The 72,089-nt window shown below is 37.1% G+C and overlaps 4 protein-coding genes across 6 annotated transcripts; 3 read left to right on the plus strand and 1 right to left on the minus strand.

The window, feature by feature from the left end:
* Positions 1-36,339: 36,339 nt before the first annotated feature.
* LOC110791820 (uncharacterized) lies at positions 36,340-38,692 on the plus strand. The gene is made up of 2 exons (XM_021996577.2): positions 36,340-38,397; positions 38,488-38,692. Exons 1-2 carry the CDS (start codon positions 36,340-36,342, stop codon positions 38,689-38,691), a joined length of 2,262 nt encoding a protein of 753 aa, XP_021852269.2. The 3' UTR covers position 38,692.
* A 593-nt stretch (positions 38,693-39,285) lies between these two features.
* Positions 39,286-46,083, plus strand: LOC130471488 (uncharacterized). Its single transcript, XM_056841661.1, has 4 exons — positions 39,286-39,388; positions 43,912-44,678; positions 45,068-45,132; positions 45,846-46,083. Exons 1-4 carry the CDS (start codon positions 39,286-39,288, stop codon positions 45,850-45,852), a joined length of 942 nt encoding a protein of 313 aa, XP_056697639.1. The 3' UTR covers positions 45,853-46,083.
* Positions 46,084-51,692: 5,609 nt separating this feature from the next.
* On the minus strand, positions 51,693-55,234 carry LOC110795338 (expansin-A13). 2 transcript variants are annotated; one of them, XM_056826563.1, is made up of 3 exons: positions 54,759-55,234; positions 54,590-54,644; positions 51,693-52,219 (listed from the first exon to the last, which is right to left on the minus strand). In XM_056826563.1, exons 1-3 carry the CDS (start codon positions 55,096-55,098, stop codon positions 51,913-51,915), a joined length of 702 nt encoding a protein of 233 aa, XP_056682541.1. In that variant the 5' UTR covers positions 55,099-55,234; the 3' UTR covers positions 51,693-51,912. The 2 variants fall into 2 exon arrangements, with proteins under 2 accessions (XP_056682541.1, XP_021856037.1); XM_022000345.2 differs by having other exon boundaries at positions 54,590-55,227.
* A 3,467-nt stretch (positions 55,235-58,701) lies between these two features.
* On the plus strand, positions 58,702-63,278 carry LOC110795339 (uncharacterized). 2 transcript variants are annotated; one of them, XM_022000346.2, is made up of 8 exons: positions 58,702-58,824; positions 59,536-60,018; positions 60,148-60,233; positions 61,103-61,181; positions 61,299-61,358; positions 62,173-62,294; positions 62,532-62,603; positions 62,707-63,278. In XM_022000346.2, the coding sequence occupies exons 2-8, from the start codon at positions 59,626-59,628 to the stop codon at positions 62,807-62,809; spliced, it is 915 nt and encodes a 304-aa protein (XP_021856038.1). In that variant the 5' UTR covers positions 58,702-58,824; positions 59,536-59,625; the 3' UTR covers positions 62,810-63,278. The 2 variants fall into 2 exon arrangements, with proteins under 2 accessions (XP_021856038.1, XP_021856039.1); XM_022000347.2 differs by having other exon boundaries at positions 58,716-58,824; positions 59,539-60,018.
* Positions 63,279-72,089: the final 8,811 nt, after the last annotated feature.

Raw genomic sequence — 72,089 nt, forward strand, 5'->3', positions numbered from 1 at the left:
TGTTATTTCTTTGATTCGATTCCCATTGCCGATTCCCGAATCCTCTAGAATTTCTTTATTTGTTTGCATTTCTAGCTTAGATTAGATTAATTCAAAAACTTAAATTCCATTCGAACTAGCTTGTGAACACATAGATTGAATAGTCAAGCATATCCATTCCTATGGGACGATCCCTATACTTGCCGCTATAGTCAATATAGCCGGTAGTTTAGGTGTTTTATAAATTTTGTTTGGTGAGGTGATTTTCTATTCAACGACGGAAAAACACCCTATCAAGCATATCACTCTAAAATTTCTTAGAGGCATTTGGGTTTCTTCCACTTAGCCGGATTAATTTCATCAACCAACTTAACATTGGAGATCATGCAAACTCTAGAAATTCCACAATTAAATTGATACACAACCCATAACAAATTATTTCACTCTGCACTCCTTTCATTACTCTCAACTCTTCTCAGTTCTTCTACAGTAAATCTCCCTCTTCTCTTTCTCCTCCTTTCTTCTTCTTTCTCGCTATCTAAATGGTAGAATCATCCAGAAAATCAGTGGGTTACTCGCATATGGGTTTGAAAATTAGAGCTAGATAGAAAAATCAATCCGCTTAAGACATAAGGTATTTTAGGTGTGTTGTTGGAAAATTCTGTGATTTTCGCCAGTTTAAAATCGAACATGCTCAGTAATGGGTAGATAATATTTAGATAATGAATGGTCCGATTAAGGTAGAGAAAGCTGGCAGACTCTTCTTCTTCTTCTACGATCATGTAGATGACTATGACAATCTTATGGCTTTAGAATTTGCATGTCTGAATGAGGCTCTTTTAATCTTCCAATCCTGGGTATCTGGTGCTTCGATTGATTGTTTTGGGTTTGAAGAAGCAGTTCTCTAGGTTAGAGTCGAAGAATGTCGATAGCAGCGAATAAATTCCAAGTAGCTAAATGAGCGTTGGAGAAAATTGGAAGATTGTTTCAGTTCGATCAACAGTCATCACAGGATGGTCCAAAGGAATTTCTCAGAGCCAAAATGGCAATTCCATTCAACAAGTCGCGGATTCCTGGTTTTTTTTTTATGAAGTGAAACCTAATCTATTCAAATTAGTATTCCTTAGATATGATCGCATGTTCCAATTCTGCAAGAAATGTGGTAAGTTGGATCGTATCATTGCGATTTGTGGAGGAGATGACAACTTCATGGTGGACAGACCTGCTCAACCGCTCTTCACCAACAAAATGAGAGGTCTGAAGAATATAGAGAAAATCAGAAAAATGAGGGTGCATCTGTTCATGTACCCCACCCTCCCCCGCCATCAGATTATGAGTTTGACTCAGATTCCCCTTCAGACGACTCTAAAGAGGATGGTAACGGGGCTCCTCCACCAAATATTGAACAAGGGGAACCCTCAAGGAAGAGGAAAAGGGGGAGTGAGTCTTCATCAAAATCTCTCTCATCTTCCTCGTCATCATCGTCGTACACTCCGACATGTCCTACAAATTCCAGTACCGGCGAGGTCGAGTCTCTCCGGGAAAAAAGAGGTCTTGACCGCCTGAAAAATATTTACATTCCAGCTCAACAACATCAAGCTATGTGGCAAAGCATTCACAACATAGGTGAAGGAAAATTGGTAGTTCTCCCCCGTGACAGGCTAAAGTCGTATCACCTAATCAAAGATAAACCTAAGTCCACTAACAAGATAGTAAGGGAAGTAGGGATCGTGTCCACAGGGAAACAGGCGTTCTTTCTGTTACTAAAACTAAGGTTTAAACTATTGGAAACAAGAAAGTTGGTTGATTTGTAAATGAAAACTACAACAATAATTAAACAAAGAGGAATTCAGATATTAAAAGGTCTAGGGCATAGGTTCACCAATGAACAACAATCCAGGATGATAAACAATCAATAATAATCAATAAAGCAGTTAATTAGACTAGCATGCTCTTTCGAATCGATACTAATCATAGACTTAGAATTAACGGGCTCTCACTACGTATTAATCCCAGTTCTACCTATTGACACAAGCCTAAACATCGAATTGCATCTCTCGAATCTTAACTTGATATTGCTATACTAATACAATTAGACCTGCGCAAATCTAATTGCATAGTAAATGAAACCAATCAATAGGAATTAACCACAATACCAACAATCAACATTCAATCATCCCTTCATATTAATTGATGGATTCCCAAAACCCTAGAGTATAAACTACTCACACATATTTAATTTAAACAAAGCAAACATGATTAATGAAAACATAATTAAAATTGAATAACGAAGGAAAGAAATAAGAAATACCAAATTGAAGAACAAATGATGAAATTTAAAGTTTGAAACTTGAATTGAATAATAAAAGTAATTAACAAATGTTTAGAGAGAGAATAAAAACTAAGCAATAAACTAAGGTACTAGAAAATAAGATGTCTAAGGGCTATATTTATAGTCTTGCCCAAAAGTAGAAGAAAAAACCGGAAACATAAGCTAAAAACCGCGCCCAGGTGTTGCCGTCGCCCGATCGGGCAATGCGCCGCCCGATCGCGCAATCTGCTCGTCAAACTGCACGATAACATATCTTAAAAACACCATATATCCTTCGTTATAAGTCGGAATTAGGCGAGTGACCACTTGTTAGAAAGCTCTTGAAGTCTAGAATCCATCCCAATTTGGATCGCTGCATTGCGTAACTTGAGTTATGATTAAAATAGTGGACGAGATTCAGTTTTCTACTTCTTTCACTATTCTCTTTGCTTGAAAATTTTTCCAACTTAATGTTTGCGCTCTCGTAAGTACATAATCTCTTGTATTGATTAAAATGAGTAAGAAATGCACAAAAATATGCTAATTCCTACAATGATGAACCTGAAACTACAAACACACTACAAGGAGCACATTAGTACTAAAAATCGCTCCGAATAGCTCATTTGAGATCAAAAAGTACTAAGGGACGGGGGTAAAAACACTATAAAATATGAACATATTAAACTCCCCCAAGCTAGATCTTTGCTTGTCCCTAAGCAAAGAAATCATCGATGAATACATAAATCAACTTCACCCCAAACACATCTTAAAACAATGGATACGATTCAAGGTAAAATTCAACAAGCATGCATCAATGTCAACCAATCAAATGTATTCGACCATAAATCCTCCCTATCAATCGTCACACAGAGAAAACCACTAGTGCACAATGGAATTCAAGACTAGTGCTCACACACTCTTCACTCATTTATGTGGCGGGTAAAAGATGTACTCGTTCGCTCTCCTCCCAATATGTATGTGAACAATGCCCTCCCAAACTCACAACACTCGTGTGTTTAAAAGAACATGCACTCAACCTAATAGTCGACTCGGAATATGTCATGTCATAACTTGCATTGATAAACAACTACTTTCACATTAATATGACTCTATGCACAAAGGTCGGAAGGTCTTCAAAGTTTTTAATGTTAGGCTTAGGTAAGGGTGCGGTAAATTTGGGTAAAATGTGAGCTTAAAGCCTTGGCTTTGGGGAGCATAAATCCTAGCAAAACCCATGACCAATCACAAGAGATGACCACAACTCTCCCACTCAGCACATGATGAAACAACAAACAAACTACACCATGCTTTCTTGCCTTCTTTCACAATTATAATCAATCACTCATAAAGATAAGAAATTACAATACTTGAGTGAATTCATGCTTTGAAATTTTTCGAGCATAATGAAATTTTCTTTTCTTTTCTTGCTCGAATTCTTTCTCTCTTTTTTTTTCTTTTTTCTTTTTGGAGGCCTTCACATTTTCCATCCTTCTCATCTCTTTCACTCTTCATTTTTTTTTCTTTTCAAACAACATACAAGATAAGAAGAATTCTCTTATTTCCTTTTTTCAACACCCAATTTGTGCTCAAAATGTAACACACTACAACTCCCTCACCTCACCTCACTTACTATTAGCTCCCCCAAGCTAGGCTTGGGACTAGTAACCAATGGGGATTTCATGGGCTTGTAATATGGCTAGTCACCGAATAAAGGGGCACAAGCAACAACATGGGCAGAAAAGAGGGAACAAATGTATCTAATTTCATCTGAAGGCTACCTAAATAGAAAAACGCCTTCGTCCTCCTCAATGTGCATGTATACGAGTCATAAAACATTACTAACAGTTGCAAATCAATACTCAAAAATCAATGAAACACCAGGAAGCTATCACACATTCCTAACCAAATCAACTAGCCAAGCACCAAGTTTACAAATAGTTGGTCAAAGTTGACTCATGCAAAGGCACCAAAATAGTCGAATATTAAATCATGGCCAACATATCAACAATGCTCGTCATCAAAAACCAAGAATCAAAACATTTCAATCAAGGGGCACAGGACTATCAATTTTCCACGACATAAAAGGACTCCTTACTTATATCATTGAGTTTCACCAAAACTAACATGTACTCACAATTATTTGTGTACCTTACCCCTTTAGGATCAATAAGTAACACCTCGCTGAGCGTAAAACTATTACTATATTGATGTAAAGGTTATCCAAGTAAGTGTTATTTTGGCATGGCACCTTTTAACTCAATTTTTAAGTTTGGTACTTAAGGCTCTTACTATGTTGGTTAGATTTTAAGTGAACTAAAATCCTTAATCATGCAACATAATCAAGCCATAATCTCATGCATAATTAAAACATATTTAAAGCAATAAATAACTTAAAGCATGCATAAGATAAATGTGATCTAGTATGACCCGACTTCATCTTGAAGCTTCAACTTCAAAGTCCGTCTTGAAAATGGATTGGAAACTCCATCTTGAATTTCACCATGGGAGGCGCCATTTTCTTCAAATAGGATAAGCTATAATTAAACTAATTACAACTATTTGATGGTACGCAGACCATATTTGAATTGAAAAACAAACTTTGGTGCATTAGACCAATTACATTCAAATTAATGGTACGCATACCATATTTTCTATCCTATTTGGGCCATACTAGTCACTTGCAATAACCTGCAAAACAGTACTCTGAGGGGGTCGAAAAAGCACGAGGCTAATGCGTGACCTCGTCCCTCGTGGGTGTGACGATTCTTTTTATTCAATCAAGTGTAATTGGATTTCCTGTGAGTTTACACCCAATTGACTAGTAATATAGGAGTCACCATTCAGTTTTTAACGACAATGAGAAAAACTATCAAAACCCGGTTATCGTGACATAAAGGGAGTGCAATTATGTTTGACCACGACGGCCGTAGGTTCCCTTGTGATCCCTGGTGGTGGGGATCGCTCAACATACACCCGCAGGGTAGAGATTGAGGGTTCGGGGGACTGTAACTACCGAGAGGAGTACTCGCTCGTCGATAACTCCAGAGGCAGGATATCCTTACTAGCTCAGCATAAATAATTGAAGGGACATGCGTTATCTATTACACTAATCTGAGTTGATTTTAGCAATATGCAACATATAATACTAGATCGATCGCGATTATCTGATTTAAATAGCATTAAGGGACCTAGCATGATAATCCAATTTCCCAAAAATATTATATTTGTTAGGCGTGGTAGAACAATCAGATTTAGTTAGTTTAACAGTTCATAAAAAGGGCGAGGAAAGCAATTAAACCATGGAAAAGGGACACATTACGACGCACCCTTGAGAGGTGCGTCACGGTTCTCAGAAAACTAACCACTTTGACTTTGCTATTTCTCCTTTTTATTTAACGAATCTCAAATTATGGGACATGATACGTTCTGTTCGATTTATGGATCGATTGCGACAGAACGTGTGGACAATTTCGCAGCGTGAGGCTTAGGCTAGGGGTTGGAGTCAATACTCAGAATATGAATTGTGTGTTGTGTTTCACGTCGAACTTGGGCTATATTTATAGAAAAGAGTTTGTGGAAAGATAGAATTGTAGAACTCTAATCCTCGAGGAATTAGGGAAAAATACGTCCCACGTATTTTCAGCGCCCAAGGCTGGGCGTCAAAGATTTCGGCGCCCAGCTCTGGGCGTTGAAAATAGGACCCGTGCAATTTCAGCGCCCAGGTCTGGGCGTTGAAATTGATGTTTATGTTATTTTCTTAGTCAGATTCGGATTCCTGAAATCCGTAGTGTTTGAGACTTAATCGAGTCTTTTAGTGCGTATCAATTTCATGACGGAATGCGTCTGGGCCCGTTACGAACTCTAAGCTCGTTAGGATTTTAATTAATACGTAACTCTTATTTCCGAATCATATTAGGAATAGGATTCTCGCAGTTTTCTATCTCATTTAGGATTTATGTTGGAGTGCAACACCTAATTCTGACAGGTTTCTATCTTTTATGACTTGCCACTTTTAGAAGCTACCCTTTACGGCAGTTACTATTTTTAGCAGGTTTCCATAAATAGCAGGTTTCTATAAATAACAGGTTTCGGGTGAAATGAAAAGGGGTAATGAGATTCGTTATTTTATAGGAGATGCGTTGTCAAGTGGAGATTTACGTTTTCATCATCGAACCTTCCCTTTCGGCAATGGGGACAAAAGTAGGTGTCTACAGTTAGCCCCCACTTTGACTGAGTCTTGGAGTAAGACGATGGTCAAAGTATTAGACGGAGTGCGTCACACAAGCCATGGTGACCTGTTTTGGCGAGGGTCTCACGAGCCCCCGAGTGATAACATTTGACTTAAGGGTCATCACTTGAAGTGTCGACATATCCCTCACGTGTCATTGGGATTTGTCAACGGATAGTGTAGAAACTTCCTCACTTTGTCATTGGAAGGATCTAAAGGTGCGTAGAAACTCCCTCACTTTGTCATTGGGAGTAGCTACAGATGTTTTCGAAATCAAAGCTGTAAAGTGTAATTGGGCCTGGCTAAGCCCAATCACGAGGTAAAAATGTTTTTAAAGATTCTCATTTTCAAGGCTAGTTAAACGAGAAAACCCCCTTGTTTTTATGGGACGTAAAACGAAGGAAAATCCAGCACATCGTTCTTTTTTGGAAAAAACGGAAAACCAATCTTTTAAATTTTGGAAAAAAGGGAAAACTACTCACATCGCTTTTTTGGAAAAAACGGAAAACCAAAAGCTACTCACATCGCTCTTTTTTGAAAAAACGGAAAACCAAAAGCTACTCACATCGTTTTTTGGGAAAAACGGAAAACCAAAGGCTACTCACATCGTTTTTGGGAAAAACGGAAAACTAAAGGCTACTCACATCGTTTTTGGGAAAAAACGGAAAACCAAAGGCTACTCACATCGTTTTTGGGAAAAACGGAAAACCAAAGAAAGTTATCGCTGCAGCGACTAAGGACCTGCGCGGTTAGTGACGCAGACCCCGCCGGCTAAAGATGGCGAGCCTGTCCGCTAAGGGTGGACACCCCGTCCGATAGAAGTGGACGAATCTGTTTTGGAATTTGTTTGTGTTTATTTTTTGAAAATAAGGACCTACGTGGTTTGCGTCGTAGACCCCGCCGGCTGAAGATGGCGAGCCTATTTCATTTTGTTTTTGAAGATTCTATTTTTCGAAAATTGAGGACCTGCGCGGCTAGTGACGCAGACCCCGCCCGCTGCGGGTGGGCGAGCCCTGTCCGCTGAGGGTGGACGCCCCTGAATTCGTGTTTTCAATTTGGGACTCGCGTGGTTCGTGGCGCGATCTTGCCCTATTGAGGTGGGCAAGTCCCTATTTCATTTGTTCTTGTGATTTCTTTGAGAATTTCTTTTCTTATTCATTCTCGCAGGAGCGAATTCTTTCGAGGGATGCTCGAATTTAGTTGCAACCTGAATGTGGGTTGACAGCGTGCTTAAACGGACCATTGTCTTGTGGTCTCTTCTTTCGTGGTTTTGAGCTAGTCTTTTCGGCTCAATTCTGCCACTACCTGTGTCCTTGATTAGGGGACTATGTATAAATATCAACGGCGACCTTTGTCTCGAGGTCGTAAACTGGTTTTATTTTTTTGAGACATCCAAACACGGGACTTCGTACAGCGTAGTCTGGGAATATTGTTTTAACTTTTCATACTCTCTTTTGAAATATATATTTTCTTTCGAGCCCTCAAGCATTCGTGCTTGACGGTCATTTCTTGTCAAAGGGGTTCCTTGGGGATACGCAATTTGTGATGTCCTTGATCATGTTTGGGATTGTACTCGTAAGTGCGAGCGACCTTTATAGTGGTATGCTATTTTGACGAAGTCGTGAGGTGCGACTTTCAGTAAAGAAATCGGCAATTTTCAAGTCGAATGAACATGGCAGGGCCCTATAGAAGTCAGAGCTGGTTTTTTTTTGGGTCTGGGATCATTTTCGGCGCCCCTGCCTGGGCGTTAAAGATTTCGGCGCCCAACGCTGGGCGCTGAAAATGATTTCTAGGGAGGTTTCTTGATGACACAGTTGGCCTCTTGTTCATTCGTTGAAGGGACCGCTCTTGTTGTTGTATATTTTTCCTTTTGAACGCGTTCGTGAATGTTTGATACTTAGAATGATGATATGTATGTGCGAACGAGCGTTCATAGAATGGCCGTTGTGTGCGGTCCATTAATCAGTTTGCTTGAATCATTTTTTTTTTTTGAGCAATGACTGATTTTGAATAGTTTGCTTAGAAGCTTGATAGGGTTCAGGCCCATTCATGAAGTGGGCCCAAACATCGTGCCCTTTCGATTGTTCAAACATTTGCTTCGAGATTTTTTATTTCGCTATGGTTGTTTCGTAGCTTGGAGCCCCCAAGTATGCATGTTGGGATGCTTCCTTTTGGCGTACGATTTTTGTAGGTTCTTTCGAGAAAGATGCCTTGGGGTTCCGCTCGTGTAGGTGCGAGCTATCCCTTTTAATCCTTAATGTAGAAGTCGTGTGGCTTGCATTTTGAATTTGGGCGATAAATAGTCTTTGCCTCTTTTACATATGCTCTTGGTCGTGCCTACATTAGTGCAATATGCCTTACTCTTTTTTTTTAGACTTGTACCGTGGGATGGTTGAACTTATGGTGCGACGTAGGCTTGTGTGGCCTAACCGCATGTATTAGAACATTTCTCCAGGTGTTGGGATATCATTATTATTTTTTGCATTGGAGTATTTCATCATGCCTCGTTTAGGTGCTCGAACAAGTGTAGCACCCTCTGCGTGGGCGTGCACGGCTTATTACTTCGTTCGATGCGAGGATTCATAGATGTTCCTTTTCTTGTTTATCCTCGACAGCCTTTGCCTGGAGTTGATTTTCAGCGCCCAGAGCTGGGCGTTGGAATCTCTGGCGCCTGGTCCTGGGCGTTGAAAGTGCGCCCTAGGCAGGACTTTCGTTTTTGCTTTGGAACGACGTAGACTGTGTAACGGGTGCTTATAGGGTGAGCGTTATGTGCAGTAGTTTGATCGGAGTTTTGGTGACTCGCGATTTTAAGTTACCCTTGTTAGTGGGGTGACTTTATATCTTCTAAGTAGTGCTTAGAATTTGGGAGGGGTTGTAGCCATTCTAAGGTTCGTTTTACACGATTAAAGCTTAGGATTGTGCCCCTATGATATATGTATAGCATTAGCGTCGAGAATTTGCGATGAAATCGTCATTTCGAGCATTTTTAAAGTGTTTTTCTCAAGCCTCCAACTGTAGCTACGGGATTGGCTTGGTGCTATAATGCCTTGCATACGTTTTTGTGCATTCATGGTGACATGGATCATGAATAGTTTGAACCAGACTCGTTTAGTGCGAGGTACGTTCGAGTAGTGATCTGCTATTTCTCTTGTAAATGTCGTATTGTGCGACATTGCCATGGTCAAGGTAATCACATGTTGAAGTGTGCCTTGACCAAAAGCTAGGTGCCTTTCTTTACCCATAATCATATTTAGAAATATCTTTGACTCACTTGCAAAACGCATACTTAGCTTAAACCAACGACACTCTATTATGTTTGAAGAAGTCTTTTGAAAATTATTTGAAATCCGAGTCCTACTGTGTACATTTCGAGGTGTCCTAAGTAGGTTGACTTATAGAAGGGTTCGTACAGGATTACATGAGTGAATCAAAATACTGTTACGATTTTTGAAATGTTGTCTAAGGATTTGCTGGAAGCCAGGGTGCATGCGTTAAGATATACTTGTGCCCGTTTGGCATATGCTTTAGGCTTTTAGGGCCATCTTTTCCAGAATTGCGGGAATATAAACCGTTTTCAAATTGACTTAGATTTACTTGGTGTTTGTCTGTACAAAAGGTCAAGGTATACTTAGTTCTTTCCCTAGCTCTTTTCATTTCAATTTTTTAGTCCCCAGTTGCTGTTATGTCTTCCCATTAATGATGCTTTCAGATTTCGATTTTTAGATGCCCGTGTCATATGTCTGAGTAGGGTGAGCCTTGGTTAAGTGCGAAGTCCTATTGACAATAGAATATTTTTTTTTCGAAGGAGATTCGCAAGCATTTGAATTACCATGAACGGGTGCCCTGAGTTCGAAGGAATGATGGGGCAATGCCGTAGAACAATCTTCTTTATTGCAAGCTTACTGCCTTTACTATTTATTGGCGATTATGACTGTGTCTAGTGGTGAAAGAAGGTCTTTAAGTGAGCGACTATGTCTAGTGGTGAAAGAAAGTCTTTAAGTGAGTTAGTTCGCTTTAGGGAGGGTCAAGTTGAGTACTTTAGAGGTCATGGACGCTTGCGCTAGCCCCCATTGAAGCAAAGCGATCTTCTGAGTCTTGGCTAAGTGCCTAGGAGTGTGAGTGCTCCTTCTGGCAAGGGTACGTGCCCTTATTATTTTTCGATGTGTGCTCATTTTGGCATCTTGATGACTTGGATTCTTCTTCGTGCTTTCAATTTTTTCTTTCGACTTGGATTGCAAGTAATTAAATTTCAATAAGGACTTCTATTTTTATTCTTGTTTTTCTATAGGCTTTAATATTGGTTGGACCGAATCATGGATTGCCTACGTATCCGCCTTAAATAGATTTAATTTGGAATCAGGTCTTGCGTAGTTCTTAGCCTAGAAAATGGTTTCTTAGAATGCTGATTTTAAACAAGTACGTTCTGAGGTGGAACCGTAATGTTTGAAATAGGATGAGATAAGTGAAGTTCATTATTATTTTAATCTGCTGCTTTGCCGTAAGCCAAAATTTTGTTTTATTTTTTAAGTACATGTATTTTCTTTTCATGTGTTTTTTTTTTTTGGTACGTATACCTGAATACGTGTTGTACCCCTCCAAGTGTTCGTTATTTTTCCGTGCATGTGCGGATGAAATGACGAGCACTTCTGGAAAAAATTTGGCAAGCAGAGAGATTCAGCGCCCAGGCTGGGGCGCTAAAGATTTCGGCGCCCAGCTGTGGGCGCTGAAAATTATTTCTGGGCGGATCTTTTTTGGTGCGCTAAATGCTCCTTTTTCTTTTTAGACTAACTTTAGAGGTGCTTTGCAAAGTTCCTTTTTTATTATTTATTACTTTTTTGTACTTTTCATTTGTTTTCCTTTTTTTTTATATTCGTGACTCAAGACGATTTGAAAGATGGGTTGAATGAGATAGGATAATTTGTATAGGTATTGGTCAAGCATGAGGATTATATCTGCTAGGACTCACAATTTGCAGCCTCAAGCTAGGGTCATGAGTTTACATCAACCAAGGCCAATGAGTAGCATGGGGACGACTCAAGGGTATCTCTACAGGATGTATCCAAACAAGTTATATGGTCATTATGCTAATGGTGATGTAAGAGCAGGTTTTGAAATAATGGGTATGACGCACGTGTCAATGACCGTACGTGGTTTGCAGTTGATAACAAGTTCAAGAACAAGGGTCGAGGTAATGGTTTCTTGGGTTATGGCAATGAGAACATGGATGGGTTAAATGAGCTGAACAGGGACCCCAGAGCGAAGGCGTCTAAGGGCATAAGGATTGGAAAGGGTAGACATCGTAGAATCTTATGATTTGGACTGGTTGACTCAATTCTTCGTTCACTTGGGTAAATTTCGCACTTTGGGAGGTACGGGCTAAGTATTCCATGGCTTGCTCTTTTCTCTCTCCCTTTTCTCTTTCTTTTTTTTCTTTTTGCTTGGGATTTCTCCCCAACATGAATTTTTTTATTTGGGCTAAAAAGGCAGATGGTTGTGGTCTTTGAGTCACGAGGCGAGACTGAGTGAGCCTCGTTTGATAGGCCTATAGTGGACCTTTAATTTTAGTAGGCCTAGGGTGGACCTTTAATTTTAGTAGGCCTAGGGTGGACCTTTAAATTGTCTTACTTTGCAAGCGTATTTAGTCGTTTCTTAAAATGTGCAAATAGCGTAGATTCAAAATGTTATTTTTACCTTATTGAAATTTAACGAAAGAATTACATCGAAAATAATTTTTTTGTTTCTTTTCAGATTCCGGTTTTACGGGATTTAATTGGAAGTTGTGATTTAGACTCGAACTTTCATTAATCTTTCTGATTATAACCGGGTATGAATATAAGGAAGTGGCCTAGACTCAAAATAATGACGTGGAGTAAGCCTATAATACTTGACCAAGCGACTCTCAGACTTAGGCTAATTGGACCATAACTTTCGTTGGTTGACACTTTAGATTTTAACCCTTGGGTATTCATTTGTCATGTGCCATTTTGCTTAATGTTGGCAAGGTAGTTAATTGGGAAGATCGAATTTTTATTTTTGCAAGACTAGAATCATTAGTGCGGCTTCTCTCTTAGTGTGTATTGCTTTACCCCAATGGTAGCCTTATGGCATGCCGATTTGGGTATTTTCATGGTTTGTCATGTTGCATTCATAGAAAATATTTTAGTCCGTACTTAGGAGTATTTAAAGGAGCGAGTGGCTCGAGAGGACTATGATGGTCGTGACCCAATGTGATCATAAGCCTTGAGGCCATTAATTTTTTGCCAATGGTAATGATACCTTAGGTTCACTTTGGGGGTTGTGCGACTATGGAGGAATGATTTTCAGAATGTGACTGTTTCCATTTTGCAAATACTATAATATATTCTTTTATTGGTGAGAGAGAGTATTGGGGCCGTAGACTCTTAGCAAGGGATGACAATTACATATGGGTGCCTATTGATTTAAATGTCAGGAAGGGAGACTCAATATGGTTTAACCTTTTAACTTGCAGAACGACACCAAGCATTAGGACCGATTCTATGGATAAGACAACTGAGACTTAGGATTTAGATTGTACTTTGGCATAGCCTAGTCTAGACTCGGATTTATTTATTTTCGAACATTATTTTTCTTGAAAACTTTATTTGAACATTATTTTTTTTAATACTTTGCCCATGTGAGATTCAAGGTTATTTCAATTAGCGTGCTCGGTTTTGGTGCCGAACATCGTCGTCGTAGGAGGCCTAACAACGACACAAAGAGTTATTTATTTTTATTTTTTAGCCGCTTTTAGAATCGAGTGTCTTTTCATACGCCCTTGCAGCAATTTTTACGAAAAGTGTTTTTTTTTTGCTACGTGTTTTTTTTGCGCGGGCACCAAGGCTGCTGCGCCTGACCAGAAGGCCAAGCAGCAACTTCAGCGCCTAGCGTAGGGCGTGAGTAATTCTGGCGCCCAGCCAGGGGCGTTGAAAATGCGTCCCTGGCTGGTTCTCATTTTCTGTGTGCGTCTACTTTTATGCGACTTCGATTTTGCGTGCTTGCCTAATAACGTCCTTTACGCGTCGTGCAGCGTTTGTGGGATTCGTTACAGGCCATCCCGAGCGTCGCTTATTTTTGGTGGCGATCGTTCGGGTTTGCGGAACACGTATTTCGGTATAACTCTTTGGCCAATTGGTTTATGAATGTTTGGGCAATTTTTTAAGGTCGTTGGTTTTCTAACATTGTTTGTCACACACAATCACATATTTCGCTACACATAACTAACATTCCATCATGAGGCAATAATAATATGTCATGTAGTTTATGATAGGCTTCTATGGGTAGTTATTTGCGCCTGGCTTGGTACCGCTTCTATCGCAGATCCGACACATGCCCCGGTCGAGGTAGTGCCTTCAACAGACGAATTTCGTCCCAGAAGGCCAACCCGCAAGTGCAAGCCAAGGGGGCATGCAGGCGAGAGGGACCTAATGAGCGAGCGATTGGGTTCGGGATAGGTGTACTACCTGCACAAGTACCGAGTGGGAAACATGCGCGGCGTGTGCACCCCCCTATTGGCGAAAAAAGGTATCCTTAGTCCCAACTCCCGAGGGAGCCGAGATTCGTTATGCGGTTCTGGCCGTTCACATTAATATGCTGATTTTCAGGTCGTCCCAACTTGATGGGGAAATAAACGCGGGGTAGGATCGTTTCACCCTTCGGCTATTTTGATTACCTACAAGCACGAGTATTTCCTTCACTATCCCCAGTGGAGTCGCCACTGTGAGGGGGTCGAAAAAGCACGAGGCTAATGCGTGACCTCGTCCCTCGTGGGTGTGACGATTCTTTTTATTCAATCAAGTGTAATTGGATTTCCTATGAGTTTACACCCAATTGACTAGTAATATAGGAGTCGCCATTCAGTTTTTAACGACAATGAGAAAAACTGACAAAACCCGGTTATCGTGACATAAAGGGTGTGCAATTATGTTTGACCACGACGGCCGTAGGTTCCCTTGTGATCCCTGGTGGTGGGGATCGCTCAACATACACCCGCAGGGTAGAGATTGAGGGTTCGGGGGACTGTAACTACCGAGAGGAGTACTCGCTCGTCGATAACTCCAGAGGCAGGATATCCTTACTAGCTCAGCATAAATAATTGAAGGGACATGCGTTATCTATTAAACTAATCTGAGTTAATTTTAGCAATATGCAACATATAATACTAGATCGATCGCGATTATCTGATTTAAATAGCATTAAGGGACCTAGCATGATAATCCAATTTCCCAAAAATATTATATTTGTTAGGCGTGGTAGAACAATCAGATTTAGTTAGTTTAACAGTTCATAAAAAGGGCGAGGAAAGCAATTAAACCATGGAAAAGGGACACATTACGACGCACCCTTGAGAGGTGCGTCACGGTTCTCAGAAAACTAGCCACTTTGACTTTGCTATTTCTCCTTTTTATTTAACGAATCTCAAATTATGGGACAGGATACGTTTTGTTCGATTTATGGATCGATTGCGACAGAACGTGTGGACAATTTCGCAGCGTGAGGCTTAGGCTAGGGGTTGGAGTCAATACTCAGAATATGAATTGTGTGTTGTGTTTCACGTCGAACTTGGGCTATATTTATAGAAAAGAGTTTGTGGAAAGATAGAATTGTAGAACTCTAATCCTCGAGGAATTAGGAAAAAACACGTCCCACGTATTTTCAGCGCCCAAGGCTGGGCGTCAAAGATTTCGGCGCCCAGCTCTGGGCGTTGAAAATAGGACCCGTGCAATTTCAGCGCCCAGGTCTGGGCGTTGAAATTGATGTTTGTGCTGTTTTCTTAGTCAGATTCGGATTCCTGAAATCCGTAGGGTTTGAGACTTAATCGAGTCTTTTAGTGCGTATCAATTTCATGACGGAATGCGCCTGGGCCCGTTACGAACTCTAAGCTCGTTAGGATTTTAATTAATACGTAACTCTTATTTCCGAATCATATTAGGAATAGGATTCTCGTAGTTTTCTATCTCATTTAGGATTTAAGTCTGAGTGCAACACCTAATTCTGACAGGTTTCTATCTTTTATGACTTGCCACTTTTAGAAGCTACCCTTTACGGCAGTTACTATTTTTAGCATGTTTCCATAAATAGCAGGTTTCTATAAATAACAGGTTTCGGGTGAAATGAAAAGGGGTAATGAGATTCGTTATTTTATAGGAGATGCGTTGTCAAGTGGAGATTTACGTTTTCATCATCGAACCTTCCCAATGGGGACAAAAGTAGGTGTCTACAAGTACATATACAATATATACCATTCACCCATTCATTATCATGAATGGCCCACATAGCTGGTTAGTAAAAACACATTGTAATGCATCACATAAATATTTGCAGCAATTAATCAAGGGCACCAATAATCTACCAATTATTCAGTCCTTATTAATTCTAATCAAGTTGTTTTAACCTTAAAGGATTTGTAGACCTAATCAAGAGTTTATGACTAAAAATGCTCCCACTTAAACCAATAACTTTATATGCTTTACTAATTTTAAACATAAAAATGTATTTCTAGTCTAACCGGAAACATACAAGTTTAATTAAAATTTAAAGCTCATATAAAATTATAATCGAATCCATTAATTTAATTTATTTTCAGTTGAATTAAACGAATTTAAATTAATTCAAGGTTTAATTTTAGTAAAATAATTAGTTTAAATTAAAATTTATAATAATTATAATAATCAAAATTAAATCCCGAGAAAACAATTTAAATTATTAATTTTAAAATTAATTAAAATTATTTCCGAACTGAAAATTCAAAATTAAAAAAACAAAACGTGTCAATCGTCGCAAGACGAGGCACTTGGGCTTGCGCCCAATCCATATCGAGCCACGAGGCCGCATCGCCCCTCGACTGACCGTTGCACAAGGCACGAGTAGCAGCAGCCACGCGCAAACGCAGCAAGCCAAGCCACGCTTGCGCGCAGCCTGCCCGCGCACATCGCATCGCAGCAGCTCCCCTCGCGAGGCATCGCTCGCAGCACGCGATCCAGCGCTCGCTGCGCGAGCCATCGCTCGTTGGCTGGCGCGAGGCAGTGCGCGCTGTGGCGCAGCACGCTTGCTGCCCACACGCGACTGCTCGCAGTGCCTTGCCTGTCGCCCATCGCTCATTGCCCATCGCATAGCACACACGGCCAGCAGCATTGCCTCGCGCGTGCAACATGCTATGTTGCTTGCTGCATTCGTACCGCATGGGCGACGAGCTCCCTTGCTCGTCGTCGCTTGCCCGCACTATACAACACCCCTAAGGGTAACACGTAGCGTCCTTTGCTTTGTGTGTGCAACATATATGAGCGTTTTTCATAAAAATTTAAAATTTTTAATTCAAAATTATTGACAAATTAATAAATCATATTAATTTCATAATTTTAGGGCGAAAAATCAAAAGTTTATTAATTAATTAATTTTCGATTAACATGGATTCAAATCTAGGTCATAAAAATTAAAATTTATCACAAATTAACAATTTTATGGTGGTTTTTAATCATGGATACCTAATTAAATCATTAATTAATTATGAAAATCAAATCAATTCTAAATTATTCGAATTTCAACAAATTAATCATAATTACAAATTAGGTTGTATAGTTAACAAGTCTAGGCATTCAAAGTTGTTAAACATATACAGTAGGTCAATCAAAATTTTAAGATTTATCAACAAGAATCGCAAATATTCAATTTTACATCTTAAATTTACAAACTTTTGCGTTCAAAAAACTAAAACCTCCGAAAAGTCATAGTTAGGCTTCGAATTTGGGAATTCTGGGTTCGGCCGAAAAAGATTATTTTTGTCAAAATTTTAGAATGCCTTTTACATGCGGAATTGACACAAAAATTACTCGATTTGGATGAGTAACGAAGAAACTGCCAAAAAACTGCGTACATATAATTAAATTAACGCAATTTGCAATTAATTAACAATTACGAAAATTAATCACTCCTTTTTAATTCTTTGCAAATTTGTAAAATTTAACCATGTTTAAGCAATTATAGATCATGCAATTAATAAGGGGCTCTTGATACCACTGTTAGGTTATGATACATATGAACAACATAAATCATGCGGAAAAACCTTAATGTCAGGAATCATATTAATTGCACATAATCATATAATTAGTCTAGGATGCATACACTTTGTAGCATGCCCTCCCTAACTGCGCCCGAACCGAACAAGAACAAGTCTTTAGGATTCCAAGTGTCGTCCCTCCGTAGAAAGTCCACAGCACGTCCAGATCCGCCTTAAGATTTACCAACTAGAATCGCCCTTAAGGTACTATTATTTTCGGCTAAATAGGCAAGTAATATGGCTGATTTTTCTGCTTAAAAATTCTAGCTTTTATTGTTTGAATACTTATTAAACTCGTGTATAAATTTGTGACCCTAGGCACATATTTATAGAATCATGGAAAAGGATTTAGAATCCTATTAGAATACTAAATTAATTAATTAGAATCCCTTTAGAACTCTATTTAATTAATTTCTATCTTCTAGGATTAGGATTTAATCATAGCACGAATTCCGATAGCTTTAGAATTCGTATAGCACACACACGAGCACGAGCACGAGCACCGCACAGCCCGCGCGCATGCCTCGCGGCCCACACGAACTGCACGACGCCCAGCCCATTGCTTCGCAGCCCACTTGCTCCGCGCGCGCGCCATGCCTTGCTGGGCCTGGCCTTGCGCTGGGCCTGGCGAGGCTTTGGCGTGTGGTTTGATGCGTATGGCTTGCTGGGCGAGGGCATGGCTTCTTGTTGGGCCTTCGTCTAGCAAGTCTCGTCCGATGCTAATTCGTACGATACGCTTTCGATTAAATTCTCGATTCCGGAATTCATTTCCGATACGAACAATATTTAACATTTCCGATTCCGGAATTAATTTCCGTTTCGAACAAATATTTAATATTTCCGTTTCCGGAATTATTTTCCGATTCCGATAATATTTCCGATTCTGACAATATTTCCGTTTCCGGCAATATTTCCGATTCCGGCAATATTTCCATTTCCGATAATATTTTCCGATACGTACCATGTTTCCGTTTCCGGCAACATCTACGTCTTGGATAATATTTATATTTCCGATACGATCCATATTTCCGTTTCCGGCAATATCATCGTTTCCGGAGTATTCATTTACTTGCCTTTGACGATCTTAGCTCCCACTGAAACCAAGATCCGTCGATTCCGAAAATCCATAGATGGAGTATTTAATGCCATTAAATACTTGATCCGTTTACGTACTATTTGTGTGACCCTACGGGGTCAGTCAAGAGTAAGCTGTGGATTAATATCATTAATTCCACTTGAACTGAAGCGGCCTCTAGCTAGGCATTCAGCTCACTTGATCTCACTGAATTATTAACTTGTTTAATTAATACTGAACCGCATTTATTAGACTTAACATTAAATGCATACTTGGACCAAGGGCATTATTTCCTTCAGTATGTGGTGACAGTCTTCAAAAAATTTCTAAAAAAGTGTCAAAAAGAGTTCTTTAAGAAACGAAATTCGAGGAATAAAAGGAATCGACGGAGAATGGATTCAATCCCCTCCTGAAATCAGAGCTGCTTTTAAAGATCACTTTGCGGACATTCTTAATGGCCCGGGCACAACTCCTCCTCCAGTGGACCCTCAATGGCTTCAAGGTATATCCACTCTTTCTGATTTGCATTTATCTTTTTTACTACGCCTTTCTCAATTGTAGAGATTCGAAAAGCAACGTTTAGCTCCAAACCACTCAAAATCTCCTAGTCCAAATGGGGAACCACCAACGATTTTCTAGAAATATTGGGGACTGGTTGGACCAAACATATGATACGATTCATTATTTCTTTTCCTCGGGGTATCTTCTTAAAGAGGTAAATCAAACGTTCATTACGTTGATACCTAAGGAGCCAAACCTGGGGAGGTTAGCAAGTTCATACCTATCAGTCTCTACAACTCCACCTACAAGATCATCTCCAAGTGCATAGTGAATAGACTGAAGAAGGTAATGCTGGATCTTGTTACGGATTATCATAATGCTTTCGTTCCTAGAAGATCAATGGTGGATAACTTCTTTATGGTGTTTGAGCTCATGTCTTATGTGCGCAAGAAAAAAAAAGGGAAAGCAATTCACGACAATATTGAAAGTGGATCTTAGTAAGGCCTATGATTGTATTCGGTGGGATTTTGTTCATGAAGTGCTTCTAGCAATGAAATTCCCAGAAGTCTAGATTCATTGGATTATGCAATGTGTCTCTACTGTTTTTTATGCAGTTCTAGTGAATGGGAAGCCTTCTCAAGCTTTCACTCCGAAAGTAGGATTGCATCAAGGGGATCATCTCTCTTCTTATCTATTTATTCTTTGTATGGAGGTGGTTTCAAAAAGGTTTTCTCTGCTTTAATTCAAGAGGAAAATCACAGGGCTAAAAGTGGCGAGACGCTCTCCACCAATTTCACATCTATTATTTGTGGATGATGCTCTTTTTTGCTTCAAGGAAAAACCATCTTGTGTCTAGTTCTTTGAGATTGCATTGACTCTTTCTGCAAATGTCAGGGGAGATGATTAATTTTGACAAATACTTTGTCATCTTCAACCAGAATATCCCATCACTCTTTACTAGAATCCTTAGATGACCTTTGGGAGTAAAGAGTGTGTCTACCATAGGGGATTATCTTGGATGCCCGATGGATATTGATGGAAGATCTACAAAGGCTCTATCTTGTGAGAAGTTTTTGGCAAAGCTTACATCCTAGAAGTTCATGCATCTCAACCAAGAGGGGAAACTAATTTTGATAAATGGGATCCTTGATGCGCTTTCAGCAAACATTCTCTCATTGTACCTCATTCCTCGAGGCTTGATTGGAAAAATATCTTCCACTACCATGCGATTTTGGTGGAGTTCATCGATGGATCGACGGCCTATCTACTAGAGGGAAAAATATCTCCTCCTTAAACATAAGGCAGATGGTGGGTTGGGAATTCGGAATATCAAGGCAATCAACATTGCACTGTTAGGACTGCAAGTGTGGAGGCTTTCCAATGATTCACGTTTGGTTGTGAGTAAATTGTTCACCTCAAAGTATGGAGCGAACCCTATCTCTTTAGGGTATTCAAGGGGAACGTTGTTGAATGCTTCATGGGTGGCTAAAAGTATGGTGCGGAGTATTGCTCAGCTGAAAGGGGGAATTAGAAAGGTCATAGATGATGGGAAATCCACAAACATGTTTTATGACGTTTGGATATCCTTAGGGTGCCTCTCTCTAAAACCGGGCATACCTCCCTCACCCTCGATAAAATGGGTTACAGATCTCACGGATGACTCTTATAACTGGAAGTCTGATATAATATGGAGGGATTTCACAATCAATTTTTGCATAATCCATTTTTCTTCAAAACCGCCTAAACTAGAAGATATTGATGGATTATGTTGGGATCATACTAAGAATGGGGACTTAAGCATCAAATCCACGTATTGGTTTCTCATAAATGAACATTCGTAATTGCCTTTAGTTCCATTTTGGAAAGCCTTGTGGAAGAGGAATATTTCGCCGAAGTGGAAGTTGTTTTGCTGGAAGATTATCAATAGAGATTTATCGACATGAGCTAATATGAGAAAAAGAAATATCCATGTAGATGGAATGTGCCCGTTTTGAAGAATGGTGAAGGAATCTGAAAATCACCTGCTACGAGACTGTAGCATTAGTAACCATATTTGGAGAGCGATAGGCCTAGGGATTAACCCCTCTGCTTCGTCCAACTCTTAACATTGGAGACTGGTTAAGAAATTTTCTTTCTCTTTTTTCAAGGAGGAAAAAAAGGATGAATCGAGAGTGGTAGAGTTCATCTCTACCCTATGGGCTCTCTGGCTTCATAGAAATGAGGTCGTGTTTAGAAAGGCAAAATGTTCCCCCGACAAGATTCAAATGTTGATTGAAGAATGGAACGTCATATGGAGTAATTCAAATAACCTTGTGAGGGGAGAGGTTTGATTAGGGAGTGAACATGTTATTCCCCATCCAAAGGCCTTTATTTGGAGGACAGGGGCACCGATGACCATGGGGTTTCTGACTCTTGTAGTTGGAGCGGCAATTGCGTGACAAGGAGAGAGGAAATCGGAAAGACACGTCCAAGGTTGGATGCGAGTTTGTGCTAGTTGTCCCCTACATGTAGAATGCATGGCGATCTGAGAAGGATTGTAGTGAGCATCTCAGTATTCCAGAAATGTTCTTCTCAAGACTGACTGTCAAGATGCAATTGATGCTCTATTGCGTCTGAATGCGACAAACATTCGAATCCACCACATAATCACATACATACTATTATTTGCCTCGTCCCTTGATTATGTAGTGTGTATTAAAGTAAATCGTGTAGCGGTTAACCCAACCCACATACTTGTCACTAAGGTGAAGAAATGACTGATTTTTTGATTCTTAGTATTTCTTGGTTGTCCGAAAAAAAAGAAGTTACAACTTACACGAACATACGTACGTACACTATCATCTTATAATTATACGTAGTTTTCATATAGAAAAGGGGATATATATTGGTATTTACTACCTCCGTTTCTGAAATTTCTTTACGCTTTGGAATATGTGTCCAAAGTATGAAAACTTTGAACGTAAATTCTCACTATTATATACATCAAAACGTTACATGTAAGATCTTGTTAGATTGATCTCGGTATGTATTTTCAGAATATAAACTTTTTATAATTTTTTATACGAAATTGAATATATTAATAGTTAAATATTGTATTAGAGTCAGTGTAAATAGTAACTGTAAAGAACTTTAAGAAACATAGGTCGTAGGAGCTTACACATTTAAAACTCGTTAACTTGGATTTGGAAGGAATATATCTAGTCTTTTGCTACTAGTTAGTTCAACGTACACGAGATTTGGTGAATTTGTGTAGAAAATGAAGGTGTTATCTAAAGGAGAAAAGGAGTAAAATAAATTGGAATATAACATAGTCTCTCGTATGCCATATTCTTCATCTTCCCTTTAACATTCATCTCCCAATGTGTAAAAGTCGAGTTAAGCTAATAAATGGGGTCTAACCTTTTGAACTTTTCACTGTTTAGGACCTATACCTTTTTTTTTCACCATTTGGGACCTCATTCCCCTTTTCCGGCCAAATTTAACTAGAGTCATTAAAAGGTTAGGTCCTTGGGTTAAAAGGTTCAAGTAAATCAAAAGTTTGAGGACTAACCTTTTCGTTTTTTCACATTTCAGGACCTGAACTTTCTTTTTTCACCTTTTGAGACCTCATTCAAGTTTTCATGTAATTCCAGTTCAATTATTAAAGTTTCTAACCATTAACATACAATAAGCTCAAATTGAAATAATATGTAACGTAATTCATAAACTTAGCCCATATATAAACTGATTTGGGTATCAAATAATTTAATGAATAAAGAAGCAAATAATTATTTACAAGCTGATCATATTTTATACATTCGGTTATGGTGTCCAATGACAATAGAAGAATTAAGCAATTTATATAGTAGAGTACGATATTCATACAATTATACTCAAAGGTTTACGGGGATGGTGGAACTAAAAATACACTACGGAATTTTCCGCCCGGGACCCAAGTTGTTAGGAAGATCTGTCATTGATGGTATATCCTCACAATTGTTTGTGGTTTGTTTGAAGAATATTAATAATGTCCACACAAAAACGTAAAATTAATAAAAATAGGTTAATTTTAAACGAATTTTGATTTTGATCACAAGTTAATATATCATACTAGTTCTTGATTGTTTTATGACAGTAAAGACAATTGGTTTATTTATGCTCATATTTGATGAGGTACTTAAATGATTTATGCTTAACTCGATCAAAATTAATCAGCAATCTCCGAATTAAAATTTACGACCTCAAATTTTCTATAAACATATTTAAATAAGTTGTTATTGGATTACGTAAATTAAGTTTCAACTATTAAAGGTCTTATGAATGAGTAAAGATTATCTATGATGTTTGGAGAAGAGTACTATGTAGTTTTAAATGCATGATGGGGTTTGGAAAAGATGAATTATTATTATTATTGTTAAATATATTAATAACAATTATTACATAATAATTAATAAAAATAAAAATATTAATAACTATTATTATAATTATTAATTTGAGCGCTAACTTTTTTTTTTTTTTTGGCATTTTCTGATTTTATTTATAGTAAATAACGTTGGTATACAAAATATGGATATGAGGTCCCAAAAGGTGAAAAAAAATATTCGGGTCCTAAACGGTGAAAAAATCAAAAAGTTGGACCCTAACCTTTGTATTAATTTATTATTTGAGTGATAGTATGGTTAACGGTGAGTTAAACTATGGTTAACTGGCCGGAAAATGAATATGAGTCCCCAAAAGGTGGAAAAAAAAGGTTGAGGTCCTAAAGGGTGAAAAAACCAAAAGGTTGGACCCCAACCTTTAGCTTAACTCTGTAAAAGTCGAAGCACAATTAGATATTTTATCTTCTTTTATACTACTACGTATATAATATCGTAAAGAGAAGGAGAGGAATTTCACATATATATCACATATCCGCAATTCAGTCTGAAACGAACATAAATGACGTGGAAGAAACTAATACGCTCTAAACCACGTACTAGCTAGTAGCCAGTGTGTTTGGAAAATTTGTAATTATTAATCCAACCTTTTTCCGATTTTCATTAATTAAGCCTATTTATGCGATATTTCTAAATAATCCAACCTTTATGACCGAACTACTATTATTAAGCCTGGATGACCGGTTACCTGCTACAAAGTCAAGAAAAAATTGTAATTATTAATCCAACCTTTGCCCGATTTTCTTTAATTAAGCCTACCTATGTCATGTTTCTAAATAATCCAACCTTTATGACCCAACTACTATTATTAAGCCTGGATGACCGGTTACCTGATCCAAAGTCAACGTTAAAAACGTTGACAACCTAAAGTTGATTTCCCTGCTAAAACATTGGACACATCATCATCACTTGCCACCTAAACAAGAATTTCATTTTTTTTCAAAAAACCCTTAACCCTTCTCTTCTCTGTACCGTGTTTCAATTCCTCTCTCCTCCATTACTGCTGCTTCAACCACAATTGTACTGGTTAATGATATCATCAGCGATTTTCTTGTGGAAATAGGTGACTTCATCCACGCGCATTCAAATTTCGTCTCCAAAATCGTACAATTGAAGGTGAACTTACGAACCTTAGCGTTTTTGTTCCATTTTTGGTAAATTTTGAATTTTGGGCTTCCTTCATGGTCAGTTCGTAAAAACCCGAGCTGTTGCAATAATATAGTTTTTTTTTTATGTTGTGGGATGTTGGTTATTGTGGTCTTGTTGAAAATTTAGAAAGAAAAAAAAAACCTTAAATTTGAAGAAGATCCAGATCCAACAGGCAATTGCTTTACCTCAGCCATAGCAATTGTTGATTATTTTTTATGAACTTTGAATGGAGATGTATGAGGGATCGGCAATGGTGGAGAAGAGGTAGAAGAGAAAAAATGGAGAGGAGTTCACAGATGAAGCAGAAAATCGCAGAGGAGAGAGGAACGAAAATTAAAATAGCAATTAAAGAAAATAAGGGAAAATAAATAAATTATAATTGGTATATGCCACGTAAGGGTGAATACCGCCTACAGCAGGTTAGTAACTTGTTAGGCTTAATTATAGAAGTTGGGTCATAAAGGTTGGATTATTTAGAAATATCGTATAGGTATGCTTAATTAAAGAAAATCGGACAAAGGTTGAATTAACAATTACAAATTTTCCAGTGTGTTTAAACTTTGAACTTAAGGGGCCATGAAACTACAAACATGAATATATTATAGAAAGGGGATTGCATATTTGATATTTGTATATTATATATGTAATGATAGACCTTTGAAACATACTACGTGCAACTTAAGAAATTAATTTGTTAATGTACACTTATATGTGAATCAATAAAGAATAATGAATTTGTTTTTTTTTTATAAGGAAATAAAAATTCGATTAGTCCCTATAATCGGACAAATCTAACTCATCCTTTCGAATGATAGAGGAGAACAAATCATTACAAGAATTAAAACAATAAAGCATGGAAGGGTAATTATATATGACCGTGATTAATCATAAAATCCGCCGCCTGATTTGTTTCCCATAAACAGTGGTGAAAAGAAATCGACTCGAACTTCAAAACATCCTTCTCCACATATCGCCAATAATATTGTAGATTGCCCAAGGAATATCCCATTGCCGCTTAATAGCGTTGATGACGCAAAGATTGTCGCCTTCAACTACAATGTAACGCCCCGACCTCTAATTCAATTATTTAATCATAATTAGCAGCGGAATTAACCTAATTCGGTCGGGACATTACCCGCCGTAACTCACTCTTAGGAGTTACCAGGCAACCATCAATCATAAGTTATTAAACTCCAGAATTAACATGATAATCCTTCTTAATTCCTTAATAAAAGTACATAACTTAATCAAGAATCTTTACTTAAACTTGTTACAACTTAACATTAACTTAGGTAAACTTGGTAATAGTGAAATCCTCGCCACTACTCGTTTCCGTGGTCCCCAGCAGTACCTAAAACGGAAAACAAAACGGTGAGCCGAAGACTCAGTAACAAGTTACCCTAGCATCGTAACATCATTTCAATTCATTTTATTTAATAAACAGGGAGAATAGAATATAGTAAAACATTTAATAAATCAATATTTCAGAAGCATCATTTCAAAAACATCATTTCAGGAACATTAATTTCAGGAACGTCATTTCATTAATCTTTTTCCTTTTAACAGTATTTATTCTGGTCGTCATGACTTTACAGGAAAACATGGTAGGACGTCTCCTACGAACAGGGGAAGCCAGTGCTTCATAACAGGGGGAGTCAATGCTCCATAACAGGGGAAGCCAGTGCTTCATTTCAGGGGGAACCTTGGTTCCATATCAGGGGAAGCCAGTGCTTCTTATCAGGGGGAACCTTGGTTCCATATCAGGGAAAGCCAGTGCTTCTTATCAGGGAAAGCCAGTGCTTCTTATCAGGGGGAGCCTGGGCTCCATATCAGGGGAACTTGACCAGTTCTTACACTTTTATTTATCATGTTTACATTTCTTTTAATCGAACATTAATCAGGAAAATCTCAATCGTTCAGGGTGGTTCAATAAACCATTAAATCTCGTTATTTCATAAAATCATTTCTTTCAGGAATAATAATTCATTAAATCAATACTTTGCATAAAGCTGCATTATCGTAAAACAATTCAATCAAATCATACTTGTAATCCCGCAATTCATAAAACATCATTATAAAACATAAATCATTCATAACATCATTCATAAATACATTTCGAAGGGAATGCGGGTACTAGCAATAACCGTTACCTCAATTCCACGATTTGACAGGCCTTTTTCCTTGGTCGTTCGTCCTGAGCTCCGAGTTCGATTTCTTTCAAAATTATTGAATTAGTATTAAAACGATAAATACTTTAAAACCAATAATGAATTCATAAATAGTGAATTTTGAAATAATAAATTTAATAAGAAATAAAACTTTTATAAATTACTGAAAATATTATTAAGCAACATTTCGATCAAAATATATATATATGGATTTCATAAATATATTTACATGAAATATTATTTAATTTTAACAAAACTATTACTTAAATCAAAATTTCAGGCGAAATATAAATTTGAAATTATTATTTAAATTCATATGATTAGAAATAAATAATAATTGATTTTTTTTTTCATAAAATATTAACATTAGAACTAAAAGAAATAAGGCTCACTTAGAGATATTGGGCCAAAGTAAATGGATTTGGGCTTGACTTGGGAAGTTAAAACCAACGTTCCTAAATTGGAACGTGGTTCCTGGAAAAACAACCGAAGCAGAGCAAAGCAGGGGAAGGCAGCAACAGGGAGCACGACAGAGGGAGGAGAGAAAAACGGGGAGTTAGGCGGTGGCCGGCGACGGATAAAGGTGGTGAGTGATGGTGGCTGAACGGTGGTGGCTGTGGCGGCTGCGCAGTTTGCGCGGAGGAGAGGAGGCAGGAAAATGGGCGCGGAGGAGAGGGACGACAAAGGGGAGGTTGGGCGGCGAGTCTGTGACCGGAGGAGGGCTGCGCACCGGAGCGAAAGGAGCAGCGCGCCAGTACGGCGGCGCTGGTGGCTGAGCGCGGAGGAGAAGTTGGGCGCGGGTGAGAGGAAAGCAGGGAGGGCGAGTGAGAAGGAGAAATAGGCGTTAGTGTGGTGGCCGGTGTTGGTTTCAACCGTAGTGGTGAGCGGAAAAAGGGGCAGAAGGCGGCGGGGGTGGTCTTTCGTCGGTGGTCTTGCCGGCGGCAGTCAGTGGTGGTGGTGGCTCAGAATCGAAATGAAGGTAAGGAAAATAGTGAAAAACTCTATGATTCTTGAATGGTTAAAACTTGAATTTGAATGGTGAATTTAACTTGAATTTTCTGGTTAATTTGACAGCTATTTATAGGGATTAATGGTGGTTAATGACATAAGTGATGACCTCCATTGAAGCTCAATTGTATGACAAATGTCAAGAGAAATCAAGAATATGGTGACTAAGGCATTAGAATTCAGATTAGTGTCATGAGATTGATGACTCAATTTGATATGAAATATGGTGATGACAGTTGGAAAGTTAGCTTGGACTTCCATGGCAAAGATACGTGAAGAAGAAGAAAAAGAGAGAAGAAGAAACTGGTTTTTGATTTCTTTGGGGAACTAAGGGCAGTTTAGTAATTTCAAAAATCATGAATAAATTTCAGAATTTCTATTGTTATTTTTTTGAATATTAAATGAAAATAGAATAATGACTTTGAATAAAATTAATTTCCGTAATAATTATTTTATAAAGTGTTAATAAAATAAATTTAGTAAATATAATTTGTCGTTTAATAAAAATGTTAAATTATTTTATAAATGACGAAATAAGATTTTAACAAAAAGTATAGCTAAGCTCGTTAATATGAAATTAAATTATAAAATCTCAAAATAAATAAATCGTGCAACAGTGTTAAAAATTAAAGTGAAATAAAACTTTGTTAATTAAAATAAAGTTCAAATTTAGGATTTAAAACGATTTTAAGCTAAATAAAAATAATTAAGCATAATTAACTGAGTTTTAAAAATTCGGGGTATTACATTCTTACCCCCTTAGAAAAAGTTTCGTCCTCGAAACTTGAAAATTAGATTTATAAAAACGATTGATGAAATTGAAAACACTCGAATGAAAGTATGGTGCTTTATTTTAAAACCAAGATCTCACAATTTCAATTCTGACAATGTCTAGCCTTCATTCCGCCATCATCTTTTTGGATTCCGCTTCAACTCGAGACCCAAAATCGAAGAGTAAAGAATACAAAAGGGGCAAAATTATATATTAATCCTTAATCGTCGTTAAGGTGAATTACATTCCGCCATCATCTTTCGTATCTCTACTTACTTCATAAAATAGGATCGAGGAGCAAAGAACGTAAAAGGGGCAAATTGTTAGCTTAGACTAGGCTCCCATTTTACTTCGTGATATCTTGTTTGAAAATATTTTCTACCGAAAATAGTAACTTTTAATGAAAATTAAATTATAATTCTGAAAATATATGTATATGTAGTAAAAATAAATATTTATCAACCAATTTCAATACTTGAATAATTTGTAAAAGTCATTCACTTTATCAATCTCGTCCTCTGAGCTCAGGAGAACTTCCATCGGAGACGGCATCCATGTATAACAATTGGATCACCAGTACAATCATGTCATATCAGCATAAACGTAATTTATATCATAGAGACATATTCATGTGAAAATTTCAGATTCAACATAAGTATAACATTCATAATCATTTGATTTAACACACGAGTATGGTTGACCATAACATAATCATTCATAGAAAACATAGTAATTCATACATCATATCGTTCGTGGGCGAATAATAAGAGATATTTCGCTTTCATTTTCTATTGGCCTCTTTGTTGTGGGAATCTTGTCATTGACTTTCGTTATTTGATTCGTTTTGATTCCGACCTTCGATCTTTTCTTATGCGTTAAACAACTTCGTTGACTACGTTCGTTGCAGGGGTTCGAGTCCATTCACGTGACAGGAAATACATTGTAGATATATGACTTCGCTACTTATCCTTAGTATTTTAAGTTGACAAACCTTGGGTTTTGACGGTTAATTCTAAGCCATCACACGTGCCTTTATCAGAAACAACCTAGGTTCCAGAAACTTAGTTCATACTACCTGGTTTTACAGACATGTCATTTCGTCGATTTCTTTTCTTAACTCCATTGCATTCCTCAATCCTTCATAATTCTTTTCGAACTTCATAACATTCATTGATATTATCAACCTCATAGACAGACTAATTCTCGATAACTTATTTTGGTAAGATCCTTGAAACTTATATGCAAAACTCAATCTCATGCTTTCACCATAAATCATATTTTTCCACATAACGTTTTCGCAAACCTTACATTTCCTCGCTTAGCTTTCTTTATGGAGATTATCAAGCATTCTTTAAAAAACAATCCTATAAATGATGCGGAAAGGTAGACTAAAAACACCATCGACCTTACTGACAGAATAATTCCTGATTACTTCCTTTGGTATAATCCTCAGAACTCCATGTGTAACCTCAATTTCATATTTCACCATAAATCATGTTTGGTCTCGATCACATAATATTTTTGCATAACTTTTTAATATTCGAGCTTAACTTCCTTAACGTATCTGAGAATACACTTAGATGCTTATAACCACAAAACAATCATTATGAAGGGTGCGGGAAAATAACCCATAAATCAACCTTAATCATAATTTAAACGCTTTGAACACTGAATATCCTTGATTTAAGTGATGATTCACCTTTCATGAAATACAACTCACACTCTTCTTGTACTCTATCATTCATCTCTAAATACAAACTCATGCTCTTTTGGTACTCCAAAATCAACCTTAAATAATTCATAAACATAAAAGTTCCTTAAAACAATTCATATCCACAAAATCATGCTTTTATTAATTCTTTCATAAACTTCCTCGAGGACATTAATGATCCTTAAACATTTCATAACATGTCCTTGTCAAAATATCTATAACATGATTCAAATCTAAAACAGGAAACTTAGGTTCAAACGTACATAAGAACTAAATTGAAATAGTATCAGCGTCAGCGTCATCTTCTTCTTCCTTGTCAGCTCTCATCATGTAAGCCTTTCCAGATATTGGTGGTCGTGGTGGATCATGATTAACCCTAGCATCGTTGTTGTTTCGTTCATGATTGGTCGAGGTTGTTCTTCCAATATCCGTGGGAGGTGGTTTAGGGCAGTCTCTGACAAAATGATCTTTTCCTCCACATCGATAACATGTCTTTGTTCCTGCACGACATTCACTTTCGGTATGGTTTCTCTTTCCACACTTAGCACACCATACATTACGAACTGCTCTATCGTTATGACCTTGGCCTCTTCTATAATTATGGTTTCCTTGGTTTGGCCTTTTAGCTCCTCCATGGTTTTGATTATCATTTTTCCTTTTATCACCAACATTTTGCGCTTCTCGAAGTAATACAACTCGTTCAACATTAACTGCAATATCAACCATATCTTGATAGGAAGTAAACCTTTGAGTTGCCAACCTATCTTGGTACTTCAAATGAAGACCTCGCTCAAAACGGTTCATCCTAGATTGTTCTGTCGATACCAGCTCCGGTGCAAATCTTGACAATTCCATGAACTTGTTTGCATATTCCATAACACTCATTGTTCCTTGTTGCAAGTGTAAAAACTCGTCTTCCTTTTGTTTCCTCAGGGATGGTGGATAAAACTTATCTCTTAGTAACTTTTGCAGTTCGGTCCAACCAAATCTAGGCTCATTCTTCCTTTCCTTATTAACTTTCCACCATAAACTTGCTTGACCCGTTAAGTAAAACACGGCGAAATCGACTCTCCATTCCTTAGGACATTGCAAGGTTTCAAACAACTGATCTATGCGATTAATCCAATCCTCGAATTCTACAGGGTCGGGCTTGCCATCATAAGATGGTGGGTTCAGGGATGAAAACTTCTTGAACATTGATGCATTTTCGTTCGCATTCGTCGATTTCTGTTTCTGAGTATCTTTGATTAATTCAGCTAACATCGTGCTAACGGTTTCTAATCGTTTCATCCTTTCTTTGTGATCTTCGATAGGTTGATCGTCATAGGGATCATCGTGGGCAACATCCTCGTAGATAGCGTCATCGTTGACATGGACGTTGTGCTCGTTGTGGGCTCCATCGTTAATATCGTTAGTCACCTCGATAGTCGACATTCTGCATAACATGCTCAATCAGGAAAACATACATAATAGGAAAATAATCCCTTTTCAGTCCGTTCCTACACTCACACTCATTTCATTTTAACATGATTCTAACATATTCTTTTTAACTTATTCCTTAAAATTCTTTGCTTAAAGCCTATTGAATTCTACAACGCGCAAAACCCGTAAGGTTTAGCACTTATGGTCCAGAACCTTGGCTCTGAATACCAAAATGTAACGCCCCGACCTCTAATTCAATTATTTAATCATAATTAGCAGCGGAATTAACCTAATTCGGTCGGGACATTACCCGCCGTAACTCACTCTTAGGAGTTACCAGGCAACCATCAATCATAAGTTATTAAACTCCAGAATTAACATGATAATCCTTCTTAATTCCTTAATAAAAGTACATAACTTAATCAAGAATCTTTACTTAAACTTGTTACAACTTAACATTAACTTAGGTAAACTTGGTAATAGTGAAATCCTCGCCACTACTCGTTTGCGTGGTCCCCAGCAGTACCTAAAACGGAAAACAAAACGGTGAGCCGAAGACTCAGTAACAAGTTACCCTAGCATCGTAACATCATTTCAATTCATTTTATTTAATAAACAGGGAGAATAGAATATAGTAAAACATTTAATAAATCAATATTTCAGAAGCATCATTTCAAAAACATCATTTCAGGAACATTAATTTCAGGAACGTCATTTCATTAATCTTTTTCCTTTTAACAGTATTTATTCTGGTCGTCATGACTTTACAGGAAAACATGGTAGGACGTCTCCTACGAACAGGGGAAGCCGGTGCTTCATAACAGGGGGAGTCAATGCTCCATAACAGGGGAAGCCAGTGCTTCATTTCAGGGGGAACCTTGGTTCCATATCAGGGGAAGCCAGTGCTTCTTATCAGGGGGAACCTTGGTTCCATATCAGGGAAAGCCAGTGCTTCTTATCAGGGGGAGCCTGGGCTCCATATCAGGGGAACTTGACCAGTTCTTACACTTTTATTTATCATGTTTACATTTCTTTTAATCGAACATTAATCAGGAAAATCTCAATCGTTCAGGGTGGTTCAATAAACCATTAAATCTCGTTATTTCATAAAATCATTTCTTTCAGGAATAATAATTCATTAAATCAATACTTTGCATAAAGCTGCATTATCGTAAAACAATTCAATCAAATCATACTTGTAATCCCGCAATTCATAAAACATCATTATAAAACATAAATCATTCATAACATCATTCATAAATACATTTCGAAGGGAATGCGGGTACTAGCAATAACCGTTACCTCAATTCCACGATTTGACAGGCCTTTTTCCTTGGTCGTTCGTCCTGAGCTCCGAGTTCGATTTCTTTCAAAATTATTGAATTAGTATTAAAACGATAAATACTTTAAAACCAATAATGAATTCATAAATAGTGAATTTTGAAATAATAAATTTAATAAGAAATATAACTTTTATAAATTACTGAAAATATTATTAAGCAACATTTCGATCAAAATATATATATATGGATTTCATAAATATATTTACATGAAATATTATTTAATTTTAACAAAACTATTACTTAAATCAAAATTTCAGGCGAAATATAAATTTGAAATTATTATTTAAATTCATATGATTAGAAATAAATAATAATTGATTTTTTTTTTTTCATAAAATATTAACATTAGAACTAAAAGAAATAAGGCTCACTTAGAGATATTGGGCCAAAGTAAATGGATTTGGGCTTGACTTGGGAAGTTAAAAACAACGTTCCTAAATTGGAACGTGGTTCCTGGAAAAACAACCGAAGCAGAGCAAAGCAGGGGAAGGCAGCAACAGGGAGCACGACAGAGGGAGGAGAGAAAAACGGGGAGTTAGGCGGTGGCCGGCGACGGATAAAGGTGGTGAGTGATGGTGGCTGAACGGTGGTGGTTGTGGCGGCTGCGCAGTTTGCGCGGAGGAGAGGAGGCAGGGAACTGGGCGCGGAGGAGAGGGACGACAAAGGGGAGGTTGGGCGGCGAGTCTGTGACCGGAGGAGGGCTGCGCACCGGAGCGAAAGGAGCAGCGCGCCAGTACGGCGGCGCTGGTGGCTGAGCGCGGAGGAGAAGTTGGGCGCGGGTGAGAGGAAAGCAGGGAGGGCGAGTGAGAAGGAGAAATAGGCGTTAGTGTGGTGGCCGGTGTTGGTTTCAACCGTAGTGGTGAACGGAAAAAGGGGCAGAAGGCGGCGGGGGTGGTCTTTCGTCGGTGGTCTTGCCGGCGGCAGTCAGTGGTGGTGGTGGCTCAGAATCGAAATGAAGGTAAGGAAAATAGTGAAAAACTCTATGATTCTTGAATGGTTAAAACTTGAATTTGAATGGTGAATTTAACTTGAATTTTCTGGTTAATTTGACAGCTATTTATAGGGATTAATGGTGGTTAATGACATAAGTGATGACCTCCATTGAAGCTCAATTGTATGACAAATGTCAAGAGAAATCAAGAATATGGTGACTAAGGCATTAGAATTCAGATTAGTGTCATGAGATTGATGACTCAATTTGATATGAAATATGGTGATGACAGTTGAAAAGTTAGCTTGGACTTCCATGGCAAAGATACGTGAAGAAGAAGAAAAAGAGAGAAGAAGAAACTGGTTTTTGATTTCTTTGGGGAACTAAGGGCAGTTTAGTAATTTCAAAAATCATGAATAAATTTCAGAATTTCTATTGTTATTTTTTTGAATATTAAATGAAAATAGAATAATGACTTTGAATAAAATTAATTTCCGTAATAATTATTTTATAAAGTGTTAATAAAATAAATTTAGTAAATATAATTTGCGTTGAATAAAAATGTTAAATTATTTTATAAATGACGAAATAAGATTTTAACAAAAAGTATAGCTAAGCTCGTTAATATGAAATTAAATTATAAAATCTCAAAATAAATAAATCGTGCAACAGTGTTAAAAATTAAAGTGAAATAAAACTTTGTTAATTAAAATAAAGTTCAAATTTAGGATTTAAAACGATTTTAAGCTAAATAAAAATAATTAAGCATAATTAACTGAGTTTTAAAAATTCGGGGTATTACATACAAGGTGTTTGATTCCGAGAAAGAACGCTCTTTTGATGCCTTCACGAAGTGCCAAAGCTTCCGCTAACAGAATTCCCGATTTGGAACCAATGAATTTGGCGCCAGCTAGATCAAGGGTACCAAGATGGTTTCTAATAACGAAACCCAAAGCCGAATTCCAATTTGAATGGAGGGAACTATCAAAGTTTAATTTGAATTGATTAGGAGATGAAGGGGCTTGTCAAAAGATTTCTTTTGCCTTTAAAAGAGGGATGACTAGCCTGGAATTTCCAAATCCACAAATTTTGTAAATGACCAATCTTTGTATAGTTTTCTAATCAGCCCAGCCCCTTAAGTAAGGGTGAAAGTTTCATTTCTAAAAGTTATACTACTCCCTTCGTCCCGGAATACTCGCAACTGTTTGACTGGACACGTTTGTCAATGCATAACTTTGACTATCGATATTTCAATTATATATTATAAAAACTTATAAAATATTAATATTTTGATGTATATATATTAAGATGAAGCCAAAAATATATTATATGCTAACACTTATTTTAATATACTATAAATAAAATAGGGTCGAAATGAATTATGTGAATAGTGCAAAAAGTCAAATGTTATAAGTATTCCGGGACGAAGATAGTATTACGGATGAACAGTCCACCCGTGCAAAGTACGTACCTGGTGTCACGTGTAAATGTTACGGTCTTAGTATATGTTAATGATTAGAAATAGTTTGTAATCATAATGAAAAGTAAGCTTATCCTTCCGTAAATGGATTTATACTCCATATATCCTACTAATAGAAACTACAATCACGATATTATAGAAAATAAACTGATTAATGGATTATCGTATTCGTACAAAATTATTGATAAATCGATTATCAAATACACAACATTTTCATTACGTGTACATGGATATATTATGATCCTACGACGTCACAAATTATCTATCTAAAATTGAGTAAACTGTACTGAAGGTCCCTAAACTTTGCCAAAAGGAGCAGTTAGGTCCCTCAAGTTTCAAAATGAGCATTTAGGTCCCTCAAAATGGATGGAAAACGCTGCTTTTTGTTTTCCGTCACTAACGTCCGTTAAAATGCATTTAATAATATTAAAAATTATTAAAATAAAAGGAGAATTAATATACACGTAGATTAATGATTGAAAACAGATGATTTTGATGAAAATAAGCGTTTTCCAATCACTTAGCCTTTTCAACTTACTTTTTCAATGTGTACACGTGGAAACCCTTCCAACTTCCCTCGTTTTTTCTGGTTCCTTCCTAATAATGTTTTGGCGGTAATTTTTTACTGTTCCCAACCCTATTTCCCCCCTTTTCACTTCCTATTTATATGGTCCCCCCCCCCCCCCCCCCCCATTTTCACTCTCAGTTGTCTTTTTGCCATTTACTCACTCAAACACTTAAGAGAATTAGAAGTTATTACTCTGAGTTAGTAATGCTGAAAAAACTAGCAGAAAGTAAATTAGAAGGTGGTCTGAATTTGGGGGATGACTTTGATGGATACAGTGACTTAGACAGCCCTAGTGAGTCAGAAGATGAGGATGATGTTGGTTACTTAGTTGCACCACAACACCATAAGAGGGGGAGAGGGAAACAGAAGCAAAACGACACTGAAACTGAAGAGAGGGAAGCCACTTTTTATGTTGGGCAACAGTTTGAGAATCCAAAGACATTTAGGAAAGCAATCATAGATTATTCAATTGATAAAGGAAGAAACATTCCATTTTCTAAAAATGATTCCACTAGGGTTTGTGCAGAGTGTGAGCACAAAGATAAAGGTTGTAAATGGAGAATTTGGGCTTCATGGGAGAGAGGAAGAAGGTCATTTACAGTGAAAACATTTGTCAGTGAGCACACTTGTGGTAGGACACCTATCATTAAGAAGATGACTTCACATTGGATTGCAGAACACTACCAGAATCTGTTTAAGGTTAACCCTTACATGAGAGTGCAAGATATTCAGGAAACCATTTGGTTAGAAAAGGGTATAAGGGTGAGCAAAGACAAGGCTGCCAGGGCTAGGAGAAGGGGTCAAGCACTCATTGTTGGTGAATACAAAGAGCAGTATGCATTACTCCCAAGGTATGCAGCTGAGATACTAAGAAGCAATCCAGGGAACACAGTGAAGTTGAAGTTGGATGCAAATGTGTTTGACATACTGTATTTGTGTTTTGAGGCACTTAGGAAAGGGTTCTTGGCAGGATGCAGACCTTTCATATCACTTGATGGATGTTTCTTAAAGGGACCATTTGGGGGTCAATTGTTAGTAGCAGTAGGGAGGGATGGAAACAATCAAATGTTCCCTTTGGCTTGGGCTGTTTGTGAGGTTGAGAGCACTGACACATGGAGTTGGTTTCTAGAACTTCTAGCTACTGATTTAGGCACTAGTGAAGGAGCAGGGTACACTTTCATGTCTGACCAACAAAAGGGTTTACTTGCTGCTGTGTCAAATGTGTTTCCACAAGCTGAAAGTAGGGTGTGTGCAAGGCATGTGTACTGTAACTTTAGGGGAGTGTTTGGAGGTGGTTTAGAGTACAGAAAACAATTTTGGACTATTGCAAAAAGCAACACAGTAAATCACTTCAATGAAAACATTGAAGTAATGAGGGGTATTTCACATGAAGCTGCTGAAGACCTACTGAAAAGGAACTACAAGAAATGGTGTAGGGCATTCTACACTCCATTATCTTGTTGTGACAGTGTAGACAACAACATGAGTGAGGTGTTTAATGCATACATCTTGAGTGCAAGGCACAAGCCTATTATTACCATGTTGGAAGATATCAGAGAGGGTTTGATGGAAAGACTGCATAAGAAAAGAGATTTCATTGGGAAAAAGGAGATAATGTTGTGTCCTAGGATCCAAATTCAGTTAGAGAAACACAAAATTTGGGCTAGGGGTTGGAATGCATACTGGGATGGTGGGTTTTGCTATGGAGTAAGAGAAGGTGCAACACAGGTTAAGTATGTGGTGGATCTGAACCAACATACTTGCAGTTGCAATGCATGGCAGGTGAGTGGGATTCCATGCAAACATGCAATTGTTGCTATATGGAATAAAGTAGACCACCCAGAACAATATGTCAATGCATATTTCTGCAAACAGACCTACATGAAGGCATATGAATTTTTGTTAGAGCCTTTAAATGGTCCTCAAGAGTGGCCTACTTCTGATAGCATTGTTGTGGCTCCAAAGGTGAAAAAGGTCAATGGAAGACCTAAAACAAAGAGGAGATATGGTGTTGGAGAGGTAACTGCATCTGGTAAGCTGAAGAGAACAGGTTGTTCTATGAAATGCAGCTTATGTGGTGTGATAGGCCACAACAAAAGGGGTTGCAAGAATGCCCCTAAGCAACAACAACACAACAATCATGCTACTGCAGAGCAGACCACACCACAGCAACAACACCCAAGAACCAGTTCAGCTATACCAATGCACAATAGGGGTGTGGGTATTTATACCTACCCAAATGGGTATCAAAGAATAGCTACTGTAAGTCATTCAATATACTCAAATTCTTTCTTACATGTTACTTTACTGTACTGAAGCCAACTTGTTCCTAATTTGTTTTAATTAATGCAGCCTATATCACAACACTTCCCCACACCACAGAGGCAAAGACCTCCTGCAGCTTTCTATTCTGATCATGGGGGTGAGCAAACCATCTACTCCTTCCCTGCACATGACTTCCCATTGTCACAGACTCAACCAAGTCAAGGACACACAATATCAAGCCAAGCATTGCAGGATCTTGCAATGGCTAGAAGATTAGAAAAAAGACCATGAGGTTAGATTTTATTGAATTTAAAGTCTTCATTACATTTCATTAGTGCAGATCATTACATTTTACCTACCCACTTAACCCACTTAACTTAAAATAAACCAGATAAAAAAAACAGAACCACTAGGATTACAACCCACACTTCACATTTCACACTAATAGGTCTTCTCATCTTGCTCATCACATAGTCTGCCTCCCTCTTCCTTGCATAATTGTTAGCTTCACTAAGTTTTGTCCTAAAACTATCAACTTCAGCAGCAAGGCTTTGTTTATCTTGCATTAACCCTAGTATGACAATTGTTTGCCAAGTTGTTGGTTCTTGTTCATCAATCCATCTAAAAAAAATGCAACCCCTTCTGTTTGTTTCAACATCATAATCTGGACAAGCAATGAACCTCCTTCCAGGATTTTCTTTTGTCCATGCCTTTTGAATGGATACTGTGAATCCACAGTAGCACCTCTTAGGGTGTTCATTATCACCATTGTTGAACAAAGAGATAGCCCTGTTCATCATTCTGCAAATAAATTACGTTTTAATAATTTATTCCTAAATATGTTTAATTATTGTTAAAATAAGCTAACTTAAGATTTACAAAAAAATGGCAGGAAAATACCTTTTTATGTTGAGAAGAGTCAGCTATGGTGGAGCAACAGAGAAAAAACACAGAGCAGAAGATGGAGAAGAAAGAATTTTTTTTTTAAGTGTTTTGTTGTTGTTTTGATGTGCATGGAATGTTAAATACTCTGTTTTTTGAGAGCCTCAACGGCTATATTTTTGTAAAAAGCTAACTGAAATGAATTTCCCTTTATTTAATTATTGGTAAATGGTAAATGTAACTGTTTTTTTGTCGTTTAGTGCCTTTTATTTAGTTTCCTTTTAATTTAAATGCATTTTAACGGACGTTAGTGACGGAAAACAAAAAGCAGCGGATTCCATCCAAACGCAGGGACCTAAATGCTCCTTTTGAAACTTGAGGGACCTAACTGCTCCTTTTGGCAAAGTTTAGGGACCTGCAGATCTATTTACTCATCTAAAATTTTCAAACAACTCAACCAATAATATTATTTTTTGCAGGTGACCCATATTCAATTAAAATAATACACATTATCTCATTTCACATTAGCTTTTCTAATAAATTAATATTTGATAACTGTTTTAGACAAATTATACCTAGGGTCGAATTTGTCGGAGGGAGGGGTGCTAATAATCCGAATAAGCAACATAATATAAAGATGATGAGAACAAGGATAAGAAACTCTTACGAAAAGGGGGAGAGGGGTAGTATATTATTATCAAGTGTAGTAGTGTATGAATTCGTGTCTACAATGAGCAATATTCTGCTATTTATACATGAGTAATTGAATTGCAATCATAAAAACCATCATTAAACCAAAGAGTTATTGCATGTAACCCCACTAGCCTTTAATGACTGTAACCTTCCCTTGATTTCAGCCTTGCATTTAATAATTGTAATCGTCCATTGATTTCCGCTTTGCTTTTAATGTTGTTTTGATGGCTGTCATATGACCCTTTGAATGGGTTCATCTTGCCACGTCACGGGGACGTTATTTTTCCGCCCAAACAATAACCAAACAACTTTTCTTCCAAAACTTTGTGTCGTGATAAGTATAAAGACTAATTTGGAACAGAGTGAGTAGAAGCTTATCGCAAAATAGAAGTGTAACTTTTATTAAAAAATGTTCGATTGTAACAAGTGTAACTCTTATTAGAAACCGGAATGAGTAATTTTAACATATATGTTTTTAACATAGTAGTGATCAAACAGTTATTTAATATCAAGTAAAATAAAAACGAGTAGATATTAGTAAACTGGGGAGTTAGACCCTGTTCGATCTTTTTGATTAAAAATTTCTCAACTAAATTGAACTTAAATGAACTAAATTTATTGGACCTGAACTGAAAAATAAATGAACTAAACTTATTGGACCTAAACTAAACTGAACTTTTTGGACCTAAACTGAAGTGAATTGAACTGATCTGATTTAGTGGACCTGAACTGAACTGAACTGAACAAAACTGAACTGAACTGGACTGAATTTATTAGACATGGACTAAACTGAATGAATTAAACTGAACTGAGCTGAATTAAACTGAAATTGTGAATTAAAGTCCAAAACAACAGGGCTATATTACAGTGTGCTAAGAAATATACTCCCTCCGTCCCAAAATTATAGTTTTGCTTTTTAAATCGGGCGTCCCAAAATTATAGTTCTGTTTTTAATTTTGGCTATTAAGGTCCCCACTTTCCCATGTACTATATTAATTAAAAATGCATTGAAAACCCCACCCATGTACTATATTCCATTTTGTCATGTACTACTCCCTCCGTCTCTTTTTGTTTTTTACGATTTTCTTTTTGGGTATTTCAAAATGTTCTTTACATTTCCTTTTATATTACTCCGTATCACATAAATAACTTAGTATTCTGTCCAATCATTATTTTAACCAATCAAATTCATTGGGTCATTTAATCTCTCACACTTTTCCATTGGGACATTAAAATTTTCTCATTTCCCAATATCAGAATTTTGATAAAAGTGAAAACATTATAAATAAACGTAATTTATCTCGTTTAAATAAAAAAATTGAGGGATTTCAATGCAAATTAATTATTCGTTAAAACGCGTGAAAAATATCAAACGTAAAAAACAAAAAGAGACGGGGGGAGTATATTTTATTTCCCATGTACTTTATTCCACTTTTCCATGCAACTCAATCCTCGTTTGTACTTTATTCCATTTTTCCATATAATGTATTTCATTTTTCTTAAAATTCGTATTTTTAATTAAACGGGACTATAATTATGGGAAGGAGAGAATACTCTTATACTCCCGTAAAGATGAAAATTAGTCCAGGAGAGCCATATTCCGTAGAAGACTAGAAGAAATACGGCTCTAGCGGAGCGCTTAAGGCAAGCAATTTAATACAGATTAACCTATTTTTATTTTATTTTTAAAAAAAAAAATATCAACTTGCTAGCTGTGAGTTTTCTCATATGTGGATGTCCTTTCTCACACGTGTGGCCACTATTCTCGCGCGTCATAAACTCAATCCCCCACTCACGCGCGTCCCATCATCAAAAATAATAAATAAACAAATCCTCACAATTTAGATAGATAAAATTGCAATAATTGGATATTTGGATGACCCCATAAATATAAAAAATCACCGCAAAAATATCTACAGCCGCTTAAAATAGAAAGAAAAAAAAATAAAGGGAGGAGAAAGAAAATTAATGTCAAAGGAAGACCAATAGTTTAACAGATGAGGAGAGAGAAATTTCCAGGTGGACTTTCCTTGCGCTTTTTGTCCACGTCATATCTCAACTTGCCGCCCTTCTTTATTTGCACCGCCACGTACTATTTATTAAGGGTAAATATGGAATTTTAGTAAATATCTTATGATTTGCTTTTTTGTGACGAATATGACGAGTAGTTTTAGACGCCTCTCGTCCACTTTTTTATATTATTTTATTATATGGTAGCGGAATATTTAAGGGGAAAAAAATAGGAAATTTGGAGGAAATTTTTTGTGTCCACATGATTTTGTTTTGGGTAGGGTTGTTGGAGGTTTTCTGTTTTCACGTTTGTTCTAGTTAGGTCAATAAAGTATCAAAGGGGCAGAAATATTTAATGTGTTTTTAAGAGCTCTTTTTCTTATTTCATTGTTTTTAATTTTATGAAATAATCTTTTGTTAAGGTTTTCGTAAAGTAATTTGTGACTTAAAGTAACAAATTAAGTGACGGATTATTGACAATAAGAAGTTACTCTGTAAAATCTAAGTTTTCTAGTTTTACTAGTTACTAGTTGTTGGACCGCGGTCCCCCAAGATATCAGAATTAGTTCGTAGAATTAATTAGCGTATAAGCAAAAGTTATACGGGAAAAATTCGAGGGAATCAGGTAGTCCAAAAACAACTACAAGGGATAACATTCCTTATTCCAATATCGGGTGCTTGATCTGTTCAAATAGCAGGTTAATGCAAGCTAGCTAGATAGTACATTATAGGAGTTCATGCTAGACAAACATCATTACATATTCATGAAATCAGCATTGCAAATCAGAACATAAAGAACTCGGCATAGTGCCTGAGTCATAATATGTACAAGAGTAGTTATGTTCATGTTACAAAATATTTAAGGGGTATTTGTTGTGAACACCGCACTACGAGCTTGTTAGGACTGTAACCTGCTTTCTTTTAGCTTGATGATTGACCATGGAATTTATTTACAACAAATGAATAGTTAAAAAGTAAATCAAGCTCTCTAAAAATATGCAGTTGAGAAACACTGATGCACAATTCAAACCAGCATATTTATTTGCAAAGGGACGAAATCAATCCGGATAAACACAAACAAACATATATTAATCCTTTGCAAAAGGCATAAATCATAAAAATTGGTGTTAACAGAATACATAATCCGAAATACCAATCACAATTAACAATGTTTTTCCTTTTCCTGAATTAGTTATTGCCCCCAAATAATGAATCTTGACAAATAACACTACAGTCTCACAACAAAAAGTCGATGTTATACAAACAAACAACCAACAAAGGACCAAGGAGTGCACATTCAGTGGTCAGCATCACATTTCCATATATCGTAGGAGGATTTTCGGTAAAGGCAAACATTTTTTAGGGTAGATCCTATGTCCTGGGATACGAAATAGGGAGTTTACATTAGATTAGACAACAAATAGGCATCGAGAAGCAACATACCAACCACTCTAATTATGTGAGTTAACATGAACACATATCTAATCTTAACCTTGTTAGTAGTAAAAGGGAGCAAAGTAAAATGACTACCTTTCCAAATAAAGAAAACGAAATGGTGAAGCAAAATCCTAACAAGGAAAGATAACCCCCTGTAATACCCCGAAATTTTAAACTTGATTTATTAAAATCAAAAATATTTATTAACTTGATTTCGTTTTAAATAATTACGAATAATCGAATTCCGTTAATTTAAACGTTTTTACGATTTATTTTAAACGATAAATTTATAAACGAAAATTTATTTATTTTTCGTTAACGATATTTTTATTAAGAATTATTTTAACTAAACATATCTATTTTTAGTAGCTTCCCAAAATAGCAACAAATTCCAGAATTTGGCATAATCTTGTGAAATGACCAAAATGCCCTTAAGAACAAAATTTCATTTTCACTTGTTTTTTTTTTCCTGCTCTCCACGTGAACCAGAGGAAGAAGAAGCTGAGTTCTTCCTTCCTTCTTCTTTTCCCTCAATTCTGGTACATATTCATTGGAGAGTTCAAATTGAACTCTTCCTTTTCTTCCTTTACAAACTCAGCAACCAGAAACCCAAATTTCTCAAGCCAAAAATCAGAATTGAACATCAAACAAATCTCACTTCCCCTTGTTTCTGTAACTTTAAACCACCACCGCAAACACCACTGCAACCACCAGCCACCACTACTGCCACCTCCGTCCAACACCATACAACCACCCCAACCACCGTCGCTCCCCAGAACCACCGCACGCACCACCCCCTTCCCTCTCCCTCCTCTCGTCACCCTCCCCTTCTCTCCCCTGCTTCCTCCTCCTTCGCCCCACCACACCAACACCACACCACGCACCCCCGCCTCCAGCCACCTTCATCCTCTCGTCGACCACCCTCCGCCTCTAAATCTCCGGCGAACCGCCCTCTCTCTTCCCAAAAACCGATCGAAAAACCCCCCAAAACTCCCCTGCTTGTTCGCCCTCTCGTGCCCTTTCGCTGCCTCCCTCGCCGTTCGGCCACCACCAGTCAATCACCACCATCACCGCCTCACCTCCGGCGCCGCGCCAAACCACCGAGCCACCTCCCTCCTCTCCTCTCCTCCTCTTCGTGTTCTCTCCTCTCCTGTTCCGTGTTCTGCTCCCAGAAAACCAAAACCAAATTTTTTGGTTTTTGGTTATATCCTTTAAAACCCACAATTAAATTGGGCCATCTTAGTTTGGGCTTTTGGGTAAGAAACTCTCTTATTATTTCAGATTTTCAGATTTTCAAATTTATTTAGTTCCATGTTTTAATAAATTTTTATGATGAAATGATTTACTAATCAATCGTTATTATTTTCAGGTTTAATTATTGAATATCGATTTCACTAATTACTAGCTTTACTTAACAAAATAGAGTTTAAATGATATTTTCATGAAAATCGATTTATAAAATATATGTATGTATTTTGAGTAAAAATTCAATTACTTATAATATTTTCTTTAAATTTCGAAACTATATTTTATTAAAATCCATTATTTATAAGTCCATTACTTATAAAATTTCTGATTTATAAAATATTGATTTTATAATTATTTATCGATTTAGTACTAATTCAATTATTTACTATTTTGAAAGAAACTGGACTCGGAGCTCAGGACGAACGAACCAACGAAAATCCTTAACAAAATCGTGGATGTGAGGTAACGGCTATTGCTAGTACCCGCAATCCCCTTATAATATGATTTATGAAAATATGACGTTATGATTGAATTTATGAATTAAATGTTTTAACATGTTTTATGGATTGTGGGAATGAATTATGATTTGTTTGAATTATTCTTTATAATATGAGTTGAGTGTTTTCTCATAAAATGATGTTTATATGATGCCATGAATGAAATGATGTTTTATGGATCCCAGAATCTAAATGATGTTTTATGATCTAAAAAGAGTTATGTTATTTCAACTGAAATACTAAAGCCAAGGCTTAGTAAAATTACATAAAACATGATAAATGAAAGTGAAAGACCTGGTTTGTCTGGCAGTATATAAACTACCATCTTCCTATCTACCGGTCATGCATGCACCACGGACACCTGTCCACCCATGGATCACGAGCCCAGGCTCCCATGGTTTATGAGCCCAGGCTCAGGGCCCAGGCCCATGTTACGATGATGAGCCCAGGCTCTTATGGGCCCAGGCCCAGTGGAGAATTCCTTCACGGTTCGTACTTGCCGACAACTAGCATATTAAATTGCAAAGTTTATGAATGAATTAAATACGATGTTTTATTAAATGTTTTACCTATTCTATTCTCCCTGTGTTATTAAATAAAATGAATTGAAATGAATTTACGCTGCTAGAATAGTTCGTTACTGAGTCTTCGGCTCACCGTTTTTGTTTTCTGTTTTAGGTACTGATGGGGACGATGGACACGAGTAGTGGCGAGGAATTTCACTTTAATATTATCCACCTAGCTTATGCTTACAGTTTTAATAGTTTAATAGTTTTAATTAAAGACTTTTAGTAAGTTATGTACTTTCATTTTGGTAATATAAAGAATTATATATATTTTGGAGTATATGATTGATGTTTGCCTTGTAATTTCCAAAAAGGAAGTTACGGCAGGTAATGTCCCGACCAATTAGGTTAATTCCGCTGCTAATTATGCTATAATTATTGAGTTAGAGGTCGGGGCGTTACACCCCCCCTCCCCTTATATGGGCAATGTAATTCTGGAAACCAGCAACTCTACAAAAGGAATTTTTTAAAAGGGAAAAAATAAATAAAGTACAGCTCATTCAACACACAGCCACAAAAAAAGTTTTTTTAAAGAAAAGGCGGCATGGTTTGATTTTCTGTAAGGGGAAGGTTGTACTATCCCAGGAAAACAGGAATGTGCACAAGGTGAACCCAAAAAACAGAGTTGCCTTATAAAGCTAATTAAGGGGAAAAAAGACCACAGTTAACAATCCAAGCGATGCCTAAACATGTAATCAACCCATTCAAAGAAAATTTAAACCAAGCAAACATTTTTGCAAGCAACTAAACAAAACGAACCTAACTTGATCAACAAAGCAAGAGGATTAATTAATGGACCACCATTAACAGTTTACAAATGCAATCGAAAAAGAACAAATTCAATCGGATCCGAAACACAAAAACCCGATGTAAGGATGGGAAAAAAACAAAAAAAATCATGGATGATAAGAATACAACATACTCCGTACTTGCTAGCAGGCTACTTTCTGGCTGTCGATCAAACCTCCAAACTAACCGGAAATATTTCAAGCATGTGGAAAGAAATGAATTATTGACCCATTGAAGGATCAATTAGGAATTAGGGTTTGCCTAACTAACCAATTAATCACAGAATAAGCAATTCAATTCTTCCCACAGGCCGAAAAGGTTCCGGTCGTTGTAGACGAACACCGACGCCGTACAAAAGGAAAAACGGAGTAAGGGAAAGACCACAAATTATAAGGTACACCCGGTTGTATGTAGTTCTACATGCAACATTGGGTCAAAAGCACATATTTTTACGGCTTAAAAGCACATTTACATACTTAAAAAGCACATTAACGATTTAAAAGCACATATATATTTTTCATTTCCTTTTACTTGCAAAACTTTGCTTTTCATCGGTAACAATGTGCTTTAAAACTGTAAAAAGCGCTTTTAATTTGTAAATATGTGCTTTTAAACTATAAAAATATGCTTTTGAGAGGTTAAAAGTATAAAATGAATTGGTTGTACGTAGAACTACGTGCAAACCGGGTGTACCTTCTACCAACTGGGGAAAGACGAATAAACGAACGAAGAAGTAGAGGCAAAAGGAAAAAGAAAAGGAAAACCAGAGGAGAGAGGAATGGAATAAATTAGGAGAAAGAAACAAATTTCTTAGGAATCAGAAAACAGAAAAGAGAGAAAGTGAAAAAATAAATGTGGAAATATGTAAGCAACAAGGTTTGAACCTTGGTTGATTGAACAAGCATTATAGAGCTTGCAAAGGGAAGGAATGCAAAAACTTTCCTTAGGAATAGTGGATTTCATGTATTTGTGACTCAAAACACTATTACTAATCATAGTGTTCAAAATGTGAGTATTTTAAAGGTTAGAGATTGTAGCGACATGATCCAAACAAAACTAGGGGTGTGCAAATGCGGGTTCGGTTACCCGTTAGTAATTTATTTCGGGTATCCGTTAGTTTCGGGTTGTAAGAATGTCGACCCTAAACCGTACCCGCAACTACCGGTACCCACTTTTTCGAATATCGAGTTTTTTCCGGTCGGTTCGGTCGGGTAATAGTTCAAATTAATTTGTACATATTTAATACTGTAATCGTATTTAGTTGAAGGAAAAAAACCACCTGTGTAAATATGTTTTAAAATCTCTGATTACATCACTACATCAGAATATCAGATGAGCAGCGTACCAAGTACCAACTGATCTAAGAAGATGAAGAGTAGAAATTTAGAAAATAGTATCCAACATTAATACATTAACTAAAGCATTAAATTCAACATCAACTAAAACAACTACAACAACAACAAACAAACTGATAACTTTAGCAGCAAAAGGGCAACGATCTCCGGCCATAAACATCATACTTGTTCAAGATTTCAATTTCATTGAGAGATGTCTCTACCAAATCTGAAACAAACAGAATAATTACTTTATTAATTAAATTGCATAATGACATAAAGAGATAAAAACACTTGAAAGTTGAAGCTATTATACTTAAACAGAGGCCTAAACCGAAATTTCTACCACACAACCTTCCTGACTTTTGTCTCTTAACAAATCAAATGAATGAAAATTGAAAAGGTCAAATGGATTAGGAGAGAATTCAATTCAAAGCTGATTTGATGAGATCATTGGGTGATTTGTTAGTATTGTGCGTTTGAATTTTTTGTTACAACTAAAATTGAAGGAAAGCTCGTGATTCATCTCGGTTTAATGGTTTGTAGTCTACAACATTTCTATCTTAAAATTTATAAAACTCAGAAACAATTGAGATATAAGTGAAAATGAAACAAAATTCAAACAATCAAATAACTTACCAAGATGGATGAAATCGCTGAAGCCTGAAGGTGGAGCCGTGGAGAACGACGCTTACTCAGTTATACAGATACAGAGTTACTCGCCTAGGGTTTCTCTTTCTCTCTCTTTGTTTTGAGGAAGTTGAAATGTTGAATGTGAAAAGTGATAACTGAAAGTGTAAAACCCTAATTTTACTTTGTAATTGGAGTATTGGAGTCGGTTGGGCCTATTGGGCTGGAGTAGTAATGTAGTATATGAAAATTGAGGGGGAAAATTGAGGGGGAAAATAAAAAAATTTCAATACTGTAAACAAAAATTGATTTGAATAAATGGATAAAAGTGTTTTTATTTATTTTTTTAATTAAGTTTTATAATTTCGGGTGGTTCGGGTACCCGCTTTTCGGGTCGGTTACCCGCATGTTCGGTTCGGGTTTTTTTTTTAATAAAAAATCCGACCCTAACCCTATTATTTCGGTTCGATTACCCACTTTTTCGGTTCGGTTTTTTCGGTTTTCGGGTTCGGTTTCGGTTTTCCAGATTTTTTGCACAGCCCTAAACAAAACTCACATAAAGGACTACTTATTTGGTACTTCTACGGCTAGGAGGAGAAAAATAGGAAGTGAAAATCACTATACTTTCTCCATTTCAAAATGATCTTTACACAATTCATTTTAACCCGTTTTATAATGTTATTTACACTTTGTTTTATGCTACTCCTTCCGTCACAAAATTATAGTCTTATTTTTTAAATCGGGAGTCCCAAAATTATGGTCTTATTTCTAATTTTGGTTATTAAGGTCCTCACTTTCGCATGTACTATATTAATTAAAAATGCATTGAAAACCCCACACATGTGCTATATTCCATTTTTCCATGTACTATATTCTCTTTCCCATATACTTTATTCCATTTTTCCATGCAATTCAATTATCAATTGTACTTTATTCCACTTTTCTATATACTATATTCCATTTTTCTTAAAATCCGTGTTTTTGGTCAAACGAGACTACAATTATGGGACGGAGGGAGTATGTCATAAAATTAACTACCCTACCCTTCTTACCACATTATTTACAATTTCTCACCCACTTTATCTTACTTTATTCATTTTTTCTTACACCCACCCTGCCACCCACTTTTTTACACATTTCTCGTTATCTATATTGTATTATATTCAACCAACTTTTCTACTTTTATTTAATAGTTGTGCAAATAGTAACCTAAAGATATTTATGAAACGGAGGTATTATATTAAATGTCCATCACACAAAGTGCAACTAAAGATAATATAATAAGGAGTAAAAACAAATGGTGACAAAAATTAAATAAAGTAAAAATGAGTACAACGAAAAGGTAGGTGAAAACGAAAAGTGATTAAAACTTAAGAAAACGGAAGTTTTAACCGAGGTTGATCACCAAAATATAGGCCTATTATCTCCCATCGGTAGAAATATTTATGTTACTCATTGGTATAGTTTAGGATGTAGTTTGTTCTTGTTATCCTGTCGTATTCAAGTGTTAAGTTGTTATCGAATGTGATACTGAATCGAGATAGTTCAAGAAGAATAGACACTAAGAAATATGTTTCCTAAAAAAGTGGTCAAAGAAGTATCTTAAGACTGATGTAGTCTTTCAATGCTTACTTTCCACCCCGAAATCCACTTTAATTCATCGGAATAACGATTTTAAGGGCGTATTTGAATTTAGGGTAACGCATTTAAGAGTAATAAAAGTCAAATTAGAAAACTATGATAATATATTGGAGGTGATAATAGTGGGATGAATTGGGAAGAGAATACGCCAATATTAGTAAGAAGAAAAGAAAAGTAAGGGAGAATAGTTACCCTCATTATGGGGTTTATACTTGATATATCTTTATAACACATCATTCCACTAAGTTGATTATTACTCTAATTTGGGATAATAGCTTCCCCTTATTCTCTTCTACTCCCAACACATCAGCACCATTTCTCGTCATAACAATTAACATCACCGGTCCACCACACCATACTCTTTACACCCTTTTTAATTTACCTCAGTTTTCCTTTTATTAATTATCTCTAATTCAAAGATGCTCTAAACGAAGTTACCATTGGTATGATTGACTTTTATCTTGTTAATTTCTTAAGTATGAATTTATAAAGCGATAAACCAGTTTATCGTAAACAATATGGACAACGCACGAGTATAACCATAGCCTAGGTAACAATAACATATTAACATGGGAGTAACGTAGATGATTGGATAATGGAGTGATTGGTACTTTAAAGTGTGGTTGAGAACATGGTAGTAGAAAGGTCCTAGTCCAACAAGGGCCAAGTATTTAGAAACATAAAGATCTTTGTTAGATATTCTTTTATTAATGTTTTTCCTTATTTTGGACCATTTTAGCTGTATTTTATGGAAAATTGAGGTAAAAAAAGAAAAAAGTTTTAAGGCTAAAATTTGGTAATGACCTATTGTTGATGAATGATGATATGAGTAAGAGTGGGTCCCTTACCTGGCTGTAAGTCATCAACGTCAGAGTGTGTGTGAATTGTGAATTTGTGATCCAACAAGAAGAAGCAGCTAGATTGGCAGATGTCACTATGTGATGGCCCAAAAGATGAACCATTAATTTCTGTGTTTTGAATGTTTTAATACCACAAGTTTTTGTAATTTTTTGGGAAAACCAAAAAAGTTACCATTAACGGCAAGAAGTTTTCACTTTTCACAAATGGTATCGACTATTACTCCCTCCTAGATCTGGGCATGGATCAGGCTATGTATGCCCACATGTTAAGCCCACTTGCCTCATGTTTTAATGGGCCATGCCTACACAGCCTAAGAAAAGGTCATGTTTTGTTGTGTCGTATTCGATCTAAATCATTGCACTATAAAGGGTCTCTACACATACACACACAGCCAAATGTTGCATGACATACAAAGTAAATCAAATCATTATTGTCCATTTGATAATGATAAATTGAACATAATTTGAAACTTCATGTACTATTACGATTTACACCTACTCGATACCCAGTTTAAACTTGGAGTTTCAGGCAAGGGGTATATCAATATCAGCAGCATATATGAGTTAACAATTACCCTTGATACCTTGATCAATGTCATATCAAAGCTTTAAAGCACACGTTAAACTCGGCTTCAGTGGAGAAAGCAGTAGCTCGAATTCCAGGCTGTAAACTTGTAATGCTAAGGACAAATGAGCTAAAAAAGATGAAAGATGGCTTCAAGCCAATAATTTCTTTATCTCAAAACTGGGGAATAGAATAGTGTACATCCACATGATACAATAATGATACAGACAAATTTACCCTACGCCTTTGGCTCATTCGTAGTTTTAACCTAACTATTAACTAATGAAGGTGGTAGCTCGTACAACTGAATTCTACTCAGCAACTACAAGTATAAGATGACATATCTATCTATCATAGGCCTCAATCAAATTGTTTTCCATCAAAAGTTTGGCCAATTTTCCAACTCTTAGGAGCAACATTGTATGACATGAGAATCGCCCCATCACTCGTAGTTACCTCAAATGAAAGAGGTTGGTTTTTCAAATTGGCATTCAGTATCCAATTCTGGCCCCAATTCCTTGACATAGGAAGCCATCCAGTTTGTGATCCCTTTACTTTTAGACCAACAACATCACCTGCACCTGCAACATTGCTCACCAGAACAGATATAAATACTCCAGATCCATCAATGGCAAACCGAATCCCTCCTTCCTTTCTGCATCTCATCCTGCTCAAAACCAAACAACCACCAAACACTTCAAAACACTGGATTGAGGAAACACCATTCTCAAAGAGGAGACCACCAACATCTTCCATGCACACAGTATAAGATACAGTATAAGATGGCATAAGCCCTAGAGAATATACAAGGGACTGCCTACAGCAGAACTGGAAAGAAACACTAAGCATATTCCAATCACAGGATGCAACCTTAAGGAGTTCCACAAAACCATACTCAGGGAGTCGGGGGTGTAATTCCAGGATTCAAGAGAGTGCCTCATAAGTCATAACCATAAAGAAAAACTATAAAGATCATTTTACTATTTTTCTCGTTATCTCTATCACATACTAACCATATGCAATACAACTTTTAGTTACTATGTGTGTGCACCAAGCATTTGAAGGCAAAAAAACTATTTTTGTCAAATGTAAAAACTTCATTTGAAGCAATCCCGTCTTTAAGGATAGACATCTCCTTCAGGACTTCTACCAAGTCCGAATTACTCAACTCTAACCCGAACTTTATTCCAAAATGTTATGTTCCACAAGCAATTGGTGGACAAAAGCTACGCCATGCACCAACCAAACGTCATCAATTTATCGAATCACATGTTTCACTAATTTGACACCCTCCTTATTCTTTGCCAGTCGTAAATGAGATGCGCCTCTCCTTTAAATCCTATATCCTCTTAAGTGTATAGTATCATTCTCCACACTTTTGTTTGCTTTCTCAGCTCAAAAAACCCCAGATAAGTGTTAATTTCAAATAAGCGGTTTTCAGCCTTTCAAGTGAAGAAGTTTCGAGCCGAGGTCCAAAGGAATGCTACAATCTACATCTTGATCAATTACAATATAGAACATGCAATTGACGACTATAACATCTCATAAATTCCCAACAACCACTCACACCAAACTTCTTTTCTCTACCTTAATAAGATGTCCGGGCAACACCTGAATTAATTCAACATTTATCCAACAAACACAACAGTAACATACTACTTGTACTATTGTAGCTCCATCCATAAGAAAACAATACTTGTCCCAACCCTTCAAGGTTTAGTATTTGATCCCCCGTAAAAAAAACAAAGATTTAGGATTTAACTATTTAAGATAATACGAGGTATTAGCCCAATATCCTTGATAACGGTTTATAAGGGGTATGGGTAGCTTGGGTGCTCAGATCACTATCCACTTCAATTTTAGGAAATTGATTACTTTTTCAAGCACCCCAACACTTCACACCTTATTATTATTTGGATGAAGTAAAATACAGAGTATTTGATAGATAGCATCCTAATTGACAATTTGACACAACGCCCGAAGAATATAGAAGGCCCTGCTCAGAACAGAATAGGAAAAGAAGCACAAAACCCATTCCAGCCAGACGATGCAACCGTAAAGAGTCCCATAAAACCATACCCGGGGAGTCAGGATTGATCCAAAAAAGTGCCTAAGTAATAACCATACAGAAAAAACTATAAAGATTTTTACTCATAATCCTTTGTCCAGTTTTGTATGGAACATGAAATTATCATATACTCATTGGCAATAGAAGTTTTTGTTAACCACGTGTGTGCACCAAGCATACAGGCAAAAAAAACATTTTGGTCAAATCAATCAAATGTGAAAACTTCATTTGAAGTCTTTGAAGCAAGCCCGTGTTTGTGGATAAACATTTACTTCAGGTATGGCAATCTACCAGGAGTTACACTACTGACTTGACTGACTTCTAACTTGGAATTACCCAACCCTAACCCGAAATTTATTCGAAGTCCAGTGTTCCACAAGCAATAGATGGATAAAAGCTACACCATATGGCAACCAAATGCCATCAATTCATCCATTCAAATGTGTCACTAATTCCTTATATGTTGCAATATCGAAAATGAGATGCTTATTTTACATCTAAGGGCTCCTCTCTTTGCAGTATCACTATGCATACATTTGTTTTCTAACTCATCTCAAATAAGGCCAGATAACTGCAACCAAGCTCAATTTAAAGTAATTACAAATAAGGGGTTTTCGCTTTTCAGTATTTCAAGTGAAGTAACATAGCCCAAGAAGTTTCGAACTCAGGTTCAAAGAAATTCTACCTTGTACATTCTACATCTTGATCAATTACAATATAGCACATGCCAATTGATGACTATAGCATCTCATAAATTCCCAACAACCACACACAAAAGTTTATAAATCGGGTAACACCTGAATCAATTCAACATACATCAAAATCAAAATTAACACCTGAACAACGCCAACTAGTTTAGTTTGTTAAAGTATTGAGGGCGATGCACATGTACTTCAATGAGCTAGACCTGTGATTCATTAAAATAAAAATAGCCAAAATAGTAAAAGAGAGAGAATGAAGATTATGTACCTTCGGTATTGAATAGCCATATTACCAGCCTTCCAAAGGGCGATCTTCTCAAAAGCTTCAATGGGAAGAACAAAATGCTTATTAGGAGGATTACAACGGCCACCACCATCCGCTGTAAATCCATAATTGGGGGCACAAAAATTAGTAGCAGTAACAAGAATAGATGTACCCGGAATACAATTCCGAAGATCCTCAACACACCGGACTTCATAACAAGCACCGCAGATCTGTCCTTTGGAAAACAAAGCAGTACTTAATCCGACAGTCGCTTTACCATACCCGGCTTTGTCGAGATCGCCATACCCGCATGCGCCACCGACAATGTCGCGTGGGTTAGTACCAGCATAATATGTTGCACGCGCTGACTCCCATTCGGAGATGAGAGGGGAGGGGGTGGATGGTGATGGGTTGTAGTGGGCGGTGGAGAAGGTGGGGGAGCGGAGGAGAGAGAAAATGAGGAAGAGTGTGTGTGTTGTAGTGATGAGTGGGAGGAGGGAGTGTAATGGCATTTCGGACAGGAGATAGATTCGGGAAGAGAGAAGGTCGGAACTGGAAATGCAAAACAAGGAAGGTTACTCGTTTGTGTTTAGTACTCTAGTGTGTTTGTCATTTGGTAGGTTTTTGAACTAGATTTCATAAAGTTCATAGTGGAAGATACTTTTGGCTTGGGTGATTGATTTGTACTAAAATCTAAGTAGTGGAATTTGATCACTAATTGATTAATCACTAATGACTACTTAATGAGCATATCACACAATGGCTACTAGCTGGTTCAGCAAAACCAACGGTAGCAGTTACTCCTTAGCAGTTAACTAATACACAAATTCTTTTTATAAGTGTGTACAATAAATATTATATGCATAGTAAAGTTAATCCAAAATGCTTAAAAGTTAGCCTTATATATACGTAAAACTTACGGAATATCTTGAACACCTTAGTACGATGGTATGAGCGTCCTTGGTGTCTTGAGATCCGGCCACGTACGGAGCCTGCAAGATGAACTCAGGGCCAGGGGATCCCCGAGGCGGAGCCTCCGACGATCAAGTCAGTACAATTGATGTATAAATTGTGAGTATTTTGGGGAGAGTGAGAGTATGGTGGTTTCTCTAGGGTTAAAGAATGACCTCTTTTACCTCGACGCTCAAGTCAGTACAATTGATGTATAAATTGAGAGTATGGTGGTTTCTCTAGGGTTAAAGAATGACCTCTTTTACCTTGCCTTCTTGAGGGGTATATATAGTGCCTTGTTGAGCCTTTGAGGCTTTATATGTGATATTGGGCTTGAGTGGGTTTTGTTAGCTTTTGGGCTAAAATGGTATGCCTATTTTAGCACCCAAACAGCATGCTCTCCAGACCCACTTCTATTCGAAAAATGGGCTGGGTTTTTGGTTTTGATAACGTCCAAGTAAAAGTCGATTTCAACTTAGAATTTTATACCTTGGCTCAGATTTTTCCTTCGGATTTTATCCTTGAATCTTTAAGCCACTTAGATTTTAATTTGCACTTGAGACAAACTATCTGTATAAGAATTTGCTCTTTCTCCAAACTCTTCAGCTCCGAGGATCTGTATAAGAACTTGTTTTTTCTCCAAATTCTTCAAATCCGAAGATCTGTATAAGAATTTTCTTTTTCTCCAAATTCTTCAAATCCGAAGATCTGTGTAAGAACTTGCTTTTTTATCCAAATTCTTCAAATCCGATGATCTGTATAAGAACTTGCTTTTTTATCCAAATTCTTCAAATCTGATGATCTGTATAAGAACTTGCTTTTTCTCCAAATTTTTCAAATCCGAAGATATGTAAAAAGGAAACCATTAACTTTGACAAAATTACACAATGAAAACAGAATTACACAAGATTACACAAAATTACACAATGAACAACAACTATATCATACTCGCATTAAAACTCTACCCTTTGTACACGGCTGGAGATTGAAGAACGCGGATAACCTTGCTGCGCCCCCGAAAACCTTGATGTTCCGCCGAGAACATTGTCGCGCTGTTACAATCCAGGTTAATCTTATACATGAATTTGACTCCTTGAATTTGTTGTTTCTTATGTAAACAAAAAATAAAATCCAAATATATTTTCTTATTAATTGCTTTGCTCCTACACAATTGTACCTATTATCAATTGTTATGTTTCAAAATTAAACTTTGTACAGATTTTAGTTGGAACTTGCTTTATCATCAGATTGATCGAATTAATTAAAGTTCACACACACTCCAAATTGTGTCTCACTTGCCGCTGCGTTTTCATCAAAATATGCATGTCTATGTTTTACCTAATCCATTATAATCAAAATAAAGTTAAACCCCAACAAAGTTGGGGGAAATTAACATTATTACATGTTGAATTAAAATTAAAATAAAACTAAAGCAAAAAAGAGAGGAGATCAGCAAACTCGTGCATTGTACCAACATGAGCATGAAGACTTGAGGAGATATGGAAAGTATATAAACTAAATTAATAGTTGAGCAAGAAGAACTGAGAGTTGTTCAACAATGATAAGGCACAAATCAGCAAACCCATCAATTAGTAGCGTAAACCAAGGTAAATTGAGCATAGATTGTGAATATCGAAAGAGGAGAGATAATTGATTAGGAATCTTAGAAAGAGGAGAGAGAATGGAGATTATCATTAATACGGAGTAATTGAGTTAGATGTCCTTTGGAATGTGTACGTATTCACTATTCAGTGCATGTTACCGTATAGTGGTGGATAATATAGTTTTTTTGTTTTGTTTTGTTTAATGACACTGACAATGTGTAAAGAATCCCACTCATACTCATCAAATTTTAGTCACCTAAATACACCATGTATATAAATAGAAAAATATCTATATGTTATTATGTTCATTAACGTAAAGTGTGTATCTATATCAATTTTGTTTTAATGTTGTTTTGTAAAATGCCATTGCCGTCTTTTGTCTTAGGTGAATTATTTCCGAGTTCTTGATACAGTGAATTAAGTATTGATACAAGTATGCCACTTTGGTATGAGTCACGTGCAATTGTGCACGACACTTTACAAGAGCTGATAAGTGTTTGAAATGTCGCTTCTCCGGTCAGTTTTATGCCGAATTAGAATTTTTTTTAAAAATCATATCCGACCCTACGTGAACGGTAATACAGGAAATAGTTTTCAATTTAATGAAAATGGAGAATTAATTGTAGTTTTAACAATTTCTAGGGAAATTGTTCCATGTAACTATACATTTTGTTGAGCAAACTAATATAGATTTGGACAGATTTAACCATGATATCTAATTTTATTTATAATCAAAAATCTGGAAACGGTATTTGAAGTGAACGTCTTATAAATTCATTCACTTTTATCTTCATGCTTCGCAAACAAAATATGGAGAAATGAAAGTCCCTGCAATATTTCAAGTGAAATGGGAAGACGAATTTCATTATTTTACAACAGGATATCGACAAAATTAAAGTAACCAAAAAGTCAATTTTGCAATTTTAAAATGTTTTTAGACTACCATTGATCTAGAACTTAATTTTGGATACCTTTTTAGTTTCTTACTTCGGGTTTTATATTTTGTTTAAGACATATACAATATTTAGAAACATGTTGGTATTACTACACAATAAACATTGTAGTTAACAACGTTGTTTAAGAAAACTATTATTATACTTTTTGTAAGTACCCATGCTATTATCTAAATAAGTAAAAATAAACACAAATTCTTATTTACAATGGGTGTACAATAAATATTGTACACTGGAGTAAAAGTTAACTTAAAATGCTTAAAAGTTAAGCATATATATGTAAAAGTTTATCTATTTTTCAATGATAAATTTTTTCATTTTAGTAAAACTTATTTCTTCAAAATCACTAATAATGTATAAAATTAATTATTTAACCCTTTAAAATATTTATCTATCAATTTTTTTTTTACTAATATAAAAGTTAATCAAAACTAGGCTAAAGTTACAAAAGAAAGGGTTAAAGTTATCTTGGTGTACAATAAATTTATTGTACACCTTGTGCGCACAAGACCTTTTGAAAAATAAATTGAACAGAACAAGATCTAAATACACATGAATAGTTAATAAAGGTGATTGAGATTAGATTCTTCATTAACAAATGGTTTAAGGACAATTTAATGGATTTTATTAAGTGACTTGACCCATCCCGAAATTCTCAATAAACCCCAACTGCCGTTTTATCCTTCCCACTTTTCATAGTGCTCCCCTCTACTCTCTCCTTCCACAAAAGGTAATTTCCGCGCTCATTTCTGGTTGAATTCTGTTGTTAATTTCCCTATGTTTCTTTTATCTTTGCTGAAAACCTTTGTAATTATGCATGTATGCATGTATGGTTGATAAATTTCTGATTATGTTTTCGAATTTGTTATTTGTGTACTTTTGACTAAAATTAGTTAAGAAGAGTATGAATTTATGCACTCTTAGACTATATCTGGGTTTTGGTTGTCCATTAAACTAATAAAACCCCATTTAATAGAGAAGTGTTGTGTATTTAGAGAGAGAAAGCGGGAGGCGAAAAGCAGGGTACATGGTATAACCCTCTTTATTTGATTGAGTTTCTTTTATACAAATTGAGCAAATACCCAATTCAAATCTCCTAAGAATACCCCTACCCACAAAAATTTGATACATTTGTTGTTGAGTTTGATGAGAATTTAGCTTGAATATTTATTTGTAATTGAAGATTAGTTGGTATAACAGTGAGGTTTTGTTCTCTGAAATTAATCAAATTTGAGATTAGTTAGTGTATAGAGGAATGGTATTGTAGTACTAAGACGATTTCTGAGTATGGGATAAAATGAGCTAGACTTTTCATGCTTAAGTTTGAACTTCAATTTAGTGTATTTTGTTGTTTGAATTGACAGCATGAAATTGATTGGGTAATTTGGGTAGCATTTGGGCTTTAATGTTGTGTTCCGTTGTTGTGTGTGATTTCATGCAGCAGTGAGTGATAAAAGTTCCAATGCTTGGTTGTTCGGGTTAATACGAAGATAACTTCTTTGTGAGTTCTTGGACTATAGAGTTCGTGATCATGTCATTCACAACTTCTATGTATCATGGCGGATGCCCACTAGAACAAGCCAAGACTACAGGATGCTTAGCATCCGCTCAACTTAGTAATTTCATACTTTTTCCGAACCTTGTTTATTCAAATTGGAAATGCTCAAAACCTAGATTTTATCAGGCCCGAAATGGGGGCTGTAGAATCATTTTCATGGACAAAGGGTGTAGGCAACAGCTTAGGGTCCGAAGTTCAGAGAGCGGATTTGAGGCACTGGATGTTGAGGTGCAAGATGATGGGGAGCTTGATGGACCTCAAAAGAGGTTTAGGGAAAGAGGAGACGAGAAAGATTACGACCGAGACCCAGAATTTGCTGAAATTCTTGGAAGCTGCCTCGATGACCCGGATAAGGCTCAGTCCAAAGTAAGATGTTTTTCTTAAAATGGTTAATGTATATAGCTTATAGTGTATGTTATACTGGGTGAATTTAGCTGATTAATCATTGTAGGGTTAACTAGTGAACGGGAAATAGTTCTAAGTGATAATTTTCAGATGGAAGAAAGGTTGAGGAAGAAAAGGAACAAAATACTGCATACAAAAACTGGTTCCGGCTCACCCATGAAAGTCACTTTCAACAAGTAAGTTCTGGCTTCCATCTTTGAAATTCGTGGCATCTGCTTATTAGTGACTGTTGGTGTTTTTTGAAGTGTATTATCTACACACAAATACATAGAAAGGGGAGTATCTAAAAATGAGTAAAATGTGTAATTACTAAGTCCGTAGACTGTGGAAACTATCAGATTGTAGGTGTAAGTCCGATCTGAATGTGCTGAGTCTGCCCCTTTTTGTTTTCCCTTGATTTGAGATAATTACTGGTAATCACATAACAATATTAGCTTTAGCTTTTGGTTATTAGTTTATTTCTCCTTCCATCTTTTAAAGTTCCTCCCCTTTATCCCGTTTATCGAATTGGTGTTTCTTTTTGTTCTTCCCATTTGGAAATCTATTTCATTTATGGCAAATAATTCTCCCTAAACTACTCTCACCCTAAAGTTCTAATTCCAACTCTATCCCACCTTTAATCCCCTAACCTACCTCACTTGCATTCTTTTTTAATACTTTCTCTCAGCTTCAATTACTGCCAAAGTACAATCTTTTGTTTTTTAAATACTTTTTATCCCCTTCAAGCAATGCAAAGTACAATGTTTTTGTTTTTAAAATAATTTCTCCCTCTTTCAATCATTGCAAGATTCATATTTTCTTAATTCCCTCCCTGATTGCAAATCTGAATATTATGGAACAGAGGGAGTAGTAATTTAGTATTGCCAATTTGCTTTTGGTTTTCTTGGATCTTTGAGTCCTTAAGATAATTCTGATCATACCTTAAAAAAGGCTGAAAGGTGCCTTCTGTTGCTATCTTGTTTTGTACGATAATGTCACTGTTTATGGAATAATAAAATGTTTTTAATTTGAGTGATTTGTTTTTGCTTCTTTTGGTGGTTTGCAGATTTGATTTCTCTAATTCATATATATGGTTCGAGTTTTACAATCCCCCGCTGCAGAAAGATGTTTCTTTGATTTGTGATGTAAGTCACTATTCTTCAAAAATTAGGATATACTTCATATGATGCTAAATGAATCAAATTTAATTGAACATAGGGTATAAAGTTAAAATAATATCACATACCCTTGCTGGCTTACAGGTGATCCGATCTTGGCATATAATTGGACGTCTTGGTGGTTGCAATTCATTGAATATGCAGGTAATGCTTTTCTTCACAAGTTTGTTCTTAGATGTAGTATCGAAAATTTGGAGATAAGGTATTGTTGAGCTTTGGCCCATATTTAGCAGATATACTTCTGCAAAAAATTGATGGTTCGGTAGTTCCTCATACTATTCTTTTCATCTATGATTGGACTACAAGTGAATGAGTGATTGTGCAACCTCTTAGTCCTATTGTTTTGGGGTGTATGTATACAAATTAGCACGATCATTTAGCTGCCTGAACTATCTGATAATGTTTATGCTCCTGGTTATTCTATGAATTCTCTGGTTAATGAACTTATGAACATCAGACAACATTTCATTGATTCGTGCATTGGAAAGGTATCTTTTTTTTGTATAATCAGCTCAATGCAATTAATCATCAAGTAGAAAGAAGGGGAGGAAACCAAGCCATCAAATAAATTGAATTTCTGTTGTTTCGGATTTCTTTATCTTTTGGCTGAAAGGTTTTGTTACTTGCTGAACCAGCTCAAGCCTAAAGGTCTTACCTATTTCCTTTCCTATATTTATGTATCAATATTAGCTTTTCTGGGATAAGAAGAAGTTGACAGTACCAAATCTATATGAAGATTAGATGTTTATGCTAGATTAATTTTCCATTAGACGAGGTTGGAAGAGAACTTGTGAAGAAGTGACACCATAAAAAAGCTAATTGCACTGCTCTACCTCACCCCTTTACGAGCATCCTATTTGTACATCATTTATTTCTGAGTAAAGAAATTACGTCCTTGGATTGTCATGTATTATCACGATTACTTTCTAAAGCAAAAGCATTCTGTGATTTGATGTAGTTATCACAATCCCCGTTCGACAAAAGACTAAGTTATGACGCTATTGAAGGAGCAAATGTTGATCCAACCACCTTTTATAACATTGGGGATCTTGAGATTCAAGACAATGTAGCAAGAATATGGTATGGAGTTCAATTTGAAATGAAAGTGATTTTTGCTTTGGTGACAATTTTTGGCTTCCAATTCACAGTTTCTTATTAACAAGTATTGGCCGTAAAAAGAAATGGTCAGGGTAACAAGTATTTTTCCCTTGATTTTGATTTTGACTTTGGTTTGGTAGTTACATAATGCAAGACAATAGTGTATGTATGGTTTGTTTCATTGCTCTTATTTATTTGATATATGATATATGGTGTCAGGGTTGATATTGGGACGAGTGAATCACTGTTGCTAGATGTCCTATTGAATGCATTGACACAGATAAGCTCTGAGTAAGGCTGATATTTGAAGTTTTCAGTATGATCTTCATTGTGGTTTGTCCTCATAAATTAGGGGATATATTAACAGTTTATGCTTGGTGTTGCTCGTGTACAGTTTTGTTGGCATAAAACAAGTAGTGTTTGGTGGATCTGAATTCGAGAATTGGAAGGAAATCTTCACAGTAGAAGATCCTGGTTGTAGTGTGCACAAGATTTAATAAGCAAAGTCAACCATATCTAGGAGGAGCTCATCATAATTCATAACAGTTGTTTGTGATGATTGATCTTACGAATTAAGAGAAGCCGGGGGGCAATAAGGCGCCTTGCATTTGGAACTCTTGGCATGGGAGGAGTGGTGATTATTATGACAATGGAGTGGATCTTCCTTCAACCATGTTGCCTGTCATATCGTGGATCAAATTGAAAAGAGAGCTGTTTCTATGTCATCGACAACAAAGATGACGGTACACCGGGTCAGACAACAGTTACTTATAGAGTTAGAAATTTCTGTTTGTGGTATTATCCAAGCAATGAAATCAACGGTTGTTTCAAGTTTTTTAGCATAAAGGAATTGGAGTTTCCTACCATTCATTTGTTCTTATTTCTGCAAGTACACCACTAGTGGTTTTTAGAATCTCACCTGATTATTACATAAATGAAATTATTTTATCGCTTAAAACTTTAAAATTTCTGTTTTTTTAAAAAGAAACTAGTTATTGGGCCCGGGCGATGCCCCGGGTTACTACATTAATAACATTCTCATTTACTTATTTTTTTATTTTTTTTGAGGGATGCTTAAATATTAATTTTTTTGCAATGATAACATAAGACATTTAATAGCTAAGTGGTAAAAGCTTTATTGTTTAAACTTGATGTCAGGGGTTCAAACCTTATGCAAACCCATGTTAGCAACCACGACGACTTACTTTAGGCATTACTTAAGCACATAGGCTCATCTCATTCTTCGTGTCCGCCCGCTAAAATATCGAGAATATGTTATTTGATTTAAATATCGAGAATATGTTATTGGATTTGTCTCATATTATTCGTGGACATACGCCTCTATTTATATTACATACCAGACACAGGCCCAGCGTGGCCTGCGAGCCAAAGCGTGGGCGGCAAGGCTGCCAACCCGTAGCAAGGCATGGGCAGCAAGGTAGCCAGCCCGCTGCTTAATTAATTTCCAACGGTTACATTCATCAATGCCATAACGGACATAAGATTCTCTGTAACAATAACGATTAAAAACTGATGGCTTTAGACAATCAAAAGGTAGGCCCACAACCCACCATCTCTTCCACTTTCTCACGATAAATGTTTATACTTTACATGCTTCAATGTATGTTTTAATTATTGTTTATAATTAAATATCTTCCACTGCAATAAATCCGTTTAGAGACTGGCTAACCTGTGTTAGGTGGTTTGAGTAGGAACTATTCTTATTATATTAACAAATAAATAGAAAAATATCCATATTATGCAAATACGAAAAAGTAAAAGATTACTGCATACATATATGTCTCACAAGCGAACATATATACGAAAATGTAAGGTACAAAATACACTCCGCGGGCACAATATAAAGTCCTGGGAAGTCAAGTATTGAGTGTCGTGAGTCTCTAAATACTCCGATCACTCTACTGCAGCGAACATGCGGTAGTGTCCATGACGGTCAAATATAAGCGTAGTGGTAAGCCTGGCCGAGGTGAAGATAGAACAGGCGGATTGCTCAGATATTCTTTGATTTTATCGAATGCTTTAAATCCCAGCTGTCGAAGTAGTTGAGAATATCCATAATGTCTTGAATGATGAAATGGAGTTTCCACGTGATTTTCCAAGTTCTTTTTACTGCTTTGATAACCATCAGGTTGTCCCCTTTAATGCTTAGATGCTTGATGTTGAGTTTTCTTGCTTCTTTAAGACCTTTGTGAATAACACGAGCTTCTGCCATGAAATCTTGAGATTTGTTTTAAAGGAAAATAGTTCTTTCAACAGAGTTTCACAAAAAAGATTTTGTTATAAAGAACAATGAAATGCCTTCTAAAAAGTTTCAAATGATTTTGAATTAGCAACTACACTATGGTGTGTTTGGAACTAGTTAATCTAAATGAGACTAATAGTTCTAAAACTGGTCCAATTCGAGCACCCGGGACGATGTCCGGGTTTAAAGCAAAATGGTCAAAGCATATCTTACTGAATAATCTGACTGAATGAGGAAGAGCTCCTTATGTAGTTTCACTTTACCACCATCTGAAATGCGCGAAACTTTAGTTGGCGGAAGCCAGTCCATGAAGATTCTCCCATTTCTTACGCGAAGTTCCCCTATATTCGGCTTCAGACGATGACTCACAGTAGGTTGCTCCTTTGACTTCCCAAATCATGCATTCTAGTCCTAGATCAACGTCCTAAGTCGAGTCAGCATCCGCATTAGCAAAAGTTGAATATAATTTTGACTTGTTGTGGGGGTTGTTTAGAAATTGGGTTAATGAAGATGGAGGGAATGGTTATAACCAGTGTAACATAATTGGCTATATAATTCGCTTTTTCAATTCGCGGTTCGCCCAAAATGGGACAAAAATAGGCGAAAACCGACCATAATTCGCTCTTTTCAGATCGCAATTCGCAGGGAGATTAGAGAATTATGTAACACTGGTTATAACACCAACATCACTAACTCCCTTAACTCCTAATTTTCTTTCATCAAATGCTCTTACTTTTGCTTCTCGATAGCTACTCTTTGCGGACATCATTTGGCCGAGAATTATGGAGAATAATCGAGAGGATCAAAATTGTGAATGAATTTTGGATACCGAGAAGCCGAGTAATGAAATATTTATGCAAACTGGTAATTGTTTTGCAAGGTAAAAGTTTTCTTTTATAGGAGAGAAGGGTAGGTGAGAGAGAAGATAGAGAGAAAGAAAACCTTGGTCACAAAGTGTGACGAAATTCCAACGCATAATAAAATAATACAACATCTTGTATTAAAGTTTGAAGCCACGGGCTACGTACCATAAGTGCCAGCAATCCTCAGTGTCATGACCATTGCCCCCTATGATATTTGCAGTGGGCGTCATCAACCCATAATCTATTCTTGGTTATGGGGTCACGTGTCGGTCCAATTGGAGTCATTTTGCCTTGAGAGACTAGCCTTTCATAAGCTTGAGTCAGAGTTGACCCAAGTGGGGTGAACTTTCTATCCCTAGTGCATCTTCCAGTCTTTCGAGGAGAACTTTCCTTGATGACATGAACTTCCTTAGCGTGGGAAGATTCACCCTTTCTGTACGTGTTATTTCTAGGCGCGTATGTAGGCTTAGCAGCGTTAACTTAAGTATTTTTGAAGAGGACATCCTCTATTTTGATACTTACGTCATATATTTTTTTGCCATTTTTCCCAAATCTCTTCACACCCTTAGTTGGTGATACTTTCAAGAACACTTTATCGCCTACTTCGAACTCATCTTCTCTTCTTTTCAAATCGGCATAACTCTTTTTCCTATCTTGAGCAGCCTGAATTCTAGCCAGAATAATCTTCACATTCTTGACAGTCTCCTCAATGAATTCTGTCAAAAAGAAAAACACATGAATCAGTTGTTAAGTTATGATACATATGAATAAACATAAATCTGTGAGGGGGTCGAAAAAACACGAGGCTAATGCGTGACCTCGTCCCTCGTGGGTGTGACGATTCTTTTTTATTCAATCAAGTGTAATTGGATTTCCTGTGAGTTTACACCCAATTGACTAGTAATATAGGAGTCGCCATTCAGTTTTTAACGACAATGAGAAAAACTGACAAAACCCGGTTATCGTGACATAAAGGGAGTGCAATTATGTTTGACCACGACGGCCGTAGGTTCCCTTGTGATCCCTGGTGTGGGGATCTCTCAAGATACACCCGCAAGGTAGAGATTGAGGGTTCGGGGGACTGTAACTACCGAGAGGAGTACTCGCTCGTCGATAACTCCAGAGGCAGGATATCCTTACTAGCTCAGCATAAATAATTGAAGGGACATGCGTTAACTATTAAACTAATCTGAGTTGATTTTAGCAATATGCAACATATAATACTAGATCGATCGCGATTATCTGATTTAAATAGCATTAAGGGACCTAGCATGATAATCCAATTTCCCAAAAAATATTATATTTGTTAGGCGTGGTAGAACAATCAGATTTAGTTAGTTTAACAGTTCATAAAAAGGGCGAGGAAAGCAATTAAATCATAGAAAAGGGACACATTACGACGCACCCTTGAGAGGTGCGTCACGGTTCTCAGAAAACTAACCACTTTGACTTTGCTATTTCTCCTTTTTATTTAACGAATCTCAAATTATGGGACAAGATACGTTCTGTTCGATTTATGGATCGATTGCGACAGAACGCGTGAACAATTTCGCAGCGTGAGGCTTAGGCTAGGGGTTGGAGTCAATACTCAGAATATGAATTGTGTGTTGTGTGTTTTTCACGTCGAACTTAAGGCCCTATTTATAGAAAAGAGTTCGTGGAAAGATAGAATTGTAGAACTCTAATCCTCGAGGAATTAGGAAAAAACACGTCCTAGGTATTTTCAGCGCCCAAGGCTAAGCGTCAAAGATTTCGGCGCCCAGCTCTGGGCGTTGAAAATAGGATCCATGCAATTTCAGCGCCCAGGGCTGGGCGTTGAAATTGATGTTTGGGCCGTTTCTTTGTCAGATTCGGACTCTTAGAATCCGGAGTGTATGAGACTTAATCGAGTCTTTTAGTGCGTATCAATTTTATGACGGGATGCGTCTGGGCCCGTTACGAACTCTAGGCTCGTTAGGATTTTAATTAATACGTGACTCTTATTTTCGAATCATATTAGGAATAAGATTCTCTCATAATTTCTATCTCATTTAGGATTTATGTTGGAGTGCAACACCTAATTCTGATAGGTTTCTATCTTTTATGACTTGCCACTTTTAACAACTACCCATTACGACAGTTACTATTTTTAGCAGGTTTTCATAAATAGCAGGTTTCTATAAATAGCAGGTTTTGAGTGAAATGAAAAGGGGAATTGAGATTCGTTATTTTATAGGTGCGTTGTCAAGTGGAGATTTACGTTTTCATCATTGAACCTTTCCCTTTCGGGAATGGGGACAAAAGTAGGTGAGTTAGCCCCCACTTTGACTGAGTCTTGGAGTAAGACGATGGTCAAAGTATTAGACGGAGTGCGTCGCACAAGCCATGGTGACCTGTTTTTGCGAGGGTCTCACGAGCCCCCGAGTGATAACATTTGACTTAAGGGTCATCACTTGAAGTGTCGACATATCCCTCGCGTGTCATTGGGATTTGTCAACTGATAGTATAGAAACTTCCTCACTTTGTCATTGGAAGGATCTAAAGGTGCGTAGAAACTCCCTCACTTTGTCATTGGGAGTAGCTACAGATGTTTTCGAAATCAAAGCTATAAAGTGTAATTGGGCCTGGCCAAGCCCAATCACGAGGTAAAAAATGTTTTTATAGATTCTCATTTTCAGGGTTAGCTAAACGAGAAAACCCCCTTGTTTTTATGGGACGTAAAACGAAGGAAAATCCAGCACATCGTTTTTTTAGGAAAAAACGGAAAACTAATACTTTAATTTTTGGAAAAAAGGAAAAACTACTCACATCGCTCTTTTTTCGGAAAAACGGAAAACCAATAACTACTCACATCGCTCTTTTTTGGAAAAACGGAAAACCAAAAGTTATTCACATCGTTTTTGGGAAAAACGGAAAACCAAAGGCTACTCACATCGTTTTTGGGAAAAACGGAAAACCAAAGCTACTCACATCGTTTTTGGGAAAAACGGAAAACCAAAGGCTACTCACATCGGTTTTTGGGAAAAACGGAAAACCAAAGGCTACTCACATCGTTTTTGGGAAAAACGGAAAACCAAAGGCTACTCACATCGTTTTTGGGAAAAACAGAAAACCAAAGGCTACTCACATCGTTTTTGGGAAAAACGGAAAACCAAAAAAAAGTTATCGCTGCAGCGACTAAGGACCTGCGCGGTTAGTGACGCAGCCCCCGCCGGCTAAAGATGGCGAGCCTGTCCGCTAAGGGTGGACGTCCCTGAATTCGTTTTTTTTCTCGACTTGGAACTCGCGTGGTTGGTGACGCGGTCTTGCCCGCTGAAGATGGGAAAGTTCCTATTGCTTTTGTTCATCGTGATTTCTTTTCAGAATTTCTTTTCTTATTCATTCTCGCAGGAGCGAATTCTTTCGAGGGATGCTCGGATTTAGTTGTAACCTGAATGTGGGTTGACAACGTGCTTAGACGGACCATTGCTTTGTGGTCATCATCTTTCATGGTTTTGAGCTAGTCTTTACGGCTCAATCTTGCCACTACCTGGGTCCTTGATTAGGGGACTATGTATAGGTATCAACGGCGACCTTTGCCTTGAGGTCATAAACCGGTTTTATCTTTTGAGATGTCCAGACACGGGACTTCGTACAGCGTAGTCTGGCAATATTGTTTTACCTTTGCATAATATATATTTTCTTTCGAGCCCCCAAGCACTCGTGCCTGACGGTCATTTCTTGTCATAGAGGTTCCTTGGGGATACGCATTCTGTAATGTCCTTGATCGTGTTTGGGATTGTGCTCGTAAGTGCGAGCGATCTTTGTAGTGGTGTGCTACTTTGGCGAAGTCGTGGGGTGCAACTTCAGTAAGGAAATCGGCAATTTTCGAGTCGAATGGATGCGGCAGGGCCCACTAGAAGTTAGGGCCTTTTTTGAGTCTGGGTTCATTTTCGGCGCCCAGGCTTGGGCGTTGAAATAATTCACGCCCAGGTGGGGCGTTTGAAAGTGTTTTTTGGGCTGGTCTTTTGATGACACAGTTGGCCTCTTGTTCATTCGTTTATTTTACTTTGGAAGTTCTATGTAATCTCTTCTCTTTTGTTTTTTCTTTATTTTTAGAACGTGATGATTTTTTTGAGAAGCCGTAGCCGATTGGTGGACTATGGTGCTTGTCGCTTTGGGGCGATTATTTTAAGGAACCGTTGCTCTTTAAGGCGTACAGTTATTGCGATAGTTGGGCGAGTCTATATGGCCCGAGGAACATACCTTGAGGCGTAAGACTTTGATCGCTCTTGTATATATATTTTTTTTCTTTTGAATGCGTTCGTGAATGATGATATGTATGTGCGAACGAGTGTTCATAGAATGGCCGTTGTGTGCGGTCCATTAATCAGTTTGCTTGAATTGTTTCATTTTTTTTTGAGCAACGACTGATTTTGAATAGTTTGCTTAGAAGCTTGATAGGGTTCAGACCCATTCATGAAGTGGGCTCAAACAACGTGCCCTTTCGATTGTTCAAACATTTGCTTCGAGATTTTTTTATATTTTTCTATGGTTGTTTCGTAGCTCGGAGCCCCCAAGTATGCATGTTGGGATGCTTCCTTTTGGCGTACGATTTTGTAGGTTCTTTTGAGAAAGATGCCTTGGGGTTCCGCTCGTGTAGGTGCGAGCTATCCCTTTCCGTGGTAGGTAATGTTTTGCTACCTTTAATCCTTAATGTAGAAGTCGTGTGGCTTGCATTTTGAATTTGGGCGACAAGTAGTCTTTGCCTCTTTTACACATGCTCTTGGTCGTGCCTATATTAGTGCAATATGCCTTACTTTCTTTTATAGACTTGTACCGTGGGATGGTTGAACTTATGGTGCGACGTAGGCTTGTGTGGCCTAACAGCGTGTCTTAGAACATTCCTCCAGGCGTTGGGATATCATTATTATTTTTGCATTGGAGTACTTCATCATGCCTCGTTCAGGTGTTCGAACAAGTGTAACACCTTCTGCGTGGGTTTGCACGGCTTATTACTTCGTTCGATGCGAGGATTCATAGGTGTTTCTTTCTCTTTTTTTTATCTGGGCAAAACTTGGCTAGCAGAAAGATTCAGCGCCCAGGTTGGGGTGTTAAAGATATCGGCGCCCAGCTCTGGGCGTTGAAAATGATTTCTGAGTATATTTTGACAGTTCTTATCCTTGATTTTTTTTTCTTTCGCTTTTGCTTTTGAATGAGGTAGACTGTGTAACGGGCGCTTGTAGGGCGAGCGTTATGTGCAGTAGTTTGATCGGAGTTTTGGTGACTCGCGATTTTCAGTTACCCTTGTTAGTGGGGTGACTTTATATATTCTAAGTAGTGCTTAGAATTTGGGAGGGGTTGTAGCCATTCTAAGGTTCGTTTTACACGATTAAAGCTTAGGATTGTGCCCCTATGATGTATGTATAGCATTAGCGTCGAGAATTTGCGATAAAATCGTCATTTCGAGCTTTTTTAGAGTGTTTTTCTCAAGCCCCTAATTGTAGCTACGGGATTGGCTTGGTGCTATAATGCTTTGCATACGTTTTTATGCATTCATGGTGACACGGATCATGAATATTTTGAACCAGACTCGTTTAGTGCAAGGTATGTTCGAGTAGTGATTTGCTACTTCTCTTGTAAATGTCGTATTATGCGACATTGCCATGGTTAAGGTAGTCACATGTTGAAGTGTGCCTTGACCAAAAGTTAGGTGCCTTTCTTTACCCCTAATTATATTTAGAAATCTTTTGACTCACTTGCAACATTGAGATAAACGCATACTTAGCTTAAACCAACGACACTTTATTATATTCGAAGAAGTCTTTGAAAATCATTTGTAAATTATTAAAAATCCGAATCCTACTGTGTACAATCCGAGGTGTCCTAAGTAGGTTGACTTATAGAAGGGTTCGTACAGGATTATATGAGTGAATCAAAATACTGTTACGATTTCTGGAATGCTGTCTAAGGATTTGCTGGGAGCCAGGGTGCAGGCGTCAAGATACACTTGTGCCCGTTTGGCATTTGCTTTAGGCTTTTAGGGCCATCTTTTCCAGAATTGCGGGAATATAAACCGTTTTCAAATCGACTTAGATTTACTTGGTGTATGTCTGTACAAAAGGTCAAGGTATACTTAGTTCTTACCCTAGCTCTTTCATTTAAATTTTTAGCCCCCAATTGCTATTATGTCTTCCCATTAATGATGCTTTTAGATTTCGATTTTAGATGCTCGTGTCATATGTCTGAGTAGGGTGAGCCTTGGTTAAGTGCCAAGTCCTATTGACAATGTCTGTTTTTTTTCAAAGGAGATTAGCAAGCATTCGAATTACCATGAACGGGTGCCCTGAGTTCGAAGGAACGATGGGGCGATGTCGTAGAACAATCCTTTTTATTGCAAGCTTACTGCCTTTACTACTTGTTGGCGATCATGACTGTGTCTAGTGGTGAAAGAAGGTCTTTAAGCGAACGACTTATGTCTAGTGGTGAAAGAAAGTCTCTAAGTGAGTTAGTTCGCTTTAGGGAGGGTCAAGTCGAGTACTTTAGAGGTCATGGACGCTTGCGCTAGCCCCCATTCAATTGAGGCAAAGCGATCTTTTGAGTCTTGGCTAAGTGCCTAGGAGTGTGAGTGCTCCTTCTGGCAAGGGTACGTGCCCTTATTATATTTCGATGTGTGCTCATTAATTTTGGCAT

The sequence above is a fragment of the Spinacia oleracea genome, chromosome 4, assembly GCF_020520425.1.
Source record: "Spinacia oleracea cultivar Varoflay chromosome 4, BTI_SOV_V1, whole genome shotgun sequence".
NCBI lineage: Eukaryota > Viridiplantae > Streptophyta > Magnoliopsida > Caryophyllales > Amaranthaceae > Spinacia > Spinacia oleracea.

Bases quoted from the DNA above. Each gene is read 5' to 3' on its own strand.
- LOC110791820 (XM_021996577.2), top strand. From the start codon at position 36,340: ATGCTGAAAAAACTAGCAGAAAGTAAATTAGAAGGTGGTCTGAATTTG. The intron at 38,398-38,487 runs GTAAGTCATTCA...TAATTAATGCAG, and splicing joins GGTATCAAAGAATAGCTACT to CCTATATCACAACACTTCCC.
- LOC130471488 (XM_056841661.1), top strand. From the start codon at position 39,286: ATGGCAGGAAAATACCTTTTTATGTTGAGAAGAGTCAGCTATGGTGGA. The intron at 39,389-43,911 runs GTGTTTTGTTGT...CACGTGAACCAG, and splicing joins AGAAAGAATTTTTTTTTTAA to AGGAAGAAGAAGCTGAGTTC. The intron at 44,679-45,067 runs GTAAGAAACTCT...CTATTTTGAAAG, and splicing joins ATCTTAGTTTGGGCTTTTGG to AAACTGGACTCGGAGCTCAG.
- LOC110795338 (XM_022000345.2), bottom strand. From the start codon at position 55,098: ATGCCATTACACTCCCTCCTCCCACTCATCACTACAACACACACACTC. The intron at 52,220-54,589 runs GTACATAATCTT...GGTTTTGAGCAG, and splicing joins ATGGCTATTCAATACCGAAG to GATGAGATGCAGAAAGGAAG.
- LOC110795339 (XM_022000346.2), top strand. From the start codon at position 59,626: ATGTCATTCACAACTTCTATGTATCATGGCGGATGCCCACTAGAACAA. The intron at 60,234-61,102 runs GTAAGTTCTGGC...GGTGGTTTGCAG, and splicing joins ATGAAAGTCACTTTCAACAA to ATTTGATTTCTCTAATTCAT. The intron at 61,359-62,172 runs GTAATGCTTTTC...GATTTGATGTAG, and splicing joins GCAATTCATTGAATATGCAG to TTATCACAATCCCCGTTCGA.